We start from the raw sequence: 72089 nt of genomic DNA on the forward strand, positions 1-72089 counted from the left end.
ATGGCTGCATGCACAATTTGGCAAGTTCCCTTCCTTCTTGCTACTTGCTTCAAATGCTGTATGATATAATGAACAGAAGGATGGACAGACAGGCTGTTATATGGATAATGACCTTGTTTCTTTAAAGATAGGGCTCTTTAATTTGAAAAATAAAAGAACATGAATACTCAGTGATAAGTAAGACTCTCAAAGACAATGAGATCTTTTCTTTGACATCTTTTTTTACTGTCCCTCATAGTTGAAAAAAATCATCCTTCCTCGGTTAAAAATCCCATTCTACAAATAACACCATCATCCCAGTTTCATAAGGCTTATATTTTGTCAGCTGCTGAGTTGACTCTGGCGATTTAGTTAAAGAAGATTTCTGCTAAAAATATATTGGTCCATTGGTTGAAACATGGCCACACTTGTACCATCAGGCAGGAATGAAAGGAAAGGATGAATATTATAAACATAATGAATTGCTTTGTTTGCCACAAATACATGTCAACAGGAGAAAGTTGTCTCTTTACATTCCTAATATCCTGATGATCTCAGTGTATAGAATTTTGCTCCCCTATTAAAATGTTTGTATGTAGCAATAGCTGCATTAGTTGCTTTTCACTCAGTTCTGTTAAAGTTAAGACCACAGCTGCTTAAGCCAGAATCTACACTGCCAGCTCTTGCTAGAAGAAGATGTCCTTTGGCATCGCACGTTTGTTTCAGTGCCCACACAGAGGCACTGAAAGACGGTGAAACCTACGTACAAAAGCCACAGTGAAGCAACAGTGAAGCCACAGCCCTTTGGCCCAGCAGCCACATGAGTGTGTGCTCCACTGACAAAGCAATACTGCACCTACAACAAGATGTCACTGGCATTGGGAGAGTATAAAGAACATAAAACTAAGAACGCTGGGAAGGATGAAGGAGTGGGGCTTGTGCAGCACTTAGATTAACAAATACATAGTTATCAAGTCCTGTTACAGAAAAGTAAGTCCTTTCTGGTGTAATACAGCTCAGGGCAGGGGTAGGTGTGAGTCCTTCAGTGCAAAGAAATCTTGCAAATAAGAACCAGGCAGAAAGACATGAAGTGTTGTTTGCATGAGTCTGCTGACAGCCCGTAACAAACCCCATCAGGGGAACTCCTTATTCCTGTCAATCACTTTGAAATCAAAACTATGACAACTTTGATGCTGATGGTGTTAACTATGTTGCTGCCAGTCTCTCAAACTGCAACACTGAGTTACTGTTCTTTCACCACTAAACCTTTTTCCATATTTTCCAGCCTCCCTAAATCATCAGCCATTCCATACTAAGCTTGTAAAAGCACTAGTTACAGTCACAGCTGTCTCATCCAGCCCTGAAAGCATCAGGATTAATAAAGAACGGATAGCACCAATTTTTAACATGCAAATGGAGTGTTTTGTGGCTGTTTTAATGTTATTTAATGTTCCATTAAATTAATTAAAAAAAAATAAATTTCAAATTAAATAAAGGTACCACAGAATTTGCCCCTGACTTGCAGACTTCCAGAAAATGCAGCAGAAATTAGCTCTACTTTGTGACAGAGGCCAATGCAAAAGTGCTCTTTTCTTCCTGTAATACTCGTGGGTTTCCTTTGTATCATCCATTTAGCCTAAAAAAATCTCTTTCTCCGCTTTGTGGGTTTCCCTTTCATCATCCATTTAGCCTAAAAAAGTCTTCCTTCAGTTGTCTGTGTGCTTTCTCGGATCATTATAAGACATTTGAGGATAATCTCTATTTCTGGTGGCTTGCATTTTCTGCCATTGATTTGATCTTCATATAATGTTTGTGTAGCTCTTCTGACACAGTGGCATTTTGCACTGACTGCGAAGGCAAAGACCTAGAAAGGGTTGAGGCAATGTGGAGTGAGGCCTTTTGAACAACTCCTCATGTTTAACGCTCTCTTGCAGAAGCTCAGCTCACGTTCTCCATTGCCACCAGGTTTGCTCCTCTTGATTTATGGAGATACAGAGGGAGACACTTCACCCACAAACACAAACCAACAGCAGACAGCTGGTTGCCACCACACTGATGTGTAAGACATCCCCATTGGCAGGACTAAGACCAAAAGAACGAAGAGAGAAGGCTGAGTTACTGTAGTTTTCTCATGCCGTGTTACCTGTTATGTAGCTGAAGCGCTCCTGACTCACAGACACTGACTGCAGCACCAGGGAGTATTTAATAGGCACAGACACAGTTCACCTTCTGCATTACAGTGACTTTGAATCAGATTGATCCAGCCTCTGCATGAAAGATGTGAGCGAAAAGGCTGTTGCTCACTGCCTGCTGACTTCCCAGGCTAAGACCAACCCCTTTCCTGAATCATGCTGGAAGCAGGTGTCTCATACACCCTGCAAAACCTCAGCACTTCACAGCTGTGGTCCACGGGCAACGGGAAAAGGAACAGATGGGTGCAGATGGGTGCTGAGCACCTTTGGTGCTATGAGCCAAGGGGGAACGCAGGTCCCGCTTGGCTTCCTAGGAAATCAGTGCATGCCTTTGCCCCTCACTGGTTTCCCTGTCACTACCCAGGTGTGAATCCGTCCCTCACCCCGAAAGATCATTTTGGTTTGGGATGTTCTTCAGAGGGACGATTAACAAACCAGGAGATGTGGAAGAGGCTTGGGTGTGTATGTGGGGTCAAGGGGCAGGACTAGGAGCTCTGAGCACTCTTAAAAGACTGTGCAAAGGGTAGAGTTTCCTTCTACAAACCTATGGACCACAAACCCAGCAGGGCTCAGGCAGCTTAGTGGGAATGCCCTTTATGCTTCCTAGGAAAATCTGCCATGCAGCTTTCTCATTCCTTACTGTCTCCTAAATGCAGCAATAAATGTCTTGCTATAATTCTACCTTATATTTATTTTTCTTTTATTTATTTTTATATCTAGATCTATTCTATCTCTCTATATATTGATCTATTCATCTAAGAGGAACAGAAGGGAACAGGTAGAGCCCCAGGAAAACCTGGCACAGAAGCATTTAAGATGCCAAGCACTTCCATTTTATGTTTGCATGCAGACTGCCCCTTCATGTTCCATTTTTCACCCTCCACACACTGCCACATCTACCAACACGTTGCTGGCTGGTAGCCCCACCTGCAAGCCTGACCCCTCTAATGGCACTGCAAAACTTCCTCCAACTTGAAATGGGGCATGACTTTCACCCCAAGCTTCTAAAACTGTCTGTTAATCAGATTTAGTGGCTTAGGAGCTGCGTAAAGAAACCCAGGTTGGACTATAGTCAAAGAGAAGAGAGGCTGACTGCTTATCATTGCTGCAGTGGTAGTGAGTGAATATTTTTGGGGAGACGTGAATGAATTCAGGGTGTGAGTTTCACTGAACATTGTGATGCAGTCAGAAATCTCATCCTCCAGCTAAGCCGATGCTTTTTGGTTTTCTCCCAGATGCTGGCCACAGAATGTAAATAGCTTTGTCACAAGTCAAGACATTTTCTTTAATCCGCCCTACTAATACCTGGATTTCTTGTCCTGAGCCACCAAGATCCAGCCATGCAAACGGCAAGTGAGGTTGTAGGATATTTTGGAGCAGGTATCTCCTGGAGAGATGGGGAAGCACTAAGCCCTCTGAGCAAAGCCTGTATTCTCATTTAAAATGCCCTGTGAAATGCCAGCCACCCTTCCCCAGAGAAGACTAATTCAAACTGGAACCAGCATAACCAACAGTCCATTTACCAAGACTAACAGAGTGTGATATTTCATGTCATAACAAATGCTGGGAAAGGTTATTACTGCTGTTTATAAACCCAGAGACAGGAGAGAAAGGCAAGGAGAGAAACAATTTAAGCCAAAGGACAAGACCAGAACAGGAACAAGCTGGTATTTTCTAGCTGTGAATTAATTTGTGCCAGAAGGGGAATATTTTTTGGATACTGGAGAAGTGGGAGTCTGGACTCAGAACTAGTGGGAACATAATAAACTTTGGGAACCATAGGACATAGCTTGCTGAATTATAAACGAAGCTGTATGAGTCAGCTACCTGTAACAACAGGAAATCAGAGCAGCCTGCTCAGCCCAGGTCTCTGTTCAGTGCCCTCAGCTCGCTCCAGGTGAGGTGCTCACTCCTGGTAAGAGGGTTTATCCTCAACCCCCACCACTCTGGCTGGTTGCTCTCCCAGATGGACAAACCAAACATTTTTGCCTGCGATGTATTTCTGTTGTTGTCAGAAAGGGAAAAAAGAGAAAAACCAAAAGAGGAAAACTGTGTGGGTTCAGAGCTGTAGAAATGACTGTGAAGAGATAACACATTGAAAGGTTTATTTTCCAAAGCGGTTTTGTTAGCAGTAACACGGTTAGAAAGTCAAGTTGTTATTACTCTGAAGTGAAATTGTTACGAAATGGCTGCTCTGTGCTTCTATTTTTTTTGGTGGAGGAGGCTGATAAAGCTACATGTACACGTTGGAGCCTCATAAAACAGCAGTGTGGTCTGACAACTGGCATGACAACAATGACTTCCTCTGTACTGGGATGGGGTGGCTCCAGGCATTTCTTTTACAACTGCCTGTTATTCTCTGAGCTCTCAATGGCAGCGTTTTCCACCTGCCATTGCTCCTGGCTGCAGCACCTGGGTGAAAACATAGGGTGTATTGTTCCCTACTTAGAATCATAGAATAGTTTGGGTTGGAAAGGACCTTAAGATCATCCAGTTCCAAACCCCCCCTGCCATGAGCAGGGATGCCTCACCCTAGACCATGTTGCCCAAGGCTCTGTTCAACCTGGCCTTGAACACTGTCAGGGATGGAGCATTTACCACTTCCCTGGGCAACCTATTCCAGTGCCTCAGCACCCTCACAGTAAAGAACTTCTTCCTTACATCTAACCTGAATTTCCCATTACCCCTTATCCTACTGCTTGTACTTGCAGAAACAGGCAGCATGGAGCAGTTGTGTCAATGCAACTTGTCTGCTGCACTGCAACTGTATATGCTCACAATCACACTCATCTACCTACTAATGATCAGGGGCTCATCAGGGGTAGATGTGCCCACGTTTACAAGAAGTAATTCTCCTGGTAGAACATTTATGTTGCATAATTGCATTCACACTAAGAAAGCATTTTATTGAGCTTTTTGTCATTATAAACAACACAAGCCCATAGGAAAACCGCTTTCCAATTATGTTTTCCAACGCATTAAGCAAATAATCAGGAGTCATAATTTTGTCTAATTATACTTCAACATCTTCATTTTGGCCTCTGACTGGAGACTTCTTGTTCCAGCTAGGCATGGGTTCTGACACAGAGATGCAGTGAGAGATTATGATGACATGCTCATTAGCACGTATTCAAAAGCCCCTGTTGTCCTGCACCCCATACATCCCCAAACCGAGTGCCAGTCCATGCCCTGAAACACCAACGATTTAAGTAAAGGAGAGAAAAAAGACAAGACAGGAAGAAAAAGAAGATTTTTATCTGTATTCTGTAGGTGGGAGAGAGATTCAGTTGTTATACATGGGCAAGCAGGCTCATCAGAGGGTATCCAAGACATCTGTATGACACTAACAGATAGGGCCAGCTGCAGGAAACCAAACACCTACAGCAACTTACATAGCTCTTGAGACCTATCTTCAGCCAACACAAGCAAGCCATAAGAGTAAAATAAGTTGTCAAAGGGATTGCAGGAAAACAGTGATGAACTAGGAATTGCCTGCTTCTCCTGAATTCAGATTTGCAAGATCTCAGTGCCCGTCTTTTCCAAAGGCACTCCCTGACAAGCCCTCACCAGTAGGTATTATTCTTCACTGAATATCAAGGAAAAATCAGAATGAAAATCAGTTATAACTGTATTCTGCCAGCCTGGGCTGCGGAGCTAGGCCCAAAGGCTTGCAAGCAACACACTGTGGGACAGCAACAGAAGAGGAATGAGGTGTCTGTGCCACAGGTTAATGCTCACATACCGTGTGGAAACACAGAAGCAGATTCTTGGCTTAAACACAACCGTAACAAAAGTGTTTCTTTGGAAATGAGAACTTTGCTGAAGATCTTTTGAATAAATCACACCCAGGCAATAGCCTGTGCTGCAGAATTGATATAAAAAGCAGACTTTCCTCAAGATTTTATTTCAGGGGTATTTAAATCTAAATCACAAATTTGAGTATTTTTTCATTGTTACTTTTTATGTGATAGCATAAAATCTTTAAATAGGATTTTTCATTACAAAATTGGCCGATTTGTTCTCCAAGTGCTTTCAGATCAATTAAAACACAATAAGAGCAAAAGCAGGAAATGTTTCTGTTATAGATGGTATTAATTGTGGTGAGCTCTGGGGGAAATGGAGATGACAGAAGTCAAAACCCAGAAGAGCTGGAGCTTGTGAGGGCCACTTCTGAGAGCCCATGATCTATAAAAACTATGCTCCCAACCGACTGTGGGCAGCACACACAACTCTTTCTTGGCTTTCTGTTGGGATCTGCCTTTGAACACTACATCCTCAACAGTTTCAGGGAGAACCTGCTGCTGTCAGCAGCACAGGTATTGGCATCTAAGCATCCTTTTGCAGCGGGTTCTCATTTTTGGTGTCATCTCATTCCCTACTGGTGTTAGAAGGCAATTTCTGGTCTAGACAGAGCTTTGGGGTTACTGTCAGTCCATTTCTTAGAACCCAATTGCAAAAAGCTCATTTGGGGAAGGCTGGTGAAGGTTGTGAAAGACACGAGCAACATGCTGGGCTGCTGAGCTCTAGTTAGCTCCCCAATGGGCAGTCGTAGCTGTTGGGGAGGTGCAGCAGGGAAAGATATGTGCACCTTGACAGGAGGATCCTCTACAGCCCCAGAACTGCCTTGTGCCTGGTCCTGTGGTGGCTGAACTTGCCTTGCACAGCACTTGGGGGGCCGACTGGAAGGCTGCAAGGCAACACTGAGGAGCAGTGATAACCTCCTTCATCTGTAGCTGAGCTTCACCCCCACCATTTGACAGTGTGTGTTTCTCCTTCTACCAACAACCAGGTTGAAAAAGGAAGTAGAATAGATACAGACTAACTTCCAGCTTTAAATGGCTCAATATCCATCCTGAGACGCTTGGTGCAAAGTCTTTCTTTAGGTTTTCAGTGGCTCTACTAATGCCACACCACTGCGGGAAAGCTCTTTCAATCCTTCAAGAAAGAAGCATAAACTATGGTATTGACAGACTGACTCCTTTAGTGGAATACGCCAATGCAGTCATCCTCTGGCTACAGACTTCCACAGGAAAAATAGATGTGCCCTTTAATAACAGGGAGAGCGCTTAAAAAAAAGAACATTTTATTGCAGTGTTGTCTTTACCACAGTAAATTGCAGCATTTTCATTTTCCTGTATTTATTGCATTGAAGTGTTTACATCACTGTGAAGCAAATATTTGCTTTCAAAGGTCACTCATTGTATCTCTCTTTCTCTGGGGATATATGTAGGTCTCTCTTAGACTTCAGTGTAACTGGGAGGCTATATAATGTTCTCGCTATGAGACTCTTTATTGCATCTGAGCACTACTAAAATAGCAGATGCAGAATTCAAAGTATAATAGGCAATGCTTTTCCATTAGCCAGTCTCTGTATTTTTCTTTAACCTTCCATCTGTTGTGCTTCTGCATGAGGTCTGGCATAACATATAAGGCTGGCTCACAGGGAATTTGATATAAGTCACCCAAGTCCCTGTAGTTACCTGTGTTGTCTAGAAGACACAGAGCACAGTTTAGTACCTAATGTACATAGTCTTTGTAGCAATGCTTGGACTTTTGTTTCCTTTTAAAAGAGCACCACGTATATTTGTGTGTGAACCCAGAGGATTTCCTTTCCCTTTGCTGAAATTAAAAGCCCAAGATCCTTGTGAAAATTTGAGCTTGCATTTATATATATATAATTATTGTGAGTGTAAACACAAATTGACTGAGTGTGTGCAAGTGGCTGTAACTTCTGTAGCAACTTGGGGTTTTTAATTGAAGCTTTAGATCTAACGAGTTTAACATATTACATCACAACTTTGGTTTTCTGAGCTGTCATCTCCGCAGTGACTGTAGGCAAAAGAAACTGTACTTGAGAGTACTGAGTAGTTTTTGGAAAGTTTATTTCCAGTTATATTCAAGATTCTTAAGCAATTATAGGATTTTGACACTTGGATTGAATGAGCTTAAATGAGAACAGAATGCAAAATACCAGTTTTTGTAAAACATAGAAATTGCACGAGGAATTTATTACCCAAAGTCCTCAATATTATTGTAGGCCTGTTCCCGTTCTGCTAAAACAAAAGCAGGTTTCAGTGGGCCCAAGACAGAATAATACCTCATGCTTTTGAAAGTCTGTCCCATAATCAGTGAGAGTAAAACCATTATGGGTTACTTTTTCTTGGCTATTCCTGTAATCTTTCAGTTTTGATGTTTTAGTACATCAAGAGGACTACATACAGGTGTTCCTAAGAGACACCACAAAGGAAAAACTGTTAAATTATACTGAGAGAAATAGAATCATGGAATGGTTTGGTTGGAAAGGACCTTAAAGATCACCTGGTTCCAACCCCCTGCTATGGGCAGGGACAAAGTATAATTCCCTTTAAATATAAATCTGCTCTCCACAGGATTTTAATAATAATAGGGTTTGTTGTTGGAAATTCATGACACTGAAAAGGAATTTAAGCTGAAATGAGACTCTTCAAGGAAAATCCTGTCTCTAGTATGTCCTATTCCACATTTAAACTTCAAAATATGGGAATAAAACCAAACAAACCCATTCCCAGCCTTCTGCAAAATATATGTAGTTTATCATACTGTGTACAAATCAGTTATCTTTATTGATTCTTGTGCATGGCTTTCTATTAAGTAAATTTGGATCAGCACTGCTGTGGGGCACTTCTGTTTATGACTAAAACTTGATGTAAAATGACTTGTCTGGAAGAATGCTTTTTGTTATTTCTCAATTCATTGTAAGAGCTTTACAAATACCAAACAATCTCAATAAACCTGTCAAGTTCAATCACTTGCTACAAAACATCTCTGGTTACAAGCTCTGACAGGCTTTTTTTAGCATGATGCAAAATAGGATGTGTCTATCACTAAAACACCAGCTGATGGTTCTAACTAAGCAAGGAGGATAACTCTAAAGAAAAATCACAAAGTTTCTCCACTTTGTCTCTTTTCTGCACCAGTCAACACCACCACTGGCTCCTGATCAATAATTAACAAGTAAAAGATCAAAAGTCAGGCTGGAATCTACTTGAGAAGTGAATTTTCCATGCATGTTATCTGCAGTGACTGACAGAGTGTTATTATTTGCTATTGTCAGTAGAAGCACTCATCTCACCTTCACTCCCATACAGGTCTGTAATCATTCAGCTCACACTGGATATGCTTAGAGACTGAGCCAATTTCCCTGTTAGTATCTCCTCCCACTTTACAGCTAGTGAGATGCTACCAGACAGACATAACACAGAACCAGTTTCCTGCCCCTCATAGCTACATGTATACACCAATTAGATCAACCCCAGCATCGTGTCTAAATTGCCCTGATGTTTGCTAAAGCTCAGTGCTGCTATTCTGCCAGCACAAGTGTATGGAAGGATCTAGGCAGAGGTGAATATTTTAAGTAGATATTTCAAAACTAGGCCCACAGACTTAATCCTGGTATTCTGTCATAGAGGCTGTGCCAAAAATATTTAGATGCTCAGTTTTGCCTCGATCTGGGAACAAACACAATTTGTGAAGCAGTGGCCAGTGCTACTGCCAGCCTGTGCCAAGTGGGACAGGAGTTTGGAAAGCAGTTCTTTACCAAAATAACATCTTTTTATCCCAGATGAGCATGTTCCATTTGCTGATTAAGAGCAGTGTCTTCCCAGAGCTTCGTGATGTGCCATAAAGGGCAGCACAAGTGCAGCATCAGGGTGGGAAGGTTGGGGTGGCCTTGAGAATATTCCCACACTTTCACATGCCCTTCAGGAGGAGACCAATTCCTCGTCTTTTCCTCCTAGACCTCAGTGTTTGTAAACCTGTTTGTGAGCATCCCCGAAGTGACTGATACCAGTCTGAATTCTAGCCATGAAATTAAGCTCTATGTTTGCATCAGCTGGGGCTGCAGATGAGTTGCTTAAGCTTGGTCCTTCACACTGCTGTGAATGGTTGGCAGAACCGGATGGGCATCTTCTCCAGCACATATTTGGGTTCCTAAACATTGTATGACCCATCATAAAATGTCAGTCTCCCTCTGACAAGGATGTGGCGATGTGCTCAGTGATGAAAGTAGGATGCTGTGCCAGTAGCTGCAGGGCTGATTCTTTGAGATAGATTTCTTCCTGATGTAGCTTCAAAGAGGAAAAGCAACCATGAGCAAGGGCACAGCTAATGCGAAAGCGTGAAGGTCATATATTCTCCCTTAGATAAGAAAAAACAGCAAATCTGTTGCTGCAGCTGCAGAGGAAATGCAAGGAGCTGTCTGCTTTCCTTATATATTCCTAAGCAAACAGGGTGTGATTCAGAAGGTATCCCTGCCACACAGCTGTGCCTGTTCAGCCCATACTTCTGATGTCCTGACTGCAAGCACTGTCAAAGTGAGGAACGGATTCCTCTCCGATAGATAACCTCCATTTAAACAGACTTACTATTCGTTAAAAATCTAAAGCCAAGCTGTGCCCTGACTTATCTTGCTTCATAAAGGCTGCATGCATTACAAAGACAGGACAGAAAATAGCCCCTGGGATTTTAGCTTCTTAGAGCAGCTTTGCTGAAATGGGCTGCTTTTGTCCTCTTTCTGTAATTGAGCATGATGGAATGCTCTTTATGGCTGTTTATTTCCAGTGCCCCCCAACTTCTCCACCTCCTCTGCACCTGGGATTAGGTTTTCCTGCAATGAACAAACCTAACATTCAGTAGGCATTAATTTGCGATGTGCCACACTTGAATCAAGCGAAGAAATAAGCCAGTGTTGTTGTTATAAAGACCTGGCAGATGGTAGGAGGACCCGCCTTTCTTAATCAAGTCATGCTCAGTAATCAGAGCTAGCTCGATTTTATACCAAAAAAGAAACCCTGCCCAAATGAGGATTAATGGGCTGCATCCTCATCTCTGGTTAGGATGAACTCAGTTCTGTACTGAGAGCGATAACCAAGAGCAGAATCTGACCCACTTTGGGGAGAAGTTGAAAACACCAGTTAGGTCCTGCTGTGCCTTCCCCTGTAAGGAAGGATGTGCCCAGGTAGACAACTTCTCCAGTCTAGCTATAAAGATTATTTCAGAGTCTGAACTATAGCATGAGGGGCAAGTCATCAGCTGGTAAATACCTGCAAAGTTTCATTTTCTTTAATTTCATTGCAAATGTATTAGCTGAGTGTGCAGCCTTCCAAGAAGTGCAGCTGAAAAACACAGGACATAAGGTGCATAGGTTTGACCTTGACCCCCTTCATGTTAGGCTTTTAATTCTAGAGAAGAATTAATGTGTCTCGAGACTGTTTCTGGTAGCGAATAACGCCTCCTGAGTCTCCAGCTTTGATGTGAATAGCATTTGAAAGGTTAAGAAAGAAGTAAGGATTTTCCTCAAAGAACATGACGAGCACACATCCTTGTTCTTCGAGAGTGATTAATAATACAGGAATAAAGCACCACCTTGAACAATCCTGTGTGCTCCCTACTACATAGGAATTGCTATCCAGAAAGGAAGAGTTTGGGTGAGGGCACTCATGTAATAAGAGCCCTTTTGTGGGACTGACATTTAAGCACAATTCAGTGAGTCAGGGAGCTTAACCACACTGTTCTTCTTCCTTTTCTGTCTTCCAGGCTCACAAGCAGCTGAGTGCAAATCCTTGATCTGCAGCTTCCACAAACACACCCACAGCTAAAATGGCAGAAGACGCTGATATGCGCAATGAGTTGGAAGAAATGCAGCGGCGTGCTGACCAGCTTGCTGATGAAGTGAGAGCGGAGCAGGAAACTTGGGGTTGGCTTTGGTGTGAGAGACACATCCAGAAACAGGAGCTGAGCCAGCACAGGGTTTCTAGAGATGATTCTGTTTTCTGTCAGCTTTACACTGAAAGCAGAATTGGAAATTAAATGAGCCAGGGTAAAATTTAGTGTCATGTTTAGTCCAAATTAAGGCATTTATTGATTGTGAGTTTGGTTTAGGTATTAGAGTCTGCATCAATCTGACCGGCCTCAGAGCAAAAAGCAGCAATTTAATATTTTCTGAGGATTCTTTCAATTTGCCAAACCTATTAAATGTTAAAAGTCACCAACTAGGTCCCTGAAAAGTCTTAGCTGAAAACCACAGACTTCATTTTTAAAGTGGAACACCAACTGTTCCAAGCATTACCACCGCAACACATGAGCAAGGGGAGCAGGAGCCTCAGAGACTGCAGCTGCCTCGAGATGTGGTGGGAACTGCTGCATTAGTGAGCTGTAACAGAGCTGGAGAGGAAGAGATCACCAGTACCCTGCTGATGGCCTGATTTTGAGGGAAGGCAAAGAGGATAGGAAAAACATAGTGTCAGCATGAGCCTGCACATTAGTGTTGGAAAGTGAATCTTGCCAAATCTGAGTGGTTTTCCCTTTGTTTCTTTCAGTCCCTTGAGAGCACCCGTCGAATGCTGCAGCTTGTTGAAGAGGTAAGGACATGCATTTTATTTGCACTTCTGTTGTGAGCAAAAGTGATGGAGAGTCCAACACTGGAAGTGTTTTTAACTCACATTGCTAGTGCATGGCCATGGCTTCATGTGCTGCTCCTTATCCTTATCCCTTATGAGAGTCATTCAAGATACTGTGCCCTAGTTGCCAAGTGCCACACTGCAGACCAGCTGCTGAGACACTGTTTTGCCCATACCTGAGTATCCATTGAGACAGGCTACTTGAGATAAACCAAGGAAACAGCCTTTGAAGGTGACCTGGAGTCAGGGACAAGTGGCTGAGTTTGCTGCAGAGCTCCTGGAGCCTTGTGCCAGCACCACTCTGACACCCTTGCCATAACACCGTGAGTGGGGAAGGTGAGAAATACCCTCAGTCTGTTTGCTCTGTTGTCCCTAAATACCTCCCTCTCCATAAACACTCATATCTATTTATAGAGCATTGGTCACCACAGCATTTAAATGCCACTTCTTTACTTATCTCTGGAATTTCAAGGTTCATGAAATGTCCCAGACGGACAGCTTTAGAAAGGGAAGTTCTCTAATTTTCTACAGTGCAAAGGAAGGGGCACTGGGCTCGGTCCTCACAGCTAATACCTGCCTGGAGGAGTCACTTTCAGAAGGGAAAAAGCAATTCAGTCAGGCTTCATTTCACCCTCTTCATGCCAAAGGGGTTTAAAAGTTGGAAATCCCCGAACTCAGTTTAGTTCAGAGTGTTCAGCCATCGGGTGGTGGAAAACTTTGCTCCCACCTGACAGGACGTATTAATTTCAGACACCAAGCACGCCTTGGCTCTGGAGCTGGTGACATTTTTAATCAGGGTCATCAGCACTGACAGTCCCACTGGTCCTGACAACCAGAGGAGTCTCCAGCAGAGACAACGGGAAGGAAATTACATCAGGTCCTGCGTTCAGGAACAAGCACAAGCCCAGCCGTAGGCTCCGTGGCCTTGAAATCAATCAGGAGCGTGGAGATCAATGGAGTCCAGTGGAGAGAGAATTAAATTTCCGTGTACAGATAGGCAGATAGATGGGTCGTTGAGCACAGTCAGCATCGCTTCTCCTCCAGAAACACTTCAGATCGGGGCCCCTTGCAGCTGAAACATGCTCTTGTCTCACGAGCAGTCTGTCCCCTTTTGCTGCTCAATTCCCTGGACATGCCATTTCTAACCATCACTCTCTGTCAAATCTATGCTGGATGCAGCTCCTGATAATGTCAATTCAACAACAGGGAAGAGAGTCTCATATGGGTAACTCCACAAACACAAGGCAGGAGAGCCTGCTGCCCCCAAATGCCTATGATCTAAACAGACAAGGCAGATGATGAGTGGGAAGAAAGAGAGGCGCAGGAAAAGAGAAGTGATTTGCTGAGGGCCAAGCCATCAGTAAATACCAGCTCTGTCTCTCCTGAGCCGTATTTGTGTGACCTATGCACTGCTTGAGTCTTCCTAACATATTGAACCAGCATATTGTGAATGCCACTGGAATTTCAGTATTAAATCATGGCAAATGGCAAAGCAGGAGGAGAACTGGGACTGCTGAATTTACCCATGAGTTTACGTAGGACTCTAGCACTTCTTGGAAGAGCTTGGCATCTCTCTGGACCTGCCTTTTATTTAGATGCTACAATATCATCCTGTCCAAACAGAGGAGTTTCTAAAAGTAGCTCTGAGCAGTCAAGGGAGTTATTCTAAATGAGCTGAATATTATTCTCACTAATGTGACTACAAAAGACCTTTAAAATTCCTGTGTGGTTGAAACAGCTGGTTGATTACTCTGATCCCATTTCCTAAGTACTTTTAAGAGAATGCAGCATTTAGGGAGTGAGAGACTTTATACTGAAAAGACAAATGGTGAGTGGTTTTGAAACGGAACTTGCACTCCTCTGATTTAATAGACTCCAAAGATCCAATTAGACTCCCTTGCTTAGAAGAACCTGTCTAGTGAGTATAGAGAGAACGTACTCTTTCTTGTTGAAAGAATGCTTTTTACTCTATTCTCTTGATACAGCAAATGTGTTATTCCTTACCTAGGAAAAGGATGCCCCCATGTTTAAGCATTATTACTATATATATCTGTATGGAGTCCTATCATGGTTGGCTTGGCTCTGTTGGATACTAGGCAAATACAGAATAAACAGACTGACTTGGCTCCACTCTAGAATCAGAAGACTGTTGTCCACCCTGGGAAGCCCTGTAGCGGTACAGGGCATCCTTAATGCTATGTAGCTCATAGCCTGGGGGACAAAACTGATGTCCCCAAAGGGCCATGCCCTCCTTGCTCAAGAAGACTAGGTTGAGTTTGGAGACTAAGCCCTGGTGCTGTTCCCAGGGAATGTCAGCAAGAAAAACCAAATCTGTTACAGCTTCTGATTTTTAGAACCCAGCTTTGCAAGAAGCTGATTATTTTCAGTCCTACCACAACAGCAGAAGCAAGAAGAAATGGTGTGTGGCTGTTGCAAAGTAGCCACTATTTGCCCCAGGGCACCTATGTACTGGGATGGCATATCACAAAAATCAGCTTGCTCTGTGGTACCCAGAGTACCCTTGCAACACAGCTACACCTACACTGACCAATGCTCGTTTGAGCTTCTCAGCTACTCAGTGCTATAAATACCTGTGTTTGATGATGATGCTGTGCAATGTTTGTGCCAAAACATAAAAATGAACTGAAGCAGAAGAAGTGACACTAAATACACAGTTTGTAGCTGACCTCCTTATTTCCTTGTTCAAGTTTTTACCTCTGAGCCAATGTTACAAAATACAGAATAACACATGCAAGGGGAAAAAGCTGTGAGTCCACTACCATCTTTCAGTGAAACCACCATGGTCTTTAAAGAGGATCAATCATATTATAATGGGGGAAATAAAATGGTTTCTAGCTATGATGCAACAAGGGAAAAAATAGCTACAAGATCAGTACTGCGGGAAGCCTGGCAAGAAAGCACTTTTAGCAACACATACAGACAAAAGGGTTGATTTGTACATTTAAATCCAGACAGGACTATCTTCTTCTCTCATATGCTGTGGAGTTTGAGTCAAGGTTACTGACACAGCAAAGCTGAAATGGTAAGCTGTAAATGTTTGATAACCTCATGATGCTTCTCTGTGCAGGACACTGAGCACGCAGTATGCCATTTTACTAACTTCCCTCATTTGTGATTGGGAAGTGAGTTTCTCCTGACATTATCATAGTCAAATGTTCCTTAGCCTGAAGAATAAAAGAGGAAAATATTGTATATATTTAGAGTTTGGTCCAAAGCTTGTAAAGCTAACTTGAAAAATCTCTTTGACACCAGTAGCTATTGGAACAGTTCTACTTAGAAAATTGATTTACTCTGTGTAATTCCACAGAAATACATATCTGGCACAGGCAGATGGGATTCCTAATTCTGGTATCAGTCTTTCCTATGCAGGATTAGGCCCCTTTATCTATGTAAACCAGTAGGGTACCACTGGAGTCAGAGGCATTGTACTAGATGAAAACCAGGCACATGGGGTTCAGGAGTGGGGTCATAGATTCATATCAGCTGAGGATCTGAACTACAGGGTGAGCTAACGGGCTGAGAAGTAACATGGCTCTTTAATCAGGCACAGAAAGACATTGAAGCAGTAACAGGATGACTGTTTTTCAGGGTATCTCCTGAAATGCAGATAAAGCCATTTATGGAATTTGGATTTTCTATCTGATACATCATTCCCTTACACTGTTACGAAAATCACCCCTCAGACTAAACCAAAGTTGGAAGTTGCCTTTTGTAGCAGGCATGGATAAGACACAACACACTATGTTCCTGGAGGGACCAATTGGCCTTTGGAGAATTCATCCCAATTCTCTTCCTAGTTTTATTCCCACCTTGGGAAATTAGGTGACAAACCAGCAAAAATAAGAAATGATACAGTAATGCATTGTGTTGCATTTTTGCATCCTCCAAAGTGCTGGGCAGATTTCAGTGAATGTTTTGTTGCTGACTTGCTCTGAGTGAGACCCTCATACAAAAAAGTTATAAAAAGCTGTTAGATTGAGGCTAATGTATAGTTAAGCCTCCTAAAGAGTTCCCAGTTAGGTTGTTAAACTGCTTCACTGAAGTACTAACATGTATGTTAGGTATCTAAGAGCTGAATTAAGCCCAGAATTTTACAATCATGTATTCTAGCTTTCTGATCAGTAGGTCCAGTGGAGAACTTGGGCATGTGCTTCATACGGAAAGCAGGTTGAACCCAAATCAGTACTCCTTGTTGGTTTGCTTTTGTCCAAACACTAGGACTTAGTACTACTGAAAGGCTGGAGGACATCGACTTCCATAAACTTTATGGGGTCTGTACTCATGGTGATGTCTCACCTAATGTGAAATTTTTAAGCCCTGTTCTGAGGGGCCACCTTGTGCAATCTGCAAAATTGGGCAGATCTTTGCAGACAAATGGTTGGCAACTTGCAGCAGTCTCCATGGAAATCAGCCTGGGAGGACATGCTCGTTGACCTGCTCATTCCTAGAGTCAGGGCTGAGTATGTTTGAGAGCTGGGAAAGATTATACATTTTACCATCTGCGGTATACCTGCTCTATGGATAAACAGAGGAACTGCAGAGCTGCCACTTTAATGTCTCAACAAAAGCAATTCATGCTGTGCCATTTTCTTCTGAAGGACAAGGATGTGAGATGTTTGCTGCACCACGGCAAAATCCAGCAGTCCAAATTCCCTTCTCAAGCGCAACAAGAGGACAAGGAGAATCAGAAGTAACTCTGGAGAGAGAAGGCAGTTACAGGTTTAAGAGCTGGACTAAAATGGCACGTGCTCCATAGGCTCTGTAGGGTCATATAAAAGATGCATTTTTCTTCTCTCTGGCCTGACCTACCCATTTTTTAAACACCCCAGTTTTTGAGGATCCTTATTTTGCCACAAACTAAACAGAGGATTGCCTGTGCAAGGTCTTAAGAAATTCCTCCATCGCACAGGAAGAAGAAAAGACTTTAATCCTGAGGAAAGTGTACATTTAGCACACATTTTCATAACAAGAGGGACTTCTCCACTGATGTTGGTGAGCACTGGATGTGGGTGGGAACCCTTCCCGAGCCCTCGGGAACAGACAGATCGAAGCATGGTCACCAGGACATTGCCCTGCTGCGGCTCTTCTGGGAGCTTGTAATTCAAGGTTTTATGATGAGTCATTGCAAAACATGTTTTCTGGGTTGGAACTTTGAAAACACATCTTTCTTCACCTCCTCATTGTGAGTGACTGCTGACAGCTGCTCCCACTGAGACCAAGGGCAGTTTCTGCCATACTTTCAGTGCAGAAAACGCCAACATTCTCTGTGTTTGGGCCCCAAACGCACTTCTTTGGCACATTTAATCCTCTATATTCCTTTGAATTAAGAGGTTTTGTAGTTTCCAGAGATGCCTCAGTCTGTTGTCACTGTTGAGGGCCAGTTACTGAGTGTTTCTCTCCTGTTCAGATGTCTGGATGACGAGCACATTTTTAGAACAGTTTCATCTCATAGACATGTTTGGTTTTGAGCTATCTTAAAGATCAGTCACAATGGAAGTGCTGAACTTTCAGGAAAGTCTGAATCTGTTTCAATGCACAAATGTGATTTTTATTTTTTTTAATTGGCTTTACACAGGTTTTTTTTTTGTGAACAAGCTGAAAATTAATGCTTAGTAGAAACTTCAAACAGGAGGAGATTGTCACTTGATGTCTGAATCACTTCTCATCTTTGTCAGTTGGCACCTTCTTATTAGCTTCAATATGCTTTGGATTAGACCTCAGATGCAGAGAAGTATATTCAATGCACACCCTTTAGTATTTTCACATTAGTGTTAATGCTGTGGCAGGCTACTCTTAAGAGATACACTATTGCCTGTCAATATTAAATGGCACTGATAGTCAGGTAAGTAAAAGAAAATTGCACTTCTTCCACTCAGTGCAAGGATTTAATATGAAATACAAACCATAAGGTCCAATTGCTGAGTTTGTCTCAGCACAGGTTTTATTCAGGTCACTGTACATCTTAGCTGCATAAACGCAGTTTGCTCAGATGTTGAAACCAGCAGGAAAATAAGGTCAGAGGGTTAAGGAGCAGTAAATGTTTCTCAGCCTGACTATATTTGACTCACTGAAAGCCAACAACTATCACATCATCAATTGCAGGTTTCTGAGTCCAATATTTAGAAGGATCCCATGTCAGACTGCACTGTATTCACTCAAACACAAGATGACTCAGGACCAAACCAGCCTTGTAGTGTTTTTAAAATGCATATGAATCTTTTGGGGTTAGACATCCCTGGGTACCAAGAGCATGAAAAGAGCACAATAAAAAGCTATTGCACATCCAGTGCTTAGCAGACCAAGACACAGAAAAAGTAAGATAATTAAAGGCAATTTCCTTACTTGAAATAGATAAATTTAAGACAAACCTTGGACCCTATGTTTCTAGAGAAAAATAAAAGCTGGCTGGGATTCAAGCTGTACGTGCTTGAAGGAAGAAAGAGCTGCAGTGGGTATCTGGTAGACAGCTGACCCAAGAGCAGCAGGCACGGCAGAGCATGATGAGAGGCAGGAGGCTTTTTCTCTCCACCTGGCAACTCACCCAGGGTGGGGGTTTAAAAAGAAGGAGCAAAACCAGGCTACATCTGATGTTTTTCCCAGTTTCTACAGTGATGTAGACATGAAAGACAAGAACGGGAGTGCAGAGAGAGGCAGTGCCACAAGAGGCATCTCTTGAACTGAGCAGGATCCTTTTGGAACAATGCAGAGAAGCAGCAGCTGCACCAGCCAGCCAGCCCTCAAGCGTGGCAGAGTCCAGTTTGTGTCTGAGCCAATGTGGGCTGCGTGGTGCCGGCAAGAGGGACTTCACTGCTCCCAGAAAAAGAGATGAGCCAGGGCAGTGAGCAGGGCAGAAGGATGATATGAAGTCCTTAATTTGCCTCAAGGAAGGGGAGAATGGTCTGAAAAGCAAGAGAGACAGTCAGGACTCGAGGTTTCTGTTCCTCATTTTCCTGTGCAGCTGTGGGTATCTCCCCTGCCCTCTACAAAATCAGCACCACCAACTTTATCTGCTTCACAGGGCTGTGGATGGCTTTATGTTCATGGAAGCAGCAAAATTACTGCTGCACATGTCCAGGTGACTCCGCTGGCAAGCTGTCAGGCTGCAGAGGACTTACTTCATCTGCTATTGACATGCAACAGCCAGGAGATCGTCCAGGCCATTAATTATTCACAGATGTTATCACTGCTCCAAGCAGAATGGAGCTAGTTTTCCCTTTGTAATTAAAAAGGAGCTAATCTGATCTGTAATATAGCTTCGTATCACAGCACCCAGAAACCCGAGACTCCTGATCACAACCCGGAGCGATGATAACGCATGCAGAAATTGTACTTGTGAAAGGTGCCCTGCTGCTGGCTTCAGCAGGTGGGAGCTCTGAACTCCTTGGCTCTGCTCAAACCCCATATCCATCAAAGGCAATGATAAGACTCCCACTAACCTGAGGGAGCAAGGACAGATTCAGCATGTAGGTGTTTTAGAAACCCGACCCTCAAGCTCAGTCCAAAGTCAATTGATGCTAAAGGTGTCTGTTGGATGAATTAAAGCTTGTCTTAAACCCATATCTATTAGATCTCCAAGCCAAAAATTATGGCTTAATCGTATTAAATATTAGCCTGCTTTAAAAAGGATTTCCTAGGTAGGTGAGCTTTCTGACTTCTGTGTGCAAGGGCCATGTACAGAGCACTATGCCTCTTTCTCAAACATGTTTTTGTCACATCTATTTACCTTGGAAATTTCTCCTTTGGGATGAACACACACGCACAATGTCAATGCACCCTTCTTCCCTTCTCCTGCTTCAGAGAACTTGGAGATGAACCCTCTCTTTTCAGAAATTACTCTCATGTAAAGTGATGATTTTAATCTCAAGCTTCAGGACTGCAGTAGTTCAGTATCCCAGTGAATCCTGAAGGATTGATGATACAATTGAGAGTATGCGGTTCCTTACAGAGTGCCCAGGCACATAAGGTCTTTGGACTGTGTCGCCAGCCCCTTATGACCTTGTCATTCCTTTCACTGTTTTTCTTTTGTCTTCCTATGTCCCGTACCTAGGGCTGAGTTCCCTCACTGATCTCTCTTTCTCTCTCTCTCTCTTCTCCCCTTCTCTCTCCTTACCTTGCTACCACTATTGGGATGTAGAGTAAAGATGCTGGTATCAGGACTTTGGTTATGTTGGATGAGCAAGGAGGTAAGTTCAGATTGCTTCAGTAAGGAAGTATAACCATTCTCAAAGTACTGTACTAACTGTGTGCAATCCTGAAAATGAGGGCCATGAAATACGTGTGGTTGTGCATGAGAACCCCGAAACCTCTTTGCCTTTAGCTTCGTTGTCTGACAGAGGAACGTACAATAACTGCATAAGAGTCTGTACTTCTTTTGATCTGCTTCCCATTAATGTCAAAGAGAGCTGCAGGCTGAACTCATCCAAATCATCATTTATTTTCAGCAAGCTTTGGGTCAAGATACAGCTACAAGATGAGAAGATTTGCCTCAATAAGTGTAAAATCCAACATTATTTACGCAGGTGCTCTGTAATTCTCTCACTTGTTTTAGCCGCAAGTGAAAGCTGTGCAATAAATGCATCCTGAGAGAAGGTAAAACAGCTTAGTTTGTGTGAATTTCAGTTGCTTTTTGTATAGAAATGTCAGTGAGGATAACAGGAATTTCACATTAAAGGCTATAACACGATCAGCTCATTACAATTGACCATAAAGGAGCTTTCAAGCTTAGATGAGTCCCTGTCTGTGGATGACAGTGACAAAGCCAGAGCCAGATACATTCAATACATTCCAGGAAATTACATTTTTGCCCTTCATAATACTACAAAGAAGCAGGTAGCTCCCTCCCCCAACCAAACGAAGTCTTCATTTGCTGCAGACTCACAGCTCCAGCAAAACAGCATCTCAAAGAGAAGTTAAATCACCAGAGTATGAATTTCTGCTACCCTACCCCAAACCAGGACACCCCTCCTCTCCCCCTTAGACCTTATTATTATTATCTATGTGGCATGATACAAAACTGTATTAGGAAATGTTTTCTACAGAGGTCATGCTGTACCACTCATCAAGACCAATGATTATAAGCAATGATTATAAGCACTGCTGGGAAATGGACTGCAGGACCTGACAGGCCCTTTGCATCTGTAATGTCCCTGCTTCTCTGGCACCAAAATGAATGAAAAGTAATAACAGGACCTAACCAGAAAGTGTTTTCTCCTATTTCCTTTTTTATGTACTTCTCATTGCCCCTCCTTCTCCCCCTTTAGGGAAAGGAATTTAACCCAACCAAATTTTGTCACACCAATTCGTCTTGACAAGAAAAATATTACAAAGCCTATTTTGTTGTCTTCAAAAGAATTTCTGAATAATGGCAGTAAAAGAACTGTCGCTGAATGCAGGAAACCAGAAATTGCTTGTGTTGAAACAGATATGGCACCTGTCTAAATAATGTGTTTTGTTTCAGAAGTGAATTATACAATTGAAATAAATCATGAATATTGTCAAAGAAAGTCTGTAAATACCCAGGAGCATCTTGAAATGTAATCCACACGCAGATCAGCAGAAACTTTTGTTGTTCCTATAACTCCCTTTGTGTTCAGTCTTGGGAAAGTATGTTTCTGTTCTTTAACTGCTGTTTTTTCCACAGATTGCTAGGCAGGTTTATTTTGATTATAACCCTGAATTTTGTTTTCTACTTTGGAGCTCTACTGTTGCTAAACCCCTGTTTGCAGAAGTTGTCTCTGCTAGAAAGGATGGTGTGTGTGAGCCAAGGAGCTGAGACTGGACCCACTGGCCTCTTTGGAGTCCAGGGAACTCAGTGTTAAACTCATATTGACAGTGAAACCTGAAATGTATATTGTATGGCCAGAGAAGCAGTTAGTCAATACTTACAGGAAGGAATCAGACAACTTAAAAGCCTCTTTAAATTGGTTATGGTCATGCCTTAAGTGGTTCAGTAAATTTAGCTTGTGACTATACACTATGGGTTTCTCATGGAAAACAGCCTAACAATGCTACAAACCCTGGGTATATTGTAACTGCTGTTCTATGCTAAATGTTTAATAAGTTTAGTCCATTTTAGCCGTATGTAGCTGTAATAATTCCTGATTTATGTTTAATTTTAGTGATAAAAGACTTACATTATTGGTCAAAACACGCTAATGATGACTTTGAGCCCTCTGTAATTAGTACAGTGTGTGCAACCCGTGGATGTCTCAGCAGATTATCAGATTAAGGAAATAATTTGCTAACACTGCCATGTGATCTCTTTTCAGCTGACTGCACAAGTCACTTAAGATTATTAGGTGTTAAATATACAAAAAAACATGACATTGATCTTTGCAGTGGGCGGCAAGCAGAATATCTGATCTCTGCCATTGCTTGAAGCTCTGTTTCTAGGTTTCCTTCTAAAATTGCTTGCTTTGAAGTTAAACAGACTTAACAAGGAAAAGTACTTCGAGCCGATCTCAATCTAAGTAACATAAAGCAGAATTCATTTTCTGTCATCAATAAGCAGAAGACTTTGCGATCATAAAAATAATTTTACCATAGTAGGTATTTATGCAATAAAGCCAGCCTGGCTTGCTCCTGTTGCCTAAACATTTAACACATCTGGAAGTTGTGACTGGTCTGTTGTGACCCTGCAGAGATGTGGAGCTTCACAAGAGCTTTCAGTACTCCTGTTTCACAGAGAATGAGACTGCCATGAAAACTAGAAACCACCCCCAATGCCCTTTGATGTCATTGGGAATCTGAGTAGGCTGTTGGAATAGTCCCTCTGCAATACCAAGAATAACCATTTTTTGAGACAGGTATTGTCACCCAAACCAGTTCAACACAGTACTTCCCCTGGGGAGCCAAAAAGAAGGAGCCAAGAGATTAGAGTCTCCTTGTTGAGATTTTCTCCATCAGTGAGGAAGTCTTTCCCAGGCCCTATGTGCATCCATAACGCTGATATTTTTGTAAACCTGGCCTTGATTCAAGCTCCTTTAATCAATTATTTAAATATAAATATGTCCATAACACTTTAAACTAAAATATTTACATTTTACACTGAAAGTGTCATGCAGTGAAGGGTTATTGAGCAGTAGCAGTTGCTCTACTTCATTAAACATGTTTTTGAAACATGCTAACTTAGAAAAATGTTCATATTTGGATGCATTTTGGTAAAAGCAGACTGTAGAAATGAAACCGGTAGTACAAAGTGAGGATATGAAGATAAACCTGAATTGCTGACACAGGAGAAATCCCAGAGTGGTAGCTATCTTCCTCCAAAGGAAAATCCCATCACCTGAGAGTATCAGCAAGCAAAGAGATTTGGACCTTCAAGGGTACAATGTCCTCATTCAGTTTATTACAAAAGAATTTTGTTCTTGTATTCCAAACAGGATGGAGGGGAGAAGCTTTTCCAATAACAGCAGCAGTAGCACAGCCATTTTTCATGCAAGACAAGATAGAGAAATAGCCATAGCTTTGATAAGCCACAAAGAAAACGCCAATGCAATTGAAATTTCCTCCCTGCACCACAGCAACAGCAAATGCACAAGTAGCAATGCCAGTGAACACGGGGAGCAGCTTAACCTACCCAACAGATCTGTACTCCAGATAAAGTGGAAGTATAGAGATGAAACTTTGGAGTAACTGGGCAATCCCTCAAGCAAGTGTTGGCACCGCTGATGGTGCCCGTGCTGGCTGACCTCCGCTGTTCTTGCTGGAATTCCTAGTTTTATAGGTTTGTAGGAGTTACGGCTGGGCTGTTTCTACAGCGCTGGGGAAACAACCGCAGTAAATACAAAGATAATTACAATTCCTTTCCACCAGAGAGCAAAATTATGGCCCCTTTCGCAGGTCCCTTCCCCAGTTTACCTCCTATTCAACAGCCATTATGAAAAGTGAGATGCCAAAAGCAGAGTTGCTAGAGGCGCTCCATCAACACCTATGAGCTAAGTTGATCACAGACAGAAATGGTTTGCTAATTAGTGACAAAAAAAGGTAACTATCAACTATTTCAGATTCTACAGGGAAAATGGTATTAATTCTGTTGCAGTTGTAGTGCAGAACAAAAGACAAACGTACCCTCCACAAAAGCCAGTTGTGCCTCATCTACTGTTATTTTTAGTGCAGCTACACGTGGGCTCACAAGCATTCCCTGCCAGCTTTCTTCCATTTGTACCTGTGCTCAGCAATGCCTTTCATAGTGGAGCTAGGTCAAGACTCAGGATTTCTGTAAAGGCTGTCCTAGAAACGCACTGTGCTCTGATATGATTCTCCTTTATGGAAAATGGGATCACCGAGTACCATCGGAAAGAGTTAATCTGCTTAATCTGTTTCACATTCAGCCCTCTTGTATGCAATTATGATTACAACATGTTCTTGGATGTCCTTTTATTTTTTTTTCTTCTCTAATTAAAATTGTCATTGGTGGAAACTGCTTCGTTGCACAATACTCCAGGCAAAGGAGCAAGTTCCCTTCACCATAGGCATTTAACTGACATTCAAACACAAGCCCCAGATCCTGGACACTATTCAAGGAACATTTGTTATAAATTACAGATGGGGATGCAAAGGTGGAGCAACATCACACTTGCCCTGTCCTGGCCCTGCTTCCAATGCTGTGTAAGATGCTTTTGCAGCTGTGTTTGCTCAAGAGGCCACAGAGGCAGCTGAGGGATGCCCTTGCTACAGCTTCCCTCTCCCAGCCACTTCCCTGATCAGTCACAGAGTAGGGATTTGCCAGGCTGTTACAGATGATCCTGGCAAAGACCCACTGGCAAAGGGCCACAATGCTACAGTAAAACTACCAGGACTAGCTCCCTCAGTTGCTTATGGTTTTAATACAGAAGTGATTCAGAAGTATAATGATACAGGTAAAGCATGTTCTTTTTTGTATACTAAGATATGCCACTAGTTTACTGCAAGGTCTGGAAGAAGATATAACAACTATGTTTGAATTAAAGTAACATTCTCAGACATAAAAGGGTATCGGTACACAGAAAGGGCTAATAAATAACAGAGCTTATAGGAAAAAAAAAGGAAAGGAAATCCCAGTGAAACATACTTCTGATGTGTATTCTGCTTCCAGACAACATCAATTCTCTTCCATATCATGTGATATATAGACATATATCTAGATGTAGTATATTCAAAGAATACTGAAACAAGCTATCAAAAGATGTTTAAACTCTGACCTTGAAGTGCTTCTTTAAAAGGGAGGTAAAGGACATGATTTTTTGTAAGTGTGAATTTGGATAGATTCAGGACAGTATATGCCAGCAGACTGCCTTCCCTAAAACCTTTAATACAATACACAAAGTTGGAATGGGGAATATTTCTGAAAACAGACATTAAATTAACCTTTTTGTTGCCATCTGATTCATTCTGGACAGATTTTAATATCAGTTATACCAAACCAAATCCATAGTGACTCCATTAAGTTAATTCCGCTATAATATTTATGCCTCAATAATTGTGGTTAGAGTAATGAACCTGTTTCCTTGCCTGTGGGACCAGATCTTTGTCAGGTACAAACTAGTGTTGCTCCATGAAGCCACCATAACTACACTGATTTAAACTGGTTAACAATCCAGCCCACGACACTAACAACTAGCAAATGGGTTTAGGACCAGCAGCCAGCTGTCTAGACTTCTGGGCTACAGATATGACATGGGCTTTTTACACTGATGAGGTTTCCTTTAATGGAAGATAAATTAGTTGTGGATCCCCTTTTCTATTCAGAAATAGCATAAGCATCACACGCAAATCCTGAAGCAGGATGAATTAAGTCAGGTTCCTGGAGAGAGCTATAATTTAAATGGAAGTCTTTGAGTCATGTCAAATATACTCTTCAATTAGGACTTATTCAGGCAGAATAGGAAATGTAAAGAGAGTTCAAAAGGCCCCTGCCAGATACGTGGCTTCAGAGAATGTGCATCTGAGCAAGGAAACATGCTTAGACTGAAAGCCGTGGGTGCTGCCAGATCTAGGACTGATCCGCACAGTCTTACCTGGTGTTTTCTACTGGCCAGCCAAGGTTAGGGAAATACTAACAGCAAAATGAGTGGAGGAAAAGTCAGCACCTCTTGACCCCCCCAGTGTCAAAACACAGTTGGAAATAGCCTTCTTTTAACTGAGAACCCTGAAAACAGCCAGGCTCTGCAAACACAGCTCTCAAGCAGGAGGTGGGAATCTGCGATAGAAATTTAGCAATTCCCACCATGCTGCATGAACCAGCACAAAATCCAGCTGACGCTCCCACAGCTGCTTCCCAGAGCAAGTGTTGCCCAACTATGCAGGACTCTGAGTTACTGAGGAGCAGGAGCACTTAGAGGAGTATCACCTTCTACCCCCTACTCACGTTTCTGATGAGATTGACAATCTGTGGCGACAAACACGAGCCAAAGCTTCTGCTAAAACTTCCCAACCAAAATGTAAAACTACAGCGTGCATTAGAATAATCCAACCTTGTCTTCCTGGTTCTTGGCTCAGCACTTTATCTGGCAGAATTTGTGCAGTATATCTCTCAGGTTCCCTTATTAGTTTCCCAATCCTTTACTCAAATTATATTTGCCTGGTTTAGAGGACAGTGCCAGGTAACTGATCCCTTAAATATATATCCTTGGATTTGGGATCATTAACTCCTGTGCTATCAGGAGATGGGCACATCGAGCTGAGGACAATGAGAACTTAGAGCTGAAAAGGAGATGGAGTTTGCCATAGTGATATGGCCTCTCTCCTTCTCAAAGCCCAGCCTCATGCAAGAATTAAACAAAGAGCACAAGTTCAATATTCGAATTATTTCAGCTTGAATAATTTAGGCCAGGATTTTCAAGGCCCTCTGGGCGTGAGGTGCCTGTTTGCCATTAAAATTAATTAAATAAAATTAATTTTAATAGGAATTGGGTATCCAAATCCCCCAGAAAGCTTTGAAAATGTAAACCTCAATTGTTATTAGAAACTCAAGTAAGAAATTAGGCCTAGTTATGTTCCCAAAGAAGTCAAGAGGAGCTTTGTACTGACGTCAATATGCACATGATTTTTTTTCTATAATGCCTTTTTTTTTCCTTCTGGATAGGACTCAGTTATTATCAGGGATGACATTAAATTTCTCCTACAACCAGTTCACTCTCAGTTCCTTTCCTTTTCTCTCAAGTCTAATTCTGTGTTCACATTTTTTTCTATTCAATAGAGAGAATAGGAATGGATTTGTGGTTTACTGGGATTGTTTTACTTTGTCTTTTCAGGTACAATTACAATTTTTAATGGATTGAAATGCCACTCTAAGTAATTTTCTCATCCTGGGTAATATTTTTTTGGGTTTATCTTTCATGAAACAAATGGTGTGACTTTCCACCCATCTAAAATGTTGCCACTATTGAATAAGACCCCTGATCCCATTGGATCCATACCTGTTTACATCAGCAGAGGATCCATTCCTACAGTTTTACATTGTGGCATTCCGTTCCTCTAGGGCATTTTTCCAAGCTTTAATACTGAAGAAATTAAGACAATAAATTATTCTGAGCTACCAAGTCACTAAGAAAACTCTGCATCTTCATTAGCCTTAGGTGGAAATAAGCCACATTCTGTTTGATGCCAGCAGAGAGACAGTGTCTATATATGACTGGTTACTGGGATTGGTGCTTTGTAACTTGTCCTGGAGCAAAGCAGAAGTGACACCACTGAAAACATGAGTCTTCACCCAATGCTTGTTTCCATAAGACCCCTTGGGCACAGAGACAACCAACGTCAAGGCCAGTGGTTGTCTTTCAGTGAGCATCAGGCTCCTGGAGTGGTTGCAATTGCTCTGTGTTCACTGAGGTTACTCCTGACATGCTGCATCCATATCAGAAAGAAAACCAGCCCTGAGGCCATACTCAGATTGGAGATTAATATCCAATGCCAGTCAAAGTGGCAGGTCTCAGTTTGCTCAGCCTCTGGAAAAGGAGTACTTGGGTACAGCTCTTAACAGCTCGCTCCATCTCTGGTACTGTTATTACCAGCTCTCTCACTCACTAACCAAATTAATTATGATGCCCAAAATCACCTAATTCCAAGGCATTTGTAAGCGTAAGTAACTGAAGTATTTTCCATGGAAGGACACCTTTTCTCTTGTATTAACATACATTAATGCGAAGTAATAACACTATTTTTCTTTCTCTTGGATGTCATTGGTGTCTTAGTAAGTGAATGTATTGTACTGTGTTTCTGGACCTTGAACTTTATAACCCTTCCTTTCTACATCATTACATCTTGTTTAAATGAATATATTTCAAATTCCTCCTTTGTTTAACTCTTCCCATATTAATAAAACCCATCTTCAGCATCCAGTGCAGCATCCATCCTATCAACAATGCATCAGATCAGATTAATGCATTGTAATGTCATTATTAATTCAGTTCTACATGGTCATTTTTCATGTTCTGTTGAAGACAAAAGCAAGCAAACAAAAATACTATTCATTCCACACTGTCATCCCTTTGTCCTGACCAGAACAACTCGATCGTGTTGAAGAAGGCATGAACCATATCAACCAAGACATGAAGGAGGCCGAGAAAAATTTAAAAGATTTAGGGAAATGCTGTGGCCTTTTCATATGTCCTTGTAACAAGTAGGTACTGGGTACCGGCTCTGCTATGTGGTGTCCAGTTTTTTGTCACAGTGAATGTCTGAAGTTTTTTGTCTTTTTTTTCTTTGTCCTTTTCCATCTGCTTCATTCTGTGGGGATAAAATACTTGTGTTTAATCAGAACAACTGGAACGCATCGAAGAGGGAATGGACCAAATCAATAAGGACATGAAAGAAGCAGAAAAGAATTTGACGGACCTAGGAAAATTCTGTGGTCTTTGTGTCTGTCCATGTAACAAGTAGGTGCTGCCTGCCTCATCTCTTTGAGCACTTAAGGCTGATCCAAAAGGCCTTGTGAAGCTCATCCTTGCTAGGCACATGGACAGGATGAGCATGTGGCATGCAGAAAGAACGATTCTGATTCAAATGCATTCATCTCATAGCACAGACAACTGACTGGGAATTACTGTAGATGCATTAAAATCAGGCATACTGCAGTGAAAGCTTCACTGTTGACACATTTTAATGGTAAAAGTTTCAACATTTTACACAGAGTGTACTGGCTGGTTCCATTTTCCAGTGAACAAAACCACTGGGGCTACCTTATTCCTGGAGACCCTAAATTTTGAAACATATTTTGAGAAACAAGGTTAATAAATGAAATAAAACAGCTGAAAAAATGTAGAAGAGGCCATAATAAATATCACTTAAAATGATGGATGAAAATCACACCTTTCATTGTTCAACAGAAACAGTCCCCGATGAGATCTTGAAATAAACATAATGTTTCCCAATTGGAACCCAATTTGAAATGGTTTTCATCCTGCCATAGGTAACAAATTTGAGAAAACCTGAACATGCCAAATTTCTCCTGTTTGGGTAGCACGTACACTGAGCAGAAATGTTGAAATGCATCAAATTTGCTTGCATGCCATCACACTTGAACGAAACCGTCCTCCAAGTAATGCAAAGCTTGTTTTCAATGCCAAATGAAAATGTGATGTGTGGTTATGTGGGTGTAGGAAACTGGAGATAAGAAGTCCTTGAGGAATGGCCAATCCAGCATGCAGTGAGTAGGCACGCAACCAGGTTACAGTGAAAACAATCATAAAGGGATGTCCAGAGACTGCACAGGAAACGAAGCAGAGTGCAGGGGTTGTGTAGTATTATACTCCCTCTCTATGTGGCACAGGTATTTTGTTCACAGCCAGGGCCTAATCCTACCGTGATTACCAAGACCAAAGGGAAAAAACCTGTCATGGAGTTTGGTGGGTGTTGTACCAGCAATCAGAAGGGTAGGACTGAGTTCCTGCCTTATCAGTCATCCTTTATTTTGATGTTAATTCCCTTGGGACACAATGCAGATACTGCCTCAGCTTAAAGCAAATCAATTTTGCTCCTGTGTACCAAGCCACAGATATTTGCTGGGGTAAACATCTTGCCCAGAATACATGTACGGGTGCCACCTTGGTGTGCACAATAGGAGACAGGCAAGGAGGAATGGAAAGAGCTACACACACAGAGCCTTTGTCAGTGGGACTACATGCAATTGGTATCAGCTCAGATCTAGGCTTTAGCCCTGCTGTTTTGCACCAGAAGACTCAGCGCAGAAGAGCTGCAAGTACAAGAGTATACAGCAGAAACTTTACATCTCCCACCCTGTAAAAGCTGTTGCAACTTGAAGGGGAACACTGTCCTAGATTGCTCCTCCTGGAGAAACCTGGCACAACGCCTACACCAAAAGTTCACACTTGGAGTACAAAAAAATTCCAATGTATTTTGCAGGAATCATAATTTTTTTAGAGTGGCTTTAATATTCTATAATGCAGAAAAGGCTGCTAAGAACGTGCCAAGCGACTGTGCCATGGATGAGGTTAGCACCTGACAGACACATGGCCTTAAAACATTTACCACTTCACTATGACTGCAGTATCAAGAAATCAAGAGATGCAAGAACAGAAGGATACTGCATGTGGAGGATGTTCATTTTTAAAGCTGTATCCTCCCTGCTTTAAGGCAGTGTTCTGACCTTTGCAGTCTGCAGCTAGATTTCATAAACTAGCATTGCCAGTTAATGTGTTCAGAAACAAAAATATGGATGAACAATACTTCTAAAGACTGTTCTTTGAATCTCTTTGCCAGGACTCGACTGGTACAAATAAGATGGTATTCTGGGAAGTGGAGTGTAGGAGGGAGAGAAATCTTACAGTTCTGCTCATCAGTACCACCATGATCCCCTTAATGCTCTTCTGGCTGGTGGCCAGAATTAATGGCATATATTTTAAAACTACTAAGCATTTCACACATAACTATACTGAGACACCACTCCATGAGCCTTGAAGGCTTGATCCTACATTCTTAGGAGACCCAAAATGCTCATGACACGAAACTATGACCAGACTGCATTGAAAAGGGCAACTGTTACGGACCACGAGCAGACTCAGACTACCTGTTTGACAGGAAATCCACAAGAAAATAGAGATCATGTTCTGGGTGTACAAAATCATTCACCTCAAACACACAGACTGTCTCACTCTCCAAGTTGCACAGGTCTACAGAACAGGCAAAAACCTGTAAATGTATGTGCAGCCAGAGAGTTACTTTCATTCATTTTTAGAAAACCCAAATTAGAGAGTTAGGAAAAACAAGCCAAACATCATCTTTTTAAGTCTTCACAAATTCTAGTAGGAAATAAGCAACAAAATGGCTAAATAGGAAAGATCCTCTTTTCATCTACATTTTAATTCTATGTTGGAGCATGCAATGCATCTTCATGCTCAGCGAAAGCTGAGCTGCTTCAGGGGGCGTGGAGAGAATGTAACACCAGAGATGGGTTTGTTGTGTCCTTTCCCAAATTCTCCAGAAGACGTTCAGTTTCTCCCCCAGAATCCAAGCTACAGGGTTGTTTATATGAATGATGGGAGCCAGTTGAACAACAGGGAAATCACGGGGATTTGCAGTTCCCAACAGCTTTGCTGGGATCTGCTTAATTCCCATGATAAAATCAAGAACTTACACCTACAGACCCCAAAACCTCACACTCTCCCGTCAAAGTGTTCAATCTCATCTGATGACCCCAGTGACAGGAACCCTACATGTGCTGCACATGCTACTCTGCCACTAAAGGTATGCCTGGATTTTAATTTTCTGTCCACGGCAGCTCAGTCAAAAATGGCTCTGAAAGCTAAAGTAACTGTCGTAAAACCAAATATAACAAGTTGCTAGGCTATTTTAAAGTCCTATGGTTTAAAGCTCCTGAAGGAAGTGATGATCCATTTTTGCCTGTGTCTTGCTTATTGTGAAGGCTGTTACTGCTGATGCATTAAGAGTATGATGAACTATTGGGGCAACCGTGCTTAGTGAGAATGCTTCACTTCTTATTCATGCCTGTAGCTGGTGCATGAAGAAAACTGTAGAAAGATTTCCCTTTCTGATGCTAGATTGCTCGTATCTTTTATTTTCTCCTGCACTCATTTCACTTCTGCCTATTTTACTTTTTGTCTCTGTGGACAAAGGTTTGTACATCAACTGTCGATGTATGATTACTATTTTCAAGTACCGATATATTATTTGAAAAATCTAACTAACCCTATGAATTTTATGATAAAACCATCCCCAAATTGCCTTGGGAAAGGTTAGTGGCTTTAAATGCCTATTATGCCACATACATGTCAAACAGTATCAACAGAAGCCCAATCTTCTGCATGGTAAAATGTTAAAATCTAGCCAAATCCATTTCTATCTAAGAGGGTGTGTTGCTGTGATGTGATGTACACACTATACTTGGCAGTTCTGTTTTTATGTGTGTCTGCCAGTACGTTCTCTGTGTTTGATGTCAAAACATATGTGTCACTGAAATGAAACAATGTTTTCTACTTATCTGTATTTCTTTTCTTTTTCCTCCTTTTTTTTTTTTTCCTTCTTTTTTTTCTTCCTTCTTTCTGGAAACTAAGTCAACATCCAAAAACCTGTGTGCGGTGTTGTAGACTTGGCAATTGCAATTCACCCTATTGGAAACAAAAACCTCTGACCAACACAGTTGTTGTGGCAGTAAAAAGAAACAAAAACCAAACCCCTCCTTTTATTCAGGATTATGATATATCGGTATACAATCAGTGACCCTCTATCTGAAAACTCATTTGCTTGATTCAGCTTTTAGCTTGGAGAAGTAAAGAGTTTTGCGTTTGTCCTTGTTCACTTGATGCTTTGTTACTCATCGTCTTTTTCGCATAGGCTTAAATCAAGTGATGCTTACAAAAAAGCCTGGGGCAATAACCAGGATGGTGTTGTAGCCAGCCAGCCTGCACGTGTCGTAGATGAACGGGAGCAGATGGCCATCAGCGGTGGCTTTATCCGCAGGTGAGCCTTTTTATCCACTGTTTTCTCTCTCTTCTCCTAGTCACTGATATATTTAGATTTCTTCCATATGGTCATGAGTTCTGTGGTGCTCATTAACTCCTTCACAGCAGTGCTGGGTACTGCGGTGGAGCCAGTGCTTGCCATGGAGTGGTGGGTGCTCAGATTTAGGTTGACAGCAATTAAGACGTGTACTAAAGGCTTATTGTGTCCAGTGACTTCCCCTGGCCCTGTGGGTGCTTGTCTGAGCTAGTGCAAAGGATGGTTACCTTGATGGAAATCCTGGAAGTAATGGTCTTAGCCTTCAGAACCAGAAGACGGTTGAAAACATGCCCTAAACATTTCCCCTTGATACTGCCCAGATTTGGGCAATAATGAAACAGAAATAGTATCTATTTTTTGACTTGACAGCAGCAATGTGAGTTTGCAGACTGCCACAGCCAGTCAGCACTGCCCTTTGCACTCCAGCTCCCTGGCACAAACAATGCGCTTTTCCTATGAGGCTTATTATGGGTCTCATATATGACAGTTGTCAAATGCCTCCGAAATGAAGTGTCAGATAAATACTAGTTTATTGTTATTATGTCTCAAGATACGTACTGCTCATTATCCATCCTTGCCAGAAGATGTACCAAAGCATCCAGCACCTGTTTCTTCCTTTTCAAAAAGACAAAAGCCTCAGGCTCCCTGCCAGAGCAGCAAGCCAAGTGCAGAACTTGAAGCACACTTTTAACTAGAGGTACACTGCTTCCCTGCTTGTAACTATCCAGAAAACCTCACTGAATGGGGGAACGATGCCCCATTCCTCAGCTGCTGTAAAACCATAACCATGGAGAAAGATCGATGCTTTAGTGGCAACCCCTGTGCACTCGAAAGCCAGTTAGAAACGCACAGCTACACTAATGGCAACCAAACTGCAAACTTCCAGCAGTCCATAGGGATGCAGCAGTAAGTACATACTGATTACAGTGCTTATAGAGCATGTATTTAGATGACAATGCTACCAGCTGAATGGATAAAGGCATACCAGTAGGCAAAGCTTTGATCTCTGAAGATTAAGGACACTGGATTAATAAGTAATTATCTTTCCAAAAACTATTATCCACTTATTTTTTTGGCTGCTGTGATAAAGGGAAATCAGTGTGGTAGAAACAATGCTGTCACACAATCTGGAGCGTGGGATGGAGTTGCCATTTAAGTTTGCTGGGTCTGCCATTCACTTTTTTCTATTATTTCTGGATGGCAGCCCCACCAAAACGAAGGCTGGGCCATGATAACAGAATAGCAGTGAAGGAAGTTAGGCTACACCATAGTTGCCCTGCAAACAGCCTGCAGTGCACTTTTGGCACTTACATGAACAGAAATTGCACAAGAGGCTTAAAGTAATGATTTTGAGTGGCATCTATGGACTTTGCTTGTCCCAGTGTCAGTCACTGCATGCCTCTCCAGCCACGGGAGAGCTGAACTGGGCTTGGCTCAAGCACAAACTTTTTCTCCTAAAAAACAAGCAACAGTAAAAGACAGTGCTAAGAACGAGAGACAAAGGATGTTTACTAAAGCCAGTAAACCTGAGAGAAGCTGCTTTGGTTCTTCATCATAAATACGTTGAATTAAATAGGATGTTAGGATAGGATTTTCAAAGCTGAAGCAGCCCTTCCATAATATTTCAGTGGCCCCAAGTATACAAGGACTGGACAGTGTTCATTAGCAATGTGTAGTTCAAGGAGGGGAGCTGATCTAGCTTCAATTCCACCACCCTCCAGCATTTCCCATGTACTCTAACCGCACACGGGTCCAAATGGAGCACACTTTCATTCTTTGTCTGACAAGGATCATCCCAAAATCTGTGTGCAGAGAGGTATAGTGTGTGATACAGGCAAGCTCCGGCAGCAACACTTCTAGGAGCAGCAGCCACAAGCAATATAAATGGAGCAGTGATGAACCCAGACAATTAATCCCAACGTCCAAAAAATAAGCATGTAATGTTTTTAGGCTAACTACTTATTAATCCCTTTTCTTCAAAGCTGAGCACAGCAGGATGCTCCTCAGGTGACAAGTGAAGGAGGACGCAGAGGAGGTTTCAGGTGAATCAGAGCTTCAGGAGGAAGCTCCTCTGTCTCTGCTTCAAATGATTGTTTCTTTGCTCCCAGGGTAACAAATGATGCCCGGGAAAATGAAATGGATGAGAACCTCGAGCAGGTCAGCGGCATCATTGGCAACTTACGTCACATGGCCCTGGACATGGGCAATGAGATCGACACACAGAACCGCCAGATTGACAGGATCATGGAGAAGGTAAGAGCTGACATTTCTAACAGGGCCCTGAAAGGGGCTGTTTTGTCCCTTCTGCAAGCACAGGCTGTGCACACTGCAGGTTCTCGTCAGCTCAGAGAAGGAAAAGGGACAGAAACAGCTGCTAGAGCTGTTCTCTTCTCCCTCCAAATCATTGGGCCAAAGCAGAGGTCACTGCTGTGGGGCTTCAGTAACCTCCAGTCAAGTTGGGTGGAACCCATGCTGTTGGATTTGCCAGAGAACAGCTGGCAAGGGGATCCCTTAGCACAAAGGCTCTTTCAGCTTTGGGAAAGGAAAAGTGCCCTCAGCTATCCAGAAGCATGAGGCTTGGGTCTGAGTGCTCTCGCACCTCCGGGCAAGTTTTAAACCTTCTTAGACTTTCCTTTCCCTTGGGAACTCCATGATCATAGAAAAACTGGACGACTTGTTTGGAGGACTAGTCCCAAAAAGATAACGGGGAATTATTAAGCAAGACTTTGCCATATGGTGACAGTGCAGCCAGTCTTGTCATGCTGCCTGCTTATAACCACATTAGTACAGAGATCTACCAGCTCTCTTGGTATGTGTATACTTATCTATATCTATCTATCTATACCTCTCAAAATCACTATCTAAAAAAGCAGAGAGCACCATTCCAGTGCCAGACCTGCATTGCAGATTTTTGAAGCAGATACCAGCACCCTCCAAACCCATTTGGGAACTCACTGCCATCCTCAGATCCCAAGATCTGCAAGCCATCTGCATTCATACTGGCAGAGCTCCAGGCACAGGCACAGCTAGGCTGAAGTGACATAAGAGGCTAGATCTTCATCTGGTGTAAAATCAATACACCATTGAGATTTACACAACCTGAGGATCTAACCCAAGGACTTAGATGTGCTGCTTAGAGTTAATTCTGACCTTAAGTGGTAGAGCTTGTAGTCTTGAGCCTTCTTACACGTGCAAGCCTTCTCACACAATCAGGATGCCCATGTCTAATTTTCATGTTAATTAACTACATCAAGCCTAGTGAAAAAGTTAAAGAAAATGCAGCACTTAAGAATTCACTCAGATAGCTTTCCTTATTGGAATTCGATTTCAGAGAGAACTGGGTGAAGTATACATTGTCTTAAAGGTGGGAAGTTCATCTCTGACAGAGAGACAGTCATATAACACAGTAGAGTGCATGGCTTTGCATAGGTCAAAAGTTTTGTTTTATATAGTTGCTTCTGTTAGTTTGACTGTGTTGGAAAAAGCACAGTATTACTGACATGCCATTCTGCAGCATTTCATATTCCTGGGAAAAACAGGAGCATGGAGGGGAAGGATTTACTGCTCTTATCCATATGAAAAGCACTAGAAAGCAGTGCACCTATCTACACTGCAAGAAGGGGCTGGAAGATTATACAGCTACGTCATAACTACCTTTAAATAAGTCTAGAACATAATGTTATTTTCTCAAAGCAGTTATGAGGACAGGCACTATTACATGTTACCAGGTGCCCTACTCATGATATAACATAGTGACAGGAGACATGCCCTGTGGATGGACATCATAGGATGGTTTGGGTTGGAAATCAGCTGCATCCTATCTGTGCCTGCAGGATACTACCACAAACTACAGCAAGCCCAATAAGTCACTGTTCTTCCATCAATTCAAGCTTGCAGATATCTGGATTTGGAAACATTAATCAGGCTCCTCATGCACATGAGGCACATCAGCCCAGCCTCTAAGCAGCGCACGCTGAGTTGGCTAACTGCAGGCTGGTCTTCCACATCTGTGCAGTCTTCTTACAGAGTTAGGCATTCCATACAGCAAGAGAAAAACTACACTGCAAGCTAATGTGATTCATTAAATCCAGCCTCACAGACAGGTCTTGGAGGGAGAGCCCTTGGCTAAGGAACAGTGACACGTTTCTGAAAGATGGACTTGGAGTGTATGCAGAGTCGTCATGAAAGCAGCACGAAACCAAGGCAGTCTTAGGGAAAATCTGTCAAATTTGTCAGAGTAAGAACTATAATGAGTTACTAGAAAAAGAAGGCCAATATATCAGGGAAAGCCTCTATAAAAGACAGAAATAGCAGTTAGCTGGATAATACTGAAACCACAAATGCATACACATCCATTTTGCAATGAAATGTGCCAGCAGACCATCATTCCTACTGGTAGTGGGCGTACAGTATTGCTGGAGTCCTTTTCCTGCTGAGATCAATTATGTCCATTGGAAAGACCCTTGCCTGGCACACTTTGCAAAAGCTGGGGTGCATCACAAAGCTAACCTGAATGCTCCTAAAGCATTTATGTTAGACTGGATGCGTGCATCCAGAGCAAGGTAATCTCATAATGCAGAGATGTAATCTATCTATCCACAGTAATCAGGGTAGCAATGAATGAAAGACTTTATCTTTCCTTCATATCCAAGAGAAAGAGACAAAACCTCAAATGATGATCGAATGGCCCAGACATCATCACCAGAAGACCCTGGCCCTAAAATGAGCCATAAATAGGTTGGGAGGAAAGTAGGAAGGGCTCAAAGCATTCTATCTTGACCTAGGTGGGAAGGTCTGCACAAAGACTCCTCCTGACTTTGATGCATCATCACACACCAGAGTTAGACTTTAGTATTCCTATTTAGGAGCACTACATTTCCTAAACATTCAATGAATATTCACAACGAACGTAACTGCTTCCAAGACCATTAACTTACATTTGAGGTAGCCTTTTGGCAAAAGCACACAAAAATCTACTGTGATAGGCAAGGTCAAGCTCACGGCTAAAATAACGTGGCTTATAATGAGTAGTTATGCTGATTTATGCTTGTTGAGGATCTGGCACATGCTACTGTACTAAAAATACACATCTACACAGCATTTGCCAAAACAATTATGGAGAAAAGCCCAAGATATTTAAGAATGATTTATTGCACATCAGTATAACCATTTTAAAAGACTTTTTAAATGTGAGACAGTTGCTTCACCATCCTGCCTTTGCAAACTGGAGATCTAAAATAAATCTGTACAATTTGTATACACCGCAGAGATGTGAGAACAATAAAAGCTAACAAAATACAGCCATCAAATCACAGAACAGAGTCTGCTATTTGAGTTCATGCTTTTAAAGCAGTAACACAATTCTCACCTTTCCCAGAGGTCTGATTTAAAAAAACTGAAAACATTTGCTATCTAGTCCCTCTGCTAGCTTAAGTTGATATGGCAACATGGGCCTGAATGGAGCTTTGCCAGTTTTTGTCAGCTAAAACAGAGTCTTTAGTCTCCAAAACTAACTCCTGCAGAGCTACAGAAATCCATGGTCAAAGTGTCTTCCCACTCCTAAAGCTCCAAAGTGGTGCTGTTTTATTAACAGCATTTTCCTGTCCATGGCAGAGAGGATGGAACTAGATGATCTTAAGGTCCTTTCCAACCCTAACCATCTGTGATTCCATGGTTTTATAATCATAGCAAGTCTTACTCCATGGAAAACAGTGAAGTTAACAGTTCAGCCTACGCTGGACTAAATCCCAGCTTGATTGCTTCAAAAACATGGTAGAATCCCTGCCCTTCCTTAATTCCTGTTTATGCTGCTTCCCAGTGAGAGAGGTTGCTCTGTCTTGCAACTACACTGGTGAACTTTGGCGAGAGAAAGGAATTATGGCATCACTCCTACCTCATCCCTGCCTTTCACACGAGCAACAAGATCCAGACTGATGCATTTTCAAAGAAACTTATCTTTGCCAGCACTCCCTATATCAGATGATGTAGCTTCCTTGCTCCAGCGGTTCTCTACACTGACCAAAACTTTAGCTCTGACTGCATGCCTGGTGATCTAAATTAGAAGAGCCCAGGTGCACTAAATCTTAGAAAGCACTGAAGCTTTTCACCAGTGAAATCCACATGATCAGTTCTCATCCTGTCATACATTACCATCAATCCCGCTAGCACTATCAATAGCACCAGCTACAGATCTGGGACAGCATTTACAAGAGCTCAGTGAAGCTGAATACAAACATAAAAGCTCTACCCAAAGGCTACCTGAAGTGTCACAAAGCCAGTAAATCTGTAATTTCCTTTTGGGTCCTTAATACCACTATAAAAAAAAGCTCTCTAGTATTTTCAAGCTTCTTTTTTCCCTGACCTAGCCAAAACTAGAGAAGCATCCACAAAGCATTGTAAACGCTCTTTTTCTGCCCTGTATTCATCTGTTTCTTTCCTTTGTGTTTCCCTAGGCTGATTACAACAAAACCAGGATTGATGAAGCCAACCAGCGTGCAACAAAGATGCTGGGCAGTGGTTAAATGCAGTGAAGTGCATTTCCTTTTAACGCTGTCCAACAAGGCAGTACCTTCATGCTTTTATCATGGTATTTATCTACTAGGTTTGCACACATGCACATATCAGCCCCATTGTAAATGTTGTCCTGTGTAGTTTGTCAGCTTTCCAAAAATGATACTTGTAATTATTTTTTTCTAGATATCTTTCTTTCCAAAGGTTGTACATAGTGCTGATTTGATGGCTATAGCTCACTATGATGTTTTCTGGGATTTTTCCTTTCCTTGTTTCTGTTTCAAATTCCTTTCCTTTTTTCCCTCTCCTCATATATTTTTTTAAATGATGTTTGCTGAATGACAACACTGTTGGAATGCTAAACGTGCTGTTAACCTTTAAATATACAGTATTGTTCTTGTAAAACTGTGACATTCCACAGAGCTACTGCCATGCTCCTGTCTTTGGGTATCATGATGTTTAAGCACTTAAAACCTGCTGTCTTCAGTTCTTCATTGCCATTATCTGTTGTTATGATTTCATGATTAGACAATGTGGAATTATATTACTATAACAAGCATTGCACTAAAAAGTGATGTGATTTATGCACTTATGCATGAGGAATAAATAGACTTTTAGACTCCTACTTAAACAAGAATTTTCCCATGGCAGTAGCACACCAACAATGACAACAAAAGCATGCTCAGTATTCGGACTCTTTTGGGAATATGTTATACCAGCAAGTTTGCAGTTGTGCCACTTTTTTCTTGTTGATATATATATAGTTATTAATCATGATCATTTTTTTTAATTATAAAAATAAAGAGGGATTTGGCACTCACCATTTAGCCATCGCCAGCAAAATAAAAGCTTGGCTGAAAATATGTCAAAGACAAAAAGAAATAAGTGTAATATATTGGGTTTGTCTGCTGCTTTTGAAGACTATCTTTTGGAGGAAACAACTACCATATGAAATGGTGCAAAGAAATGTAATTTTTATAAGGCTCTCTCTTACTAGTCGCTATCCCCATGTGGTTTGTTATCGGTACAGTTCTCTGTTGCTTACCTAGAGCTATGCACACCAAATCGCTGAGATGTTTAGTAGCTGACAATGAAAAACTAATTAAAAAAAACCTAAATGAATGAACTCTAGATAAACTGTGAGATAAATATCATTTACAGCATGTAATATGAAATTCCTTCTGTCTCCTGTCAGTTTGTGAAGTGATTGACATTTTGTAGTTAGTTTAAAAATTATTAAAAATAATAGATCTCAGAATCCATGCTTCCTTTATCCATTTGTTGCCCTCCGTGTCAGTGACAACTAGTTATGAGCCACATACCTGGGAAAAGAAGTGCAAAGTCTAAAAGCTCTTTACAAACTGGGTCTGTATTATGTGGGAAACTAAAGCTTTGTGTTCGCGATGCTGCATAAAAGTAACTACTCTAAAAATAGCATTTTACACTCAGTAAATTCCAAGTGAATCCTATTTTAAATAACCTTGCTTGGATTGCCAAACACTGAACCAAAATATACTCTCTTGTTCAAGGGAAAGAAAAAATGAAATAAATGTTACAGCACAGAAAGATACAGTTCCATAGTCAATAAAATCTGTTCCTATAGAGGATCTAGCCATGTGCTAATACACCTCTTTTTAGGGAACACTTTGATCTCCAGAGTTTGTATAGTCTGCTAAGAATAATTTCCTCAAATGACTAACAACAACTAGTGTTTACTGCCACTGAAAAGTGTTATCATATTTTCCCAGGGTTTTTTTTTCCCCTATATGGACAAATTATAATTAACTGTGCATGAGTTACAGTTCACTCATGTGTCTCACATGGCCCCAAGTCAAAATACACAAAGAACATAAATGCTTGCATAATTAAAATCGCATGATAATGCAGAGAAGCTGTATTTTCTTTAGCAACTTTTATTTTTAGTATCTATTAAAAATTCATTTATGCAAATGTTTTCCCCCACTCCTTTAAACCAAAGAGTGAACTTGAAGCAAACATTTTTAATCTGCTGACCATTTCCAATCCTGTTAGTTCAGGGATTGTAGTATTTGTGACAGCACTACCATTTGGCAATGTCAAAGCCTACTGAAAGAGAGCAATAATTGTACTGGAAAACATGTCAGTGTGGGAACATACAAATATAAGGATATGTGAGATGGGCAAGAAATACATAAAAAAGTAATGAAGATATTGTTGAAGGTGTTATTCTCATCTGCTTGACAAGAACATACCCTATCTGAAGATTATACTTCCAAAAGCCATTAAAGCTACAAAAACCATAAGCTGTTGCTGTGAAGGAAGTCACTATGTTTTGACTTACGGTTTTTATCTTGAACAAAGATCAAAACCCAAAGAATTGGAACTTTCTGCCAAATGAAAATTCTAAAGGATAGAAATCTTGAAATGTTTCATTTTATTTGCCTTTGTATCCTCCCCCACTGCATCAGGGTCTCTTAGGAGCTGGCTGAGAATGACTCAAGTAAATAAGTTTAATACATTGCATTTCTCTGATAGTTTTGGAAATTGACTTTCGTAGGATTCATTATTCTTGAAATAATTCAAAGAAAGGCTCAATCTCACGCAGTTTGTTATTAGAACAATTCACTTCTGATTGTTAAGGGTTGCTCACACCAAATCCCTGGTGTAGCAGCTGACTCAATAGGAAAAAGAAATAAGACATTTTGAACAGAACATTACCTCAAATTCCCCCCCATCTCCTCTCTGGTCGGCCCTTGTTTCCCATGACACACTGTACTTTCCCTGAGGCCAAACATGCACAGTGCACAGTTGCCTGCTTGAGGGGCAATGCTCACTAGAGGGAGAGGGAAGCAGGAAAGGAGCTGGAATTACAACTCCCACAGGATAACATGGTCACATTGATCATGGAAACAAAAAAAAATCTCTAGATTTTTCTGAAAGCAAAGCCTTTTTTTCCTTCTGAAAAAGAAGTTTCCCTTTGATCACGGTATATTTTCTAATCAGTAATTTCTTTTGTCTCTGTACCAGTGCCATCTGGAAATCCAGATTTGAGAGAAAAGAAAAAAAAAGAAAAGAAAAGAGGGTGATAAGAGACAAAGCTTCGTGAAATATCACTTATTTCTAGACTTTCAATGTAATTTCACCAAGTTTTTAACATGGCAAGATCCTCACATTGGTGTTGGTTTGAGGTGATCATAGGGAAAAGGTGTTCCATATTCTCAAGCGCCACAGCTGAATGAACAACCCATCCAGATTACTTCAAATTTTGCTCAAAAACTGAAGTCCAACTAAAAGAAAGCTTTTCGTGAGCTCTACAAATCCACAATTAATGACTTCTTTTGTATCATGCATTCTTCTGCTTCTCTAGTCTAGGCTGGAAATGGAAATATCAAAGTAATCCTAAAGAAGTATATTTCAATGTTATTTCTCAACAGAACAAACTTCATAAGTAATGCAATAACTCATGCAAAGAAAATGACCTTCATTAAATACCTGACCTGACTTCAGCAGTGAGAAACTAAGGGAGAAAACTGCAAAATCTAAATAAAAATGAAGGTGGCTTACCTCAAAGAAATCTTAAAACTTTTAGGATGTTAATGATTCCCAACCTCAGCATAAACACACAGCTTCTAAACTCGAAAGAGCGTTACAGCTTTCCATACTGACACAATGCAAGAAATGAAACTATGGATCACACGCAGCACCTTGTAGCTTGATAGGGCACATCTCGTGAAAAGCAGATGTACTGGATGTAAAGGTACAGAGTGAAAAATAAATGATTAAAATTCCTTCAAGATTTGATGGTATTACTGTATATAACAGAAAATGATAATTAAAACATGGTCATGAGGTGTTTGGGTTTTTTTAAGAAATTTAATTTTTATTGGCTTACATGGCTTAAATACAATAGAATCACTGAATGCTTTGGGTTGGAAGGGACCTTAAAGCTCATCCAGTTCCAAACCCCTGCCACAGGCAGGGACACCTTCCACTAGAGCAGGTTGCTCCAAGCCCCTGTGTCCAACCTGGCCTTGAACACTGCCAGGGATGGGGCAGCCACAGCTTCTCTGGGCACCCTGTGCCAGCGCCTCAGCACCCTCACAGGGAAGAATTTTTTCCTTATTTCTAAATATGCCAGAGTTTGCATGGCAAACTCTAAAGAGAGATGCTTGTGCCATGTGACACACTTATTATAGATACACTTAAACTCTAGAACTATAGACACTTATTCTCCAAAACACTTTGTGTGCCTCACTAGTAAGCGTAACCTCCACAGGCTTTGGATTTGGACCTGAATCTGAAGAGATTGCTCAATACTTTTAGTTGAGGGATCTCGAGGCAGACAAACCTGTTCCCACACTTTTTTACCTCCCTCTTTCTTCTCCTGCGTGTACATATGCACATACAAATCTTTTATTTTCAAGGCATTGAAGGGGGAAGAGAGGAGTACTTAGTAATAAGTAAAATTACGTGTGTTAGAGACAGCTTAAGTATATGCACTGCTGCTGTGTGCGCCTGTGGGCGTAGGTGTGTAGGATGTGACTGCTGTCTTCTGAGCCATTTTGTTGCCTTTCTAGAGAAAGATGAGGAATGTTTGTTTGGAAGTTAGTAGAACATCGAGTATTTTTGAATCTGCAAATAGCTACAATAAATGCAGACACAGAAGATAAACCCTGATGAGACATTAGGGCGTTGGGCTGGTTCGATGGGGTGAAAGGGGGCAGGTTCCAGCTGATTTATTTTGCAAAGCACTTGCCAAATAGCATTGGACCCTCTCTGTAGAAGTATCCAGAGAGATTATTTTTGTGTTGTAGAATACCAATGAGTTTTAGTGTGTTTAGTTTTAAATGTTACTTTGTAATTACCACCACCCTCCAAAAAAGAAGATAATCAAAAACCCAAAACCCACACAAGATGGTGGTGAGGCAAATCAAAATAAATCATTATGTAGGACCGCGCTGATTCCCACACATTCGGGATCTATTCTGAGGTTGCTGCTGCCCATGTAAAAACTGGGTAAACAGTTTGGTCAAGCAGTGGGTAGCAGATGGAGGGGGTGCTCATTTGCCTGGTAGGCTTCACAGATGCTCGCTCAAAGTGTAAAGTAGCAACTAGGATATTTGGGCTCAGTTACTGCCTTGGTTGAAACAGTCCTGAGAGGGGTTTTTCATCGGGGAGTCTCATATTTGAACTGTCTCTTCTCCCCACCTACCTGACCACAGCTCCCTCCACACTGCTGCTACTCTGCACCTCTGTCCCCTTATCTCCTGGCTTCTCCCAGCTCTCATCACTCCCTCCCGCATCTCTCAACGCCTACCCAATTGCTTGTTCCCTTCCCATTTTCCTTGTGTGGAATGAGCCTGCTTTCAGTCCCTCATTTCTCTTGCTTCACTTCCCTGCATGTTTTTTCACCCTTAGGCTTTCAGTCAGGGTCTTTCCTCCACCACTTCAGCAGAAGAAGAAACAAAGGAACAAACATCCTCCTGCGTTCCACTTCAGAGCAGAGCACTATGCCAGCATCACCCAGAGGGACGCCTGCAAGAAAGCCTTGCTCAGCCCTGGCAGTCCCAGAAGGCAGCATGCTTGTGTGTCTCCTCCATGAGACAGCTGGAGAATCTTTTCTAATACAGGCAAAACATCTCTCCTTCCCTTCTTCCCCAAATCTCATTCGTTAAAACTACCAAGATTTTGCTTTTGATCTGGGGGGGTTTTGTTTGGCTTGATTTTTTTACTAAGTTTTTAAAACTTATGCTTTAATAAACAGTTAGAGGAAGGAGATTTCACTCACCCCACCTAGGATAACTATCCAGTGCTGGATTACTTAATTCAAAATCCAGAACAGCTCAAGCTGGCATAAGAAAATTATAATTAAATACTACATCGGAAATGGTTTAGTAAACTTCAATATAGGCAGTCCTAAGTTAATTTGTTAAGTGTTAACTTAAAAACAGGCAGGCATAAGTTCCACTTAAAGCACAGTAGGTTTTCCATCTAAATTCTGATCAAAAGTTCATTAAAAGGAAAAAAATGGTTCTTTTCCACATTAGTGGGGGTTGGTGAGACCTTCAAAGCATGAATACACATAAATCCCACTGCACAAAGAGTATATTGGGCACCAAACACGACAATATGCAAGCAGGAGCAAAGCATCTTTTAAGAACCTTACCTATTATGACTTTACTGTATCAACAATAATAAATCCAGCCGATGACAGTATTTTATGAACTACTTTTGATGCCCTGTAGGACCCCTAAAAGCCCAGATGACACTAGAGTCAGTTTATAAACTCCACGAGAAGACATGTTGAATAGTTAATTTTTAAGAGAGAACAGCTATAATTCTGACATTCAGCCTTAAGCCGTTATCTTAAACTGTATTTTCAGTGTCCACTGCACATTTCTGTTTCTTGGACTAAATTAGGATATGAGCGGAAACTAACCAGAAACATAAAAATTAATGAACTGCTGCTTCTTTGGGGCGATCCTTAGAGCCTTACCCTCAGAAGTCAACCCATATTCACTGACTCTTCCTGGGCCTTGAAGTGAAGAAGAGAAAAAGCCTGTTTGTGTTCAAACTAAAGTATAATTAGATTTTAAATCCCTAAACACACACCAGAAGCACCGGTGAGACAGCTGGAGCAAGGCAAAGGACTGAGGCTGGAGGAGGATGCAGAGAACCAGAAATCAAAGCTGAAGATGGACACAATAAAACACACGCTGCGAAGCAGAGCTGCTGTGATGGATGTGAGGACACAGTGGGAACTCCAGCCCCAGCCCCACAACAGTGCTCTGCTCTGCAGTGACCTCATTTAAAGACACAGAAAGCAAAGAGACAGTAGGAACTTGATACTAGAGCCCACTGTAAATATGAGCAGTGACTTGAGTGAGCAAATACCTGGTTAAGGTTAAGGGCTCAACTGATCCTGAGTTGGAAACCTATTGACTGCATATTGCTGCATTATGAAATTATAATAGTTCTGATTACGCTCAACAGTAAAAGTTAAACCAAGAAAAATAATGCGGGGGAAGGAGAAAACTCTACCGAACTATCTTGGTAATTTATTCAAAATATTTGCTTATAACTCCCTTTAAAGTACTTCTGTGTGAAGTCAGTCAGGAGCAATAAAGAACCTCAGTTCTTCAGTTCAACTGAAGTCAGTACTGAACTGAACTTTTTGTTCAACTGAAGTCAGTAGCAGTCTGTTGCAGGAAAGGGTCTGAGTTAGGTGCATTAGGTGCCAGCCAGATGTTCTCCCTGCCCATCAAATCTGCTGCACCAACAGCACTTGTGTCACAGCAGCACCTCCAAGCTCCTACTGAGGTCAGCATCCCTTTGGTAGAGGCACGCACAGCTCATTGCTGCCCCAACAAGCTTACAGCCTAAGCTGACAAGGCGAGCAAAGTGGAGTTATACAAAAGGCAGCTTGTTCAAAAGCCAATACCCATATGTTGGAGAGAGAAACTGAAGTGGCATAGGGCTGTCTTCTTTCAATCATCTCTACTGACAAAGGTTCATCTTAGTTGAGTCTGGCTAGCAAATGTGTTGACAGTGCTGAAGTCAGTGTGAACACAGTTCTGATTTTTCATGGCTATCTAGAGACTCTGCAGTGATGCAAGTCATCCTACGCTAATCAAAATCCACCTGCAATTGATGGTCCAACACATACAGCAGGTTTCTGCAGAGTTTTAAAAGTGAGAACGGCTACTGAGAATTGAGATCGTTATTAAAGCAGTAACTGACATATGTTGTGTACCAGCTTTGATTTTCACCTCTTATTTAACTGTCCAAAACAACCAAGCCTGTTATCAGTCATTTAGAGTTCCAGTCCAACAAATACTAAGAAGAACATGAGAAATTATGAGTGGGTTTCAGACACCATAGAAATCTATAAGGTGTACTTTACCTCTTGCCAGCCCCCATACAGTGCTGCCTGGAAATGCTGTTTGATAGGTGTTGCCTAAGACAAACTCCCGAAGCTCTGAATGACACGAGAGGTAGGAAATGCTGTAACACAATTTCAACATTATTTCTGCAAATCCTTTGAGATATGGAAAATCCTTTGAATGTAGAGAAAGTGCAAGATGAGGGTGACAGGACTAGAGATTTTATGGGGTTTATGAATTTGTGAGAGAGCACTAAGCAGAACATTTGTTCTCCTTTATTTCCCGAGTCTTCTGACAGCAACTGCTAGTCAAATATTCAATCCTGAGCCAGCATGGCAAACCAGCTAGTTTCAATACTAAGTCTGAAATTGGATTTCTCAATCTGATTTTACTTAAAGGGAAACTAAGTGTCACACATCTTCAGTCAATAAAGTGGCACAGGTAACAGTAAAATTAATCTGACAAACAAAGAAGGTGCAGGTCTATACCAGCTCTGTGACAGACACATCTCCTCAAACAAAAAAACTCTGAACAACTCTCATTGTCTTGTGAAACCTCTCTAGAATTAAGAATCCACTTTATATGTTGTATAAAATTGTGATACAATCAGCTTTTTTTTCTCAGAAAGAATTTTCATTGCTCTCTTAAACAAAACAAACCCCTAAACCAAAATGGAACATTTTGTTTAACAAGCCTAAACCAAAGTCTAGTGATTGCAAAACTTAACAACTACCACCACTGGCTCTTTTTGTTTTGTCTGAGCTGGATTTCAGTGCTGACAGGGGATATAACGCACTGTTGGTGCAGCCATAAGTAATAGGAAATGCTGTGAGACGAGGAAGATTATCCCTGCTGGGGGGGAGGGGGAGTGGGAAAGTGGTGGTGGTGTGAGGAATACAAAAAACCAAACAAAAGCTACACACACACAAAAAAGGCAAAACCAAAATCCCAATAAAGCTCCAAACCAGTAAGTGCGCAAAAGACCTGGACAGCAACTTTCATGGAACAAAAGGGCAGCACTTCTGCACCAAATACTGTTCTGGGTTTGTTTTTTTTCTTCTGTAACTTTTATCTTGGTTAATGTGAACTAGATTTTTTTTTTCTTTTGAATTCAAATTTTTTGATTTCTAGGAGGAAAACAACACATTTTTCCAAAGTGTCCCTCCATTTTTTAATCATCTGTCTCAAGAAACACCCAACACCTGCAAAGGCATATCCTGCAGCACCCGATTTCATAGCTGAGAGTAACTCTGGCAAAAAGGTTATTTTGCAGCTCAGACTGAAGAAAATACATTGTCAAGACAAACTACAGCTGTTTAAATCATTCCTCTGTGAAGCAATGGTTTCCCACAGGGAGAAGTCCCAGAAGTGTATTTTTGCATCTGCAAATGCCTCAACTGCTCTTCTGCCCAGCACAGCGTGGAGAGAACTGAGAAGATGAAGTCATGCTCCCACAGCTTGAGGTTTGGGTTGGTTGTTGATGCTGGTTTTTGGAACAAGTGCTTCAGATGAGGAGAGGACATTTCTCCCTGTCTCAGCCAGCCCCACCAAAATCTGCACGGCTGTACAAGGGGTAGTAAGTGTTAAACAGAGCACATAGCTCTTCAGCTGTGAATGGGTTTCTGATGTTGACCCCCACATGCTACAGCATATCACAACCATATGGATACAAGCAGAGCTAACAGCAACACTTAGGGATGTTCCATCTAGTTTTGCTCCAAGGGACTAGTGGCTGGGCAGGGGACACCTCCAGGACATCCCTATGGCTCTGGGCCAAATGCTACTCAAAAATGCACCAAAACGATCTGGAGTTGCTCCTGACTGTAGGGAGATGTAGGGTAGTGGTTGCTTCTTCACATAGAATCAGATAATAGAATCACAGAATGGCTTGGGTTGGAAAAGACCTTAAGATCATCTAGTTCCAATCCCCTCTCATGGGCAGGGACACTTCACACTAGACCATGTTGCTCCAAGCCCCATCCAACCTGGCCTTGAACACTGCCAGGGATGGGGCATTCACAACTTCCTTGGGCCTCCTGTTCCATAGCCATGGCACAGCTTTATGCCAGGCTGTGCTCTCTTGGCTCCAGAGACATAAGATTGTACCATCATCTCCATCAGAGCAGTCTCAGGACAAAAATCAGACCTAAATATCTGTATCTGACAAAAGAAGAAAAATTAAAAGTAATAAGCTCCATTTTTTTCAGGCAGGGCCAATATATACAGAGCCTAAACCAGGAGAGTAGGGCCATATACATAGGTAGAAAAAAAAATTCAACTAGAATAAGGACTTAAGGGTAACTTCAGAATGAGAACAGGTTCAACTCTGTCATTTTCAAGAAAGAGGTGCTAAAACCCGTAACAGTGAAAGAAGGGGCTCTGAAGCAGCAGCCTGGAATTCAACAGTCTCTGTGGGAGTACAGCCTGAGCTCTTAGCTCTTGCTGGTTCCATGTGAGGACCATATGTTGAGGTGTTCATTGCCATTTAGGATAGTTCCTTCTCCCCAGATGCCAGGAGGCATCCCCTGACAGCACAAGTACAAAGAAACCTCCAAAACAAAAAGCAAACAAAAATCCCCTCAACCTTCACGCATCCCCAAACTATATTCTTCCAACTTTCAGGAATTACTGTGACCCTCTGTTCAGCTCAGGGAAACAAACAGGATCTCTAGGAAGGCACCGGATTTGGCCATGCAGGGATGCAAGGACACACGGTGCACCGCAGTCCACAATCCCCCCGAGATGTGCTCACTAGGATTTGTTTTAGAGGTGCCTGATGCAGACTGGGGGCTCTGCCTGTCGTAGCACATCAACTCCTTGCTTTCAGTGCTGGCTCTGCCAGGCCCCACATCTACTTGTGTCGCTGTAGCTGCTGCAGACAGAAGGCTGAGGAGCAAGTCCAGCAGCGTGCCCCACAGCTTTCTGCTGCAGCCTTGCCCTGGAGGGCTGCAGTCAGGGATGGATGGAGACCAGTGGCTGTGCATGCCCTGGCTTGACCTCCTCTGCGCACCACATGCTGTCTAGTGGGCTGGTAGTCATTCCAGATCTGAGCTGAAAATGCTGAAGCAAGATTTGTTAATGCAGCTCTTCAGAAAAGTGCTGGATTAGCCCGGATTAGCAGCTGACATCGTGGTAGCACATAATGAATTATGTAAAATGGTCCTATTGGTGTAAAGCAGATGTACTAGCACATGACTTGAGCTGCAGGCACAGCCAGGAATAAAATAGAGTGAATTCAGTTAGGGGGAGGATAAGAAAAAAGGGGGGTGTGTGTGGAATTTCATTTCTCATACTTCCCAACATGCACTGTATCATTGCTTATTCCAATGATATTTGAAAACACGCAATACAGCGTTTTCAGCATGGGAAGCAAGACAATGTTCATCACTTACAATTAGGGGAAACCATTTTCCTTTGCCTCTCTGTTCACAGTTACATGACTCAGTAAATAACATATGAGCCTCCAGGAACAGCAGTCAGCTATAGCTGCTCTTGAAGAGATACTGAAGATACGGTCTAATCATTTTCCATTTAAACAAAAATGCTTTCACCTAATAAGATTAGCGCATGCATTTTGATAACATCCTTCCCTTCAGAGTTAGGTTTTCTATCAACTTAAATGAAGCCAACTGCCAATTAGACAACTAGCACAGAGACTCATCAGACAGCAAGAATAAATATAGGGGAAGAAGGAAAGACAGGACACCTAGTGTTTTCAAAACAAACATAAATGAGACTAATTTAGATTGATATGTTGTCAACATCCCCTTTAGATATTACACATGAAAATGCTAATATCCGGACAATGTGACCCTACAGTCTAGTGGTATCAGACATTTCTTACTACAAGCAAACTTCAGAAGAGCAAGTGCTAACTGATGTAAAAATGTACCATCAATAATTTGTCTGCAGTGAGTAGATACAATGGGAAACGCAGCTGGATACTCTGTACATCCAGTGAAGGTAAAATCAGATGATTTAAGCATTCAGAGAAGAGCTCTTCCTTTCACTGACAGTTTTGGTAGATGAACCAATTAGAGAGAGCTCCTCAGTTGCTGACCACTACCATTATTTTCACTCCTGAGCAACCTCATAAATGATCTTGCCAAACCACAGCCACCAGATCCTCTAAAGCTTATACTTCAGGTCTGCCACTGTCTGGGTTTAGGCTGAGACCCAGAACTGAAAACACATAAATATCACTCATGCACGATGTGTTGCCAAAGGAGAGAAGACAGACACCCATCTTCGTCTTCTGTGACGCTGTTGCACTATCCAGCAGCAGGGAAAGTGAGAACTTGCTGCGTGTTTGTCAGATGTAAGTGGCAGGACTTCAGGAGAATGTACTGAAATGGTTCTAGCACTTCTGGAGGGACACTCCTCCCTGTGAGAAGGATGCACACCTTCCACTAGGAAGTTCACTTACTGATCACACCAGAATCAAAACTTTTCCTGCTCTTTCAGGACTTAAATCCAGCTACTAGATGAGATATACAGACTGATACTCAACTGCCACACATCATTCTTTTATTCCTTTGCATTATACAATTTAATACTAATGCTAGTTGTTCAGGTAAGATCGGTTTGTGGATGAAGAACAGCCAAAAAATCTGAGGCTGGTGGGAAGAACACAGAAATGAAGACTTAGTGCTTGCTTTGTTCAGTCTGCACTTTGTGCTAATAGGAGATAACAGCGGAAAATCCAAGAGAGGCTCTAGAGATTTCATCCCAGCCCAGCTGATGAGTTAAACTTGATTACCCACACTTTGCAGCATGTTTATCCACATTACCTGGCACAGGACGGTGATAGAAGCATACAGCATGGTAATGGCTAACTAGCATGGAGAACAATTCCAACATGGCAGTTGTTAACCATCCAGGAGTTTATGAACCAGCCAGGAGGCATTATCAATATTCTGATAACCCTATATCGCTATCTCACATCTAGGATAGTTTTGGCACATACAAAGCACTACCAAAAAAAAACCCTCAAAAAACAAAGGGACAAGACAATGCTTAACAGTCTGAGCCACACAAAGTCTTCACATCTGTCTGTTAAAATAAATTGTGACAAACTATTTTTTCCATTGCTCCTCCTGGATTTGCTTTTTGCCCATTAGATTGACTACTTTCAGAAGAATCTATTTAATATTTTCAAAGTAACAGCCATCCCCTGTATGGGTATGGAAGAGGAAATTGAGAGCATTATTAATGCTGCTCGGTTCAGAATGTAGCTATTTGCCTGAAAACAAAAATAATACTACTTTGATTGAGAAAAGATTTATGAACAAGCAAATCAAATGGCACGGAAGTTGCCTAGAAATGTGTGCTGCAGCATTTTATATTGCAGCACTCTGAGCTGCCTATGAGCTCTGTACATTTGGGTGATTTTCATTGAAATTCAGCACACTACATTGCAGGCAGGGAAGCCTGCCAATGATTTTATTTTTAAGATGCAGCAGCTACATGACCCATTTATGCCTTCCACAACCAGCAACTTCTCCCCCAAATTAAAAAACCCCAAACAACCCCACACCCCAGACCAGTGCAGATTTATATATCCATCCTGTGTTTTGCTTTCTATCCTTGCCACACAGATAATGTGGAAAACCAGCAAAGATTGACAGTGGACAACTACTGAGATCTGGCTGATTTCCTTCTCCCGTCTTCTGTTTTTAATCTCCTCATGTCCAGAAGAAAAAGTGAAACACTATGAGAGAATCTACTTTGTTTACTGCCAAATTAGTGCGTACCTATTATTTGATGAGGCCCTAATGAAAACAGAGATCTTGTCTGACAGCATCAGGATAACAGTGGCATTTGCTACCCCCTCCAAAACAGCAGGGTCCTCTTCTACCCCCAGACCTCCTGGTTATTGCTTTGGCTTCCTGTCAGTCAGCTCGTCCTCTCACTGCAGGGATGGCAGAGGTCTCAGGAGCCCATTGCTTATATAACACTACAGTGGAGAAGAACAGTGTGTTCCTTTGGCTTCCTACAGCTTCCAGTAAGAACTGTGCTCACTGCCCTCAAGGAAGAAGAAAGGTGGCTTGTCCAGTTCCTCAAGCTGGAATGGACATGGCAAAGTTGGAAAGTGCAAGGGCTGGGGGTGGAGAAAAATTAACCCTCCCCAACAGCTACAGAGCTAATAGCCATGACCAAATGTGCTACGGGAACGTATGTCTCACTGTGCACATCAGTGGGGAAAGCAAATCTGCTCCTTTTGTACCTCTGGGATAAAACTCATCATGACTCCCCACACGAGTCCCCTAGCCCATACACTAATCTAACCCTCATTTTGAAAACCAGTATTAGTCATGTCAAACCTTTAAACTCCCTCCAATGCCTCCTCCCTGCTTTACAATAGCACAGACCAAAAGATTGTTTTGATAGTTGCAGTTTTTCACCTGCTTGGAAACTGTCAGATTCATATTTTCAAGCTTCTCTGTTTACTGCAGTCAGTGCACATGGATTTTATTGTTTTATTCTAAAATGAAAATGGGACTCCAAGAGTTTATAAACTGCAGGAAGAAGCCAAGCTCAGAAAAGTTCTTCTAGGAAGTGCACTTATGCCTATTTCCACTGCTTTAAGCCAGAAATGTAAAGAGTTAAATTTTGTACCTGCCAAGTTAAATCATTATATCTGATTATTTAACACTGCAGTAGAGGAGTACTCCGGTTTTCCTAAACAAGAAAAGTGGACACTTGCACCATGATTTACGAAGAATTAGCCAGATACACAGTAAAACTCTTGCTGTGAAAGGGTGGAACTGCTTATGGGTATTTATGCACACTCTAAAACCCCAGATGACACTCAAAATCAGTAAATGGGCATGAACACAAGACTATCATAGCAGAAATTAAGGTTACTGATTATCCCAAATCAAGGAATTTTGGACAGGTTTCTTGCCATGCAATGCCTGTATTTGCCCTCTGTTACATATACAATATCCTCACTATCATGCTATTAGCCGCACAAGCACACATGCGAAGGAGACGGGACTTATCTATGATCCAAATACGTCAAAAATAATAGTACATTTTTGAGCAGATTAACAAACTGGTACTTATTTGGTTTTCCACTGCATTTCTGTAGAGATGGTTTGGACTAAATCTGAGATTAACACTTCATGATGGCAGCTTCTCCTGACTAGAGCCCCAAGCAAAACCCATTTATATGCATGCACATGTACGAAAGTATGTTAAAACATAATAATTAGGAAGGCAATCAGAGTGGATGACTTTGCATTTGGCTGATGTTGTGAAAACTGACAGGACAAGATGAAACAAGGCTGAAGTGAAGCGGTCCATCTGAAACAGAGTGAACCCTCCTAACAGAAAAGAATCCAAATTAATTCACTTGCTACTTCTTGGAAGTTGATTTGGATCTTTACCATTAGCTTCTATCATTTAAGCAATCAGTTGTTTGGGGTTTTTTTAACCTCAGCAACTATATTTTTGTTCGATTCCAAAATGAAACTTCCTGAAATAATTTCTTTCCCAAAGAATAACAAAATCTCTCATCTAAGCTCACAGATTTCCCACTTGCCTGATATCAGACTCAGTCTTCATTCGCTATCCTAGGCCTCTCTTAGGGCAGTCTTACGCTCAGAGTCCTTCTGGTAGTCCATCCTCTACTGTCACAGCTGTGGAAAGTTGTTTATTGCCTCAAATGTCGCTGTGTATGAAATGAAAACTGCCTGTGTGCTATTGCCCTTTTCCAGCAACTTTCTGCTGTGTTTGCCACTACAATGGTTCAGAGGCAGCCTTCCTAGGAGCAACAATATATGCACACCATGGGCATTCGAGAATCCAGATAGACTGAACATCACTTGAAGCAGTTCCCTAAAAAGATCAAGGGACATAAAGATCAGTACAACAGGGCTTGGACTAATAATAGTCAATCCACTACTGGGATGAAGTGAATCAGATCTTCAAAGGGCTCTAACAAATTTTTTCAGGCTTTCTATACTGCTGAATGTCTTTCACAAAGTTAGAATAATGCAAGGAGGAAAAGGAGGACACTGATTCAGGATTCGAGATAAGAACTACCAAAGTCCTGAAATCCAGAAAGAACACCTTAGTCACTTTAGAGAAGGAATTGTAGGATACAAAAATGCGTGTCTAAATTCACAAGGTCTCTGACAAAGAGGAGTATTTTTTACAATCTTACTTGAAAAGCTTAATCTGGATAGAAAGCAGAAGCAATATAGACAACCAGTTGTAAGAAATAAAGACTCAACAGCCACTTCAACAAATCAATGGGCCAGAAATCCTGTTAATTTGTTCTGTGATTGCCCGTGAGTTTTTGTGTTCCTGGGGATGTGAGCCAAGGAGGTTTTGGGGCTTTGTGCATAGCAGCATAAACAAAGAATTCCCTCTGTGTTTGTAAGAGTGCTTGCTTGTCTTATTTGTTGTTTTGAGACGGAAGAACACAATGAAAGTTAATAGCATAGACTGTGGCACAAATGATTTTGGTAAGTTGTCTCTAGAGAACAAAACCATCCTTGCTTTGCTTGCTAAGCCTAGAAATCTCTTAACTACTTGACCAAACACCCTAAGGAGTCCTGTGAACAGCAAAACTAAGGCAATCCTGTGCCTTGCAATCTCTATTTCTTTTATTCCTGCACAAAATCATGCCAAAACTTTCCATTAACTTCAAAGATACCTATGAAATATCTTATATATTAAAAAAAAAATCTTGTAATTGCTAGATAATAACTTAAGGCAGCTTTATTACTCAGTGTTATTGAGTAACCTTTAATGAGCCAATTTTGAGTGTATAAACACTGAAATTACAGAGCACCAGTTCTTTTCCTCAAAAACCCTGCAGTAATCCTATTTACATCATATCCTTGGGTGACTGAGTAGTGTTTAATTGTATTTTAACCTAAAACACACTCTGAAAAGGAAGATATCATGAAGCAATTGTCTCAAATGGATTCAATCAAGTTCCTGCAGTGAAACTAGTTTAGTTAATGATTAATCTTATCTATATTTCCTTTCATGTTAAACATTTATTAGCTCTGTGCTGCTAAAACAACAACAACAAAAAAGGCTTTGGTATTTCATTTTGCTTTTTCTCTTCTTTGTGTCAAACTCCCATATTTTCATTACAAGAACACTTCAGTAACAAAAATACATTTTATTCCCCCGAATGTTTTCTTTTAGCAACCAGATTATAAACTCCAGAGTTAAATTCTGAAAGCTGCTTGAACAGTTCACCTTTGTCAATTCTGCCCTTAAGACTTCCATATTCAATTAACAAACCTGAAGGAATGAGATATCCAGGTAGCATGTAAAGATGACTCTTTTTTTTTGTCACAAAGAAGCTCTGCTGACACAATACACCAATACAGAAGAAATCACTGGAGCCAATCCAGTGCTCAGATAAAACACCCTGAGATCACTAGCAAAGGAGAAGTGCACCCAGAGAAAACATGCAAGAAACTGGAGAATGAGAGTGCTTATTTTTTCCATAGGAAACTATCTGTTTCCTAGCCCAGCTAGCTGTAAGAGAACTGAGAAATGTCAGCAGGGACACAGCCTGTCAGCAAGCAAAGAGGCTGGGAGTACACTAGAAGCCCACTAACCACTTAGCAGCCCACACCTTCCCTTTCACAGTAAGCTCAGGACAAGCATGAGCCTGTGCAGAGCTTCACTGGGTCACATCAAGCAATCAGAATATCTCAGAACCAAGAGGACTGCCTAAATGTGAATTGTCAAAACACAGTGACTAGTGTAGCTCTAGGCCAGCCACAGAAGTGCAGAAGCACTCCTGCTGTTGAGTCACAGCAACAGGGAGCTGTGAGTAGGTGTGAAGCAGTTAGAAAGCCACAAGCGTACCACAGGATGACGACTGTCAGAGATGACTAGTGATTTTGCTACAAAACAGTTTGTGGCTACTGCAGAAGTCTGAATTTTGCTATTTCTTTTAAAAAGATAATGCTTGGCCTCTTTTGGAGATCGGGTCCCTTTGCTGTGGCAGGTGACTGTAAAGTCACAGTTGCCCTACCTGTGAAATACAGGACGTCAAGATGACTCAATGTGAGATGTCTTAACAGGACTTAAAGCTCATGAGCAGCTACTTCTTTTGTAACAAATATGGAAATCTAAGTGTTGAACCACAGTGACAAGTGCCTATTGAAGTGAGCCCAGACTTTTTCTAGTATGGAAAGATCCATTTTAAACCAGAGAACAAATGATGGATGACGTGGAGGGAATTTGTTTCAGCCATGACATTTCCAGGTAGCAAGATGTTATATGGCACTGCTCCAAGATTGTATGATTATCCCTCACCTGCCAGAAGCATTGAACGCTCATGTAACTCAGTCTTCTGAGTGTCATGACACTCCTGGCTGTGCAATTCGAGTAAGTACCAGCAGGAAACCATTAAAGAAAAGGTTTCTCTATTTCTCCAAGTACACAAACCACATCCCTGGATTTTGCTGCTGGAGATCACTCCTGCTGATCTCATGGAAAAGAAAGTCATTCCCTGCAATCTTCACCCCCTCCACTCCCCAAAATTAGGACAAACCAATAGGTGAATCTAGCAAATATATTATAAAATATAATAACTGGATCAGACATTTGTCCAGGACACATTTGCCTGTATAAGAAAAGTAGGTTTAAAATTTTGTCTTAATAATAGAAATCTAGAGATATGGTCATGGCCACATATGGAAGGACAGATGATGCTTTTGTTGGAAGATGCTTTATATATTGCATTTAAAAGAAAAGTTGGACTCATAAGAGACTCATTTTAGATATAAAACTTACAGAGTGAAAAAAACAGTGCCTGCCATCCCAAAGCAATAGAGTAGCTTGAACTAATGAAAAAACCCCAGAAAGATAGAATTCACACCACATTGCCATTGTGGAAAGAGCTATTTGCTATCCTGGACACACCAGTAAAGTGGAAAATTCAAACAAGCCTGGATTTCCAGCTTTTCTGCTTTTATAACCACCGAAAAAGCACAGGGTTTAGATCTCAGAAGAGCAGTAACATCTGGATACTCTATGCCTGACTTCATAGATTGCTTTTACCCACTGAAAAGGCAAAAAAAGATTAGACATTTCATAAAATGCTTCTCAGCCATCAGGACTTGTTGGATACTAGATGTGTTGAAACATATGGTGTAACAGTACCTCCTAAACAGAGGTATTTATTAAAGAAAACAGTTATAAATATAGATCCAAACAAACAACTTTCAGTGTGAAAAGCTCCCCAGCTTTGCCTCCTTTGTTTTCCCAGGCTAGCTCTTCCTTAGAGCACTGTATACCACAGACAGCTAAGGGCTGAATGTTAATGCAGATTAATACAGAGCACCATTTTTGTTCATTTCAAACTGACTTTATACTTTTCCCTGACTGCTCTGGCTCCCCTTTTACAGTCCTTGGCCATCAAATCACAACCCCAAAGGTACTTTCAATGTGCTGACTATTCTTCTCTAACTTAATCCATTTCACTTTAAAAAAACCCGAGCAAAGCAAATAAGCATCCACCTGAGAACCCAAACCCTTGTTTATTCCAAAGGGGATAATGGGGAAGAGGAAGGATAGACTGACTGCTGGCATGGGCAATGGCTTAAAGAGATCTGGGCAATGAGCACAGAAGACACAGGGGCTAAGGTGGGCATTCCAACTAGCTGACCCCAAACTGGACTGAAATAGACTGAAACATCTAGGAATTAACTATTGGAATCCTAAATTTATAGCCTCAGTTGCTGATTTGCATTAAAAAGGCAGCGGATGCTGGAGTTCAGCACAGGAACAGGCTATATCACTGGAGAATTCGACCTCTTTGGCCTCCCTATTCCCACCCACCAACCAGAATCAAAACATGTAGAGAAGCAGCTTGTTCTGTAAGGGATTTGCCATGAGTCTTGCATATTTCACTTGCCAGTTTTGTGAACCAATGTAAGCAACACTGCAGTGTTTCACTGCTGTATTGGGAGCAGGGGAGGAACACTGCTAAAGCCCGAGCTGCTCTGAAAATAGATATGTTTAATACCACAAGGAATGCAAAAATGTATATTTGCAACCCAATCATCAATCCAAATTTTATGAGCATTTTCTGCAAATTAAACCAAAGGATTGGGAGTAAGGTGCTTGCCTTACCACAGCAGCCTGACTGCAGTCCCATGACAGCATTGCAGTAAGCCAGAGTAATTGTGACTTAGTCTTATCATAGCAACCAAATTCTTATTTATTTTGCTAAAACGAGATTGGGTTTGGAAGGATTGGACACCTGCCACTTTCTCTGTCCTTCACTTATTGCCCATCTGCAGCTGACAGAAGTGTTAAAGTATACAAATAGCAGAGAGAAGAAAGGCAGCAAAAGCAGAGCAGCAGAGCTTTTCTTTGATTTGCATAGTCACTCCAGACACAAATTCAGCAAAAGGCACAGATTTTCTCTTCTTATGGTTTCCCCTAGTCTTTTGTATTATTCCCAAACTTTTGTACTGTTGGCTTTTTCCCAATAAGAAAAAAAAGCTAATTCTAGAGGAAGGGACTCTCTCAAAGAATCATAGAATCATTAGGGTTGGAAGGGACGTCTGGAGATCATGTAGTCCAACCACCCTGCCAAGGCAGGGCCACCTAGAGCAGGTTACACGGGAACATGTCCAGGTGGGACTCTCATCCTTGATATCAAGGGCATCTCGAAGGTTTGAACCTTTAATACAATGTGGACTTCAGTATTACCTTCACACGCAGGCATAGGAGAACCGTGATAGAGAGCTGCAAAATCCCAAATGCCCAGATCAAACGAACACTTACTCTTTAATTCATAAGGATGTGGATGTAAAGCAGAAAATCTCAGGCCCTCTGTAGACAAGCTGCAAGTTTAAGGCTCATGAGACAAAAGATCAAATACCACCTCTTCTCACCCAGCATGTGAACTACAGCATCTTAAATTAGGCCTCCCAATCTAGCTGGAAGCCACATCTCTACACTTGCTCTGTTGTAAGGACTAACAAAGTGAGACTGACTCTGCCCCTTATTTTATACCCAGACAGCTCTGCCTAAACAACATTTTTTTCCCCTTGCTTTTTAAAATAAAACCAGGAATTATACATGGGTTTTCTCAGAAGACTCAGCCTGGCAGTTAGGGCACTCCCATGGACTGTGGGATGCTGCCACACAGCGCAAGGATTTTAACTAGATTCTCAAATGAATGCCCTAATCAGTGGGATATCGACTAGACTCAAGTGGGTCTCTCCTAACTTCCTCCATCCCCGTTTAAAAAAAAAGCAAATAGGGTTTATTTCACTGTAATTATCATCACAACAGGAAACAAGTCCAAAGTTAAGTCCCCCATGTACATTGAAAGATCTGTTAAATTCACCTTGTGGTCTCTTACTGATAGCATTCACGTTATGAATAATTAAAGGCTGCTCCTGCCACCGAGGACAGTACTCCATCATGGGTGGTTTGTCCAGCCTACACTGTGCTTTGCAGTTGTAGTTTATAAATCTCTGTTTTGCATGCTTAGAACAACCTAGTGCATTGGTTTATTAAAAGTAAAGTGACCATTTAGACATCAGGAACCTAAACTGTCTTAAACACTTGTATTACAAAATAGCTAATGAGTCTGGAGTACATTTACTATGAAACCAGTTTCCTAGGTGACTTCACCCATAAATCTTTTGTATTCTTAAATCTCTTGTATTATGACTGTTACCCGATTCTGAGAGCTCTAGAGATGACATTGAATATGGGTGGGCAGAAGAACAGGGATACCTGGAGAATTCGAGAATACTACAGATTTCTTTCCCTGCTTTCACATGGATCTTAAGCTCAGCCCCCCCGCTCTGTCCCCAATGCAGATAAAGTGACCTCTGTGATCTCAAGAGTCTTATAATCAAAGCAGAGCCTGAAAATCTCTCCCTCAGTGTGACCCAGAGCCTCACAGACAGTCCATATAAACACTTTGGTATCTCATCCTGCCATTTCAGTATTTCCACTATGGCTTTTAGGTACTGGTGTTAGCCAGAACTAGCCCCAGCAAGGGCTCAGCCCTAGACATAGTCCTTTGCAGATCTGAAATCTCAACTGAGCAATTTTCTTTGTCCCCTTATTTTGATTTTTCAACAGTTGCTCCGAATACAGGCATACCTAAAGAAACACATATTGAGCATAACTGAGGACTACTCCTAGCAGTGTCTGTTAAAACTGACAATCCAGATGCAGTCTGACCTAGAAAGTCCTTAAATTGCTGATCGTTAGGAGCTAAAAGAGCAGTCCAGGCGATCTCTTGCTGTTCTTCCCTAAGCATTTAAGGGCCACTGTAGACAATAAAGATAATCATACCTCATCTGAGAGTGTGCTGACTTTGTCTCATCATCAGTCATCTCTTTGGAGGACAGGACCATCTTTTTGGTCTGTACCTTGTTTTGTGTCTTCTATACTCAGTGTCAAGAAACAGATGAAATTCTGACAATGATGGTGGGAAAATTACAAAGAAGAGGCAAAAGTCTCCTTGACATTCCTAAGATCTGTCCCAGATTTTAGTATTTCCCTTTTTAAAAACTGGAATGAAATCACATTTACAGATTTTCTTACCGTACAAGTCACTGATTCCCCCATTAAATAAACATGAAGAAAATAAAAAAGCAGCTTAAGACATCAGCAAAATAAACAGGCTAATTCTTGAAAAGGCCAGAATCTCATCAGCTCCAGCTCTTGCAAGCTAAGCTGAGCACTATGACAACATCCTTCTGGCACATTGTTTAAGGCCCAAAGAAACCGGTAAGCATTTGTGCAAGCTCTGGAGAGGCACCTACTGTTTGGCTTAAGCTGAGAATCCATTTGGTAGACACTTCTCACACAAAATCTCCAGGTTCTCCATCAAGATCTACACATGGAACACAGCCTGCCATGCCCTGATGATAACCAGAGCCACAAAGACCTACAGATGCCTTCAAATTCATTACACAAAGAACCTTCTGTTCAGATAATTTCTTCACCTCAATTTATTATCAACCTGTCCCTGAGAATTCTGCCAGGAAAGGGCTGAAGCACAGTGTTTCTGCTTCTAGATGTGTCTTTACGGCAAAAAGCTCTTATTTAAGTGACTTGTCCACAGCAAAGATAAACATCACATTCAGCTGGACTGATAGTGAGATCCCTGGTAGGACCAATCCTTTTTCCTGTGACAGCTATTCCTGTGTAGGAATTTAGACCAATTCTTGCTTAAATATTACTGAACACAAGTGTCAAGCATACTGGACATAGTTTGCCCATCTTTACCAAATGAAATTCAAGCTTATATATGCAATGTACTGATTTTTTGCTTGGGTATTCTTTCCACCAAACACACAGTTAAGACTCTTGTGTACTCATCACGCAAAATACTCTGTTTTTATAACCTGGAAATACCCAATTCTTGATTCAGGGAGCCTTTCTCCACAATTATGGTAAAATGGAGTGTTTCCTTCCCCACCCAGTACAGAAATAATCTTTTGGCCTGTGGCACCAAATCCACTTGCTTCTCTGCATTTCGGAGCTGGTTTTAAAATCATATTTATTACAGCTATGAAATTGATTTTGTGCTTTACAACTACTGGTGGGTTTGCCACTCGCTACGCCTAGTCATCATTTAGGATGTCAAGTATTCTCTATCTGGAGCTAAAAATATGAATACAGATAAGACTTGTAATTCTAACAGTGGCAAACCAGTGATGAACTGAAGGCAAAACTCGTAGCGAAACGGGCAGCCTTGTCACAAGACCTCACAGCAGAAGCAAATTTGCACATTTATTTGGAATCCTTTAATATCACCTGCCTGGCACCTTGCAACAACTGCTATGTATGAACAAAGCACCATAGCAAATAAACTCCTATTTCCCAATAATACAAGCAGTCCTTCAAAGGCTGAGGCATATTCAAGAGAGGTTAATACTAACCTGTTAAAAAGGTAACTATCTGCAATGTCTTTCCTTATGCAAAGCTCCAGGCAAAGAATTACACTCACCTCTGCTTTATCTCAGAGGTGAAACTACTCCTAGCAAAGCTAGATTAAAAGTAAAGCCTTGGTTTTCTGTTCAGTTCACACTGACACCGCTCTTGGAGGCCAGACATTTCACAGCCAACAATTACATTCCCAAAAATTTCAGATACTGCTAACGGGCACTTTAAGGAGCTGCCAAGAACCATTCAAAGAATTTCCCTCCCTCTCCCCCCAAAAATCGCGTGTAAAGCCCAAAAGTAATTTTCTTACAATTACTCTTTAAAAATTATAAGTTCAGGTCTTTTCAATCACGTAACGGTGTTGTGGGTTTAAAAAAGAAAACCAAAAAGGGAAAAGACAGTTAAGTTCTTCCCATCCCTCTCAAACTATCACAAGTTTCAAAAAAATGAGGGTATAAAGGTGGAAGGGAAAAATCAGTTACTTAAGATACCAAGACCTAGAAACAAAATTCAGATTGTGCACTTACTGCAGCAGAAGCTGTATGTGCTTGCAAAGCGCTTAAACCACCAGAACTTTTAAAACTACCGAGATGCAACTCTTAGGAGATAAACAAATAATTGAGGCTTGAACTTAGATGTAAACAAAAAAATTTACTTTTGTGCAGTGCCAGAGCTCGTCTTCTGTAATAACACAGGTTCATTAAATCTAATTTTCTTAGAACAGAATGACATGGGGATATACTGTTATATAAATTAAAAATCAAACCACCACGGTTCTTTTACTGTGAAGTGCATTTTGATATTGTAGAATTTTGTTCTTTGCTTCCTCCAATGTAAGAACAACTCCATCTTCCTTCCCCTACAGGCATTAGATGCAGACAAATGTAGTTCTGCATGATTTTATTTCCATATGTAAGAGTTTTCAGCAGCTAAAATTAACCTATAAGAAAGAAATATCTTGCTTTCTACTCTAGTGTCTTTAGAGGCAATGGCAGGTAGACTTTAGACCCCTACCAGTGTGCAAAATCAACCAAACCCACCACCACACTGAAAACCACATTCTCAGGATTACAGAGTAGTCACAGCATCTACTATGGAGTTTGTGGATGCTTATGGTTCTCTTTGTGATGCAGGAAAGTAATCTTGCAACCTTGCCATGGGATTTTTGGCTTATATCTTGCAGCACACACTACATACAAAGTCACCCAAGACTGTACTTAAGTCAGCACTACTTCAAGAAACTTAATATTTTCATTCTGGGCTCCTATACACACAAGTTTTTATGCCATTGTGATGACCAAACTATGAATACTGAAATGAACAGCTCGTTCAAACTGTTCGTTGTAATCTGCTTAAAATGTTAACTTCAACTCTAAGTACTGTAACACAATCTTGAAGCAATTGCTTAGCCATGCAACTGTGTATTTTTCTCAATAAATAACCCCACTACCTTAAACATAAGCCAGCCATTAGAGAAAAGTACGTGTTGTTACTCATTACCCACATCTCTTCATAACTTGGTTCCACCTTATGCCAACATACACAGATCCAAATGGAGACAGTCCAGAAACAGTGTTTCTCTAGTGTGTAAAATCCATGGTTAACCTCAGAAATTCTGTACTGTATCTATTCCTTAGTATATACTATACTAAACATCAGCAATAATGTCACACGTACACTCTTCTTGTACAGGAGCAAATTCTTCTCTGGCCCACACAGAGAAAGACTGGAGTGACATCTGCTGTTATGCTTGCAGTTTTAGGAACAGGATTTTTTCATTTAGCAGCCATTTTGATTAAACAGATGCAATGGATCTTCTTAACACCCAAAACCAGGACATGTGCACTCAACACTCCTCTCGGAATGCTGTTATTCTGTTGGATGCTGATATAAAGAAGTCCTTGAAGAGATTTTACATTCACAGAAGCATCAAGTGCACACAGGTTTGCTTATTTGACAATATTTCAGTAGACGAGGAAGTATTTTGCTCAGCAATTATCATTATTGAAAATTTAAACTAATTTCTCTACTGCTTTGGTTTGGAGATGAATACTCTATTTGGAAAGGCCCGCACCATACCCCTTAAAAAACTAGAAATGAGTGAATTATTCAGTGCAGGGTTCAAGCATGCCACTTTCTTAGTGTTTTGTATTACACTCTTCTAATTACCAACACATATAAACCAGTTTAATTCCAAGGTAAGCGACAGCAGGGACATCTACAACTGTGGTAGCTACTGCCTGATTAATCATGTTTGAGCTGAGTTTCAATTAGGAATGTTCCCAGCTGCAGAACATTAACACATTTGAGTGGCCAAACCAAACACTTCAGTGCCTGTGCAGAATACTGGAAAAGCATAATTTATGGACAAATTCACGTTTACAAGTAAAGCATCACAACAGGACAGTTCAAGACCTGATTCAGCAAGATACCTGGGCCAAACACAAAGCATTGAAAGCAGTGCAATGCTGATCACAGAACTACAGGACACTTCAGTGATACAGGGACAGGCAGTTTCACAAGACACTTTCTAGGATCATGATTTTAAATTCCCTGAAAGAACTTAAGTACAAAATAAAAATCTAATTTTCCCTTTTCACCTCTGCTGGCTGACCCCAGCAAAGAAGAAAAAACAGGAGACCAGAGTTAAGGCAGTAAAACCAAGTGAAGAATTTGTCCTGCCGTTGTTGCAGAAGAAATATTTGGTTGCTTAAAAATGAAGCAATGGAAACCAAAGATGACAAAAAATGTTGGTATAGACAAATGGCCATGCCACACACTCCCCTGTTTAGCGGGCACCATGCTGGTGCAAAGTAAATATACAAAACCTTACTTTTTGGAGTCACCTCATGGATTGCAACACTCCCACAATGACAGAAGGGCCGTGGGTCGATCCTCTGTCTGTATCACATGCATGGTTGTATCCTCAGACTGTGCTTAAGGAGGCTTTTATGGGTGTGAGTAGGTGCTCTTCCCATCTGAATTCCAGCCAGGGAGTCCCACGTGAAGCAGCTCTTGGGCCATTCCACTTTCAAAAGATACTGGGAAGCTATCTCAGCCTCCCCCAAAAATACCTCTTTCAGGAAGCTCCTCAGTCCTCAAGCGCACCTTCAAACCCTTGTTTCTCTACAGGCAGGTCCCAGTTATCTGCCTCTTCGGGGAATGTGGCACCCTGTCACACCTGCCTTAGATAACAGCCATCAGCAATGCCTTTACACCATCCACATCCAACAGAAGCTGGGTTTTAATTTGCCCTGCCTGGTTTCTATGGCTGGTTCATCTCCAGCATGCCTCCCTCCCGAGGCAATCACTACACAGGCAAAATCTCTTTTTGCCAAGGTTTTGCTAGCATCTCTAGTGCTCTTCCTTGGCCCTTTCCCCCCTCCAAGTTTGTTTAAAATCAGCAATTTCCCCACATCCTTCAACAACAGTTAAGAGAAGGCTCACAACAGCATCTTGTGAGGTACCACAGGAGGTGCTGGGCACCCTCTCTTGGGGACTGGCTGGTTCTTGCAGAGCCTGGCTCCTCAGCCATGCCGGTAGCACCTCTGCATAAACAGACTTAAGAAATGCCACGCAGCAGTGAGGAATGAGAGGGGAAAGTGTGAGAGACTACCGGGGGCAGGGACGGAGAGGAGATTTATCTTGACCCAGGAGGTTTCATCCTCTTTCTCCCTCTGTCCTGTTGAGGCAGTGTCCTGAATTCAGCTGTAAAAGCAAGCAGCTGGGTAGGCACCTGGCAGCAGCCATGGACAACCCACAGAGAGTCACCTGCAAAAGCACACTCATAATCCAATCAAATGTACCAGAAACTCTACAACAAACCCTGCTACAGCTTTTAGAGCCTGCTGGCACATGAAAAGGGAGTAATAAATGAGGGTGTAATAGTTTTGCTTCTGCCACTCAAAGTCACAAAGTCTTTCAGGAGCTGGAATTGCCACAGTCCCTACAATTCCCTGAAAATCACTGTCATCACCCTTGAGCACACCATCCATCAGCAGAGGAGCCTGCATAGCCCCCACGCAAGCGATGACTCAAACTCTTTCCGAGTCATCACCACAGATGAGAACTCATTTTCCCCCAATCTCCCATTTTTTTTACCCCATACCAGGTGTAACAGATCAGACTAACATCATAAGACTTAAGGGAGAAGATACTAAGGATGATACTAAGAATGGCTTTTAAAGATTAAAGAGAGGCAATTCAGCTTCTCTACTTGTAAAAAGACTCAAAGGTTTATAAAAAGAGAATTATTGATAAGGAATTGCTGTTGCATTATGCTGCCACACAGCAGCTTAGCAGACAACATATAATAGTGTTATAATAATAAGCAGTTAGTATTTAATGTGGGTTCAATGTGTACCTGAAGAGAGCTGATGTTGTCAGGATAGAAAATAACAAAGACACCAGAAATGAGCTTATAGCAGCCAGACAGTACACAGCTGTGGCCTGTCAAGGCGCACAATGAAAGCCTGAATAAAATGTTTTCATGTGCAAGAAGGCTTGAAAGTTCAAATTTATAAAGAAAATTGTAGTCAGGTATGAAAATAAAGTTCTGCAGGAGGTATGTCTACAAGATATTTACATATGCTTAATGTAAATCTAGGTCAAGAATAATGGAAGTCAGCACAGTTACAGATATAAAGTGCCCTGGAACCTACTCTGCAATTAATTTTATTGGTGTCTGGACTAATAACACAGTGGCTCTATCTACATATGCTGTGACTACATTTCTGCTTCCAGCATAAAGAGTAACTCTGTGTGTCCTTTTGAGCTTATAATATGCATGACTAATTTACCCAATGCAACAGATAGAGGCAGAAAGTAAAGGTATTTCTTTAATGAGAATGTAAGATCACAGTGTTACTGGCCAAAAAGTTATTTATTGGTACAGTACAACTTGTCTTTGCTGACAAGCAGGTAGAAATAACTTATATTTAAGTTACTGGATGAAAGCTACTAAAATTCTTGAAATAGACATTAGAATGCGACTAGCAACTGACTACTGAAAAAGGCTGCCTGCACAGATTATAAGCATGCTGGAGACAGTCTTTCAATAAAAAGACTGCTTCTGCATCTTCAGAACCAGAGTAAAGGCAAATCCAGTTAAAGTTCTTCCTATGACATTGACTCACGGATATCAATTTTTCTGAAGTTGAGTACTTGCATGACTCAGTTCACGTGGCACTGCTGAAAATGTGACAAATAAATACTGTCTTTGCTACTCAGCACAGCAAAACAAGGGCACAAGTAAAATTCAGATCAGTTTTTGGGTAGGGTGAATTGTTTTGTACATGCCGTACTGAGCTTGTGGTATTTCAGGCAGTATTTTAACTTAGAAGCTTTGACAACAATAAATACTCTCTTCTCTTACTAGACAGATCTAAAACTGTTACAGCTGGTTAGCCCAACCCTTCTGAAAGAAGTGGAATACAAACTTAAGAAGTGTTATATTACCAATACAGGAAAGTTGTGTTTCCCAAACTCCTAAATCTGTTTCTACCCTGTCTCGAAGGATTAGCATCATATGAACACCTGGTCTGAAACACATGCAGGGCACAGACTCTGAAGACATACACGATACAGTAAGGATTGCTGAGGTCTTCACCTTGAAGTTCAATCATTCCTGCACAGGGCTTTAAGGTAACATTTCTCCATGTGTGTGTACTGAAGAGGTAAGGCAATAAATGAGGCTACTGTTAGCAACAGTTGCCAAAACATCAAAGAAAAAGAAAATGCATCTAGGTTCAGTATACAGGAAGAACAGGGAAGTTTTATCTGACTAGTTTAAAGAGTCTACATGAATCCTGGCCAAAGATCCCTTAAGGAAATTACTATATTTTAGCAAGGATTTCTTTTGAATTACCTGCCTCTTCGTTCCTGTGCAGCAAGTAGCTTTTTTACCTTTCATCTGGATCTTGGAACTCTTCACCCACAAATCTCCATGCCTCAAGAGTACTTAACTGTTTTCATTTTATAGATAGGAAAACAGAAAAAGACTTCAGATATGGCTCAGAGTGACTCTATAAATTCACAAATCAGTAGCAGAACCAGTGAAAAGCAGGTATTCTGCATTCTTTGCCAATGCTAAAATAGTCACGTTTAACTGTATGTCTACTTTAAATAGGATGCAATAATAGAAATACTAAAGATCCCTAAATTAAGCAGCATCTTTGGGTCTGCTTCACTTTGAAGTTTTATCAAATATCAAATAGGAACTGCAGTACCAAATGAATGCTGAACTGAGGAGCAACTATATTATACTGGCACCTTGTTTAAATATGCTGACCTGAGCGATTACAATATCAGTACTTCTTTTTTCTCCTACTAGGCCTAGAGCACTAACACAGCTCAGAAGGCTGGAGATGAATGTTCTAATTTCTTGTGTATTACCAGTAGAACTATTAAAATTTAAATAGCCTCTGAGCAATCTGTGGAAGTCAACAGACATGACTAGGGTCATGATCAGAAAACACTTGTCTTAGTAATACTTCTGTAATGCTAATTTTTCCCACTGAACAAACTTCAAATTCCAGAGGGAGCAGGAATAAAACCATACTGGCTTCGCGGAGGACTTAGGACTGAGGATATTTCATTTTGCCAATTTCAAACCACAGGGGAAAACCCACCATCTTTGCACCTAAGTTTTATCATGAAACAAAGTTCAGCAAAGTTTTTTTTATGTTGCTCTGGCATTGAGAGTCAAAATTCTATTTACTTGTATTTTAACCAGTATCCAAAGTTCTATTCCTCCTATGTTACCCATTAAAGATAGGGTAATACTCACCACAAAAGGTTTGGGAAAACTGTGGCATGACTAAGAACTGAATCTGAACCATCCATATGCATCCATGCTTATGGAGCTGCCTAAGCAGCTGCTTATTTATCTTCTTCAGTCACACTGGGAGACAAAAATCCATTGTCATTAAAACTATCTACATGTGAAACGATCTTTGGTTCAGGTATAAATGAATTTTTACCTACTCACCAAAAATTAAATTTCATTTTTTCACAATTTTCTAATGAGTGATTTTCTTAAAACTGGGGAAAGGGTAATAGAATCAGAGCTAACAATGGTTTTATGGGAGCTGTGAATCGACTTTCAGGCACCAAGATAAAAGAACACAAGCAACTACTTAAATATTGTTTTAATTTTCACTTCACAGCTGTAGTCACCAAACTCAACATTTTTGCACTGCATAACAAGCTGCTATTATAGGAAGTAAAATACTCTAATTCAACACTCCAACTTAGAGACTCATAATTAGGTAGGTAATACCAGGATTCTTCTGTGCCTTAAGATTTATGCAATCATTTGGCTTCATTATACCAGATGTTTTCCTATGGTTCATGGTATATGGGAGGATCAAGATATGAAAGCAGCCTTTTAAGTAACCAACTTTGAACAGCCTCCCTCTCAACTCTTGTAACATTCTTCCACATATTCCCAAAGGATGCCTTATAGCACTGAAGCAATCATTTCAGGTCATAAAAAGATAAAGAACTTTTAATAACTTTTCATTTTCTCTAGTGAGAAAATTATTATTTATGCTCTCGAAATGAAAAAGACTTCGCACAAAAGGTCTGGAAAGATCTGGTTTTAATTACATATTTCAAAACTGAGTTATACAAAACAATTATTCTGCTTATACTCAGTAAATATATTAAAAACTTACGAGACCAGGAAACAAATAAGCAGAATAGTCTGTAACTAACTCGGATGCTTTTCTGGAATAGCATGTCATCAGCAATTTGTCCCTTGTGACAAAAAACAAAGGGGGAGAAGAAAAGGGGCAAAGAAAATGAGTTTAAGCAAGAAACTGTAACACCCCTTTTGATCTCGCATGCAAGCTGAGAATAAGTTTTGATCAGTCTACAGCCTTATTTAAAGATCAAAACAAGCCTGAGCAGCTTAAAGCCTTACTTCATTAAAAGAAAAGAAGCTATGCACAGGCAAAGAGTTAATTGAATGATAAGTGGGACATTCTTGCAGCTCTGCTTAACTGATAGAAACATCATTATTTATAGACTGCCCTGTAGTCCATAGAAGACAATCAAGGTCCACTTCACAAGTTGTTTCCACATGGTCTGTCATTTCTTTTCAAATGTTCTATTACCTATCTGCTACCTTAAGATCTGCAGGTTGAGCTTTTGTAACTTGCTAAATAAATTAGATATATTAATTTAAATGTCCCAGCCATTTCAAAACAGAGACTGCATATAAT

General features: G+C 41.3%; 1 protein-coding gene across 2 annotated transcripts; it reads left to right on the forward strand.

Moving 5' to 3' along the window:
- The first annotated feature begins 11780 nt into the window (after positions 1-11780).
- SNAP25 (synaptosomal-associated protein, 25kDa) lies at positions 11781-41355 on the forward strand. 2 transcript variants are annotated; one of them, XM_010024359.1, is made up of 7 exons: positions 11781-11879; positions 12527-12568; positions 20763-20811; positions 29367-29484; positions 33419-33544; positions 35692-35836; positions 40036-41355. In XM_010024359.1, the coding sequence occupies exons 1-7, from the start codon at positions 11808-11810 to the stop codon at positions 40102-40104; spliced, it is 621 nt and encodes a 206-aa protein (XP_010022661.1). In that variant the 5' UTR covers positions 11781-11807; the 3' UTR covers positions 40105-41355. The 2 variants fall into 2 exon arrangements, with proteins under 2 accessions (XP_010022661.1, XP_010022662.1); XM_010024360.1 differs by lacking the exon at positions 29367-29484 and adding an exon at positions 29111-29228 and having other exon boundaries at positions 11808-11879.
- The last annotated feature ends 30734 nt before the right edge of the window (positions 41356-72089 follow it).

This window comes from Nestor notabilis, unplaced genomic scaffold (genome assembly GCF_000696875.1).
Source record: "Nestor notabilis isolate BGI_N333 unplaced genomic scaffold, ASM69687v1 scaffold4821, whole genome shotgun sequence".
Classification (NCBI taxonomy): domain Eukaryota; kingdom Metazoa; phylum Chordata; class Aves; order Psittaciformes; family Psittacidae; genus Nestor; species Nestor notabilis.

Excerpts from the sequence above, each read along its gene's own strand:
- SNAP25 (XM_010024359.1), top strand. The coding sequence starts at position 11,808 with ATGGCAGAAGACGCTGATATGCGCAATGAGTTGGAAGAAATGCAGCGG. Across the intron at positions 29,485-33,418 it reads TGTGTCTGTCCATGTAACAA|GCTTAAATCAAGTGATGCTT; the intron begins GTAGGTGCTGCC and ends TTTTTCGCATAG. Across the intron at positions 35,837-40,035 it reads TTGACAGGATCATGGAGAAG|GCTGATTACAACAAAACCAG; the intron begins GTAAGAGCTGAC and ends GTGTTTCCCTAG.